Source organism: Rhipicephalus microplus, unplaced genomic scaffold (genome assembly GCF_043290135.1).
Source record: "Rhipicephalus microplus isolate Deutch F79 unplaced genomic scaffold, USDA_Rmic scaffold_40, whole genome shotgun sequence".
Classification (NCBI taxonomy): Eukaryota; Metazoa; Arthropoda; class Arachnida; order Ixodida; family Ixodidae; genus Rhipicephalus; species Rhipicephalus microplus.
In genome coordinates this window covers 1,786,068-1,858,156 of record NW_027464613.1, presented here as the reverse complement: position 1 = coordinate 1,858,156, position 72,089 = coordinate 1,786,068, and positions in this window count along the sequence as shown.

The following is a 72,089-nucleotide window of genomic DNA, read 5'->3' as shown; positions in this document are numbered from 1 at the left end:
TTCGTGATTGCACAGATTTTCAAAAAACGAAAAATGCTGAGCTCCGCCGCCTTAGGATATAATCGCAATCAGCAGGAAAAACTACCAGCCCGGTGAAGTGAACGAGTAAGTGTACTTACTGCATTTATTCAAGCGCGAACCCAGCTGTTCCAATTTACAGCGGCGGTTTGCTTGCAGTATTTCTGTGGTATGCGGCACAAAACTACTTCCGTGGTGTTTTGCAGGCTGTATGTCAATAATATGATATACGTATTACGACTCACATGTGGATGCTCGCACCGCGCATGCTTAGTACAACTATAACGACCTACTATCGCGATGCAAAGAGATGTGAATGGCGAGGAAAGTATGGCTTTCGACTCAGTCGAACTGCCACATGCCTTGACTGTCACTAGGCACTTTTCTACATGTGCTTTTGGTCGGCGTCACCATAGAATTTTAAAGTCTCTTTCTGGCAGGCACTTTTGCACCGCGTGTGTTTTCCGAGTGATCGGCAGGGCTGGCAATTGATACACATGTGGTGCATAAGTTCGAGCCAGATTCTAGCGCTACGTTGACGCCGGCTTACAGCACAAATTCTGCCTTGTCACAGCCAAGGTATGCAGCAGTTAACGCTTTCCGCTGTTCCCGTTTCTTTCAGTCAGATAATACGTACCTGATGAAGTTGCTTCCTCAGTCTGTATTGCACGTGCTGCAGACATTCTGGACTGCTGAGGAAGGTCTTCTCATTGTTTCACACGAAATCGGCATAAAGTTCCAGCAAAGGAATAGCGTGAAACAGGATTACAACCAGCCTCTGGTTGTGAAGTTTCGCGTTTAATTTGCAGAGCGTCTGCTCGCGTGGCAGTTGAAGGAGTTGGTTTGCTGTGCTTGCAACAGATGGCGGCACGCGCTTTTCAATATGGCAGCAAGCACTGGGCTCGCTGTGTTCTGGTGTATGGCCCGTGGGCACTGCGAATAGTCAGCTCTAGTATTGTCGAGAGCGGTGACGTTGTGGCCGTCTAATGTTACGTCGAGGTCGCCAGTTCATCGTCGCGCACTGCACTTGGATCATGGCATTGGCTACGTTGTTTTGCTTCGCTGCTTTTACGTCATCCTCAGGTATTCTTCCAGCCGTGGAGTTTCGACTTCATAGCTCTGTCTGGCTTGCGGCGTGTTTAGGCTTTGTCACAACTTTGTTAGTGGTGGTGGAGGGTGTTCAATAGTTCGTCGTACAGAAATCGCACCTGCATCAGTTGCTACTTTCTGTTCTCTTAATATGGGCTAGGCAATCAGTGCCTAGTTGAACCAGTGCATGTCAAGCAGTGAGGCGGCAGGTAGCGGATTGGTGATGGTGAACAGAAAGACAGGATAGAAAGGTGGTCTAGTTGGTTGTTCACAATTGTTTAGCGAACTGGGAGTGTGGGGGAACACACACAAAAAGCAAAGAAACACATTGCACGAGGGCTCACTATCAGTGGGCCTTTCGTAATAATAAATTGCTGTGTGCCTCTTTGCTTTTTGTGTGTGTTCCGTCGCGCTCCCAGTTAGCTGAACGATTATAAATGGCAAGATCCTCAGGGTGTCCACTGCACTTCTGCTGGGTAGTCGGCGGTGTCACGTAATTTTTCAGCCCACTGTGGGCGTGGCGCGTCGATGGCGAAACCACGCATTCCCATCAGGCGGTACTGGCAGTGGCGGTAGCTGTGTCGAGCTTCCCTGCAATGGTCGCAGGGACGTCGATGGTCGGGGCATGCCACGCGTCAGTGTGCACGTAACATATCGTTGGCTGGCGTAGGGACGGTAAAGCGTCTGTGGCGGTGGAACTGCGACGATGCGGACTCTTGACCTTGGCGTGGAGGGGAGCATAGTGTCTGGCTGCAGCAGCATAGCTCATGGCTTGCTGCTGAGGCTGTCGCGGTTCACAGGAGGCAAGTGAAGGTATTTGTATCTGCGATCTGCAAACGGTATCTGCGATCGAGTCCAATCGAGTTTGTGGTGAGGGCAACAGCTTGTGCAGTTTCTCTTTTACGATTGCTCAGATCGTTTCGCCCAAATAGTCGGAGCAAGGGCATGTATGCAGCTGCGCTGTATGGAGTTAGGTGACAATTGTACTGTCAGATGCGCATTTCTAGCGTGTCCTCAAAAAAAAATCGTCGTTTCTGACACAAATTCTTCGACACTGTTTCATGGATTCCGCCTTAGTCCCGCAAAGAGTTCTCACTTCACTCATAAGGAAATGAACTTTCCTGTCTTTGGGCATGCCTGAATCGGCGTGGTGGATGAGCCTTCTCATTTCCTCTGTGAATAGCGCCATGATTCCATCTGGCAGCTGTACGCGGATTTCAAGCATGGCCTTGGCCCTCTCCTTGTGGACAACTTTGGTGAGTCTTGCAAGGAACTTGATGCAAAAAGTGTGCCATCTTGTTAGGGCTCGCTCTTGGCTTTCGAACCATGTCCTGGCTGCGTCTTCAAGGGTAAAATAGGCATCTCGCAGCATGTCTTCACTGCTGCAGACGTTGGAAGCGGCCACGCGGTCGTACGGTTTGAGCCAGCTTTCCAGATTCTCAAGTGATCAACCATGGAAAGTTGGCAGTTCCCTGGGTGGCCAGAGCAGGATAGCTGCAGGCAGCACAGGATCTGTTGTCGTCCCTGTGGCTAAGGTGAGGGTCGTGATCTGCCGGGTCTTTCGAAGTAGAGACATGAACACTGGCGGTAGACCTTGCTGCATCCGTCTTGCTCGCTGCTCGGAGTTGCAGTCGGTGTCTTCTTTGGCACTTGAGCTGGGTTCTTGGCTGGATAGAGGCATTTGGAACATGAAAGAAGCAGCACCTCCACCAGATGCCACGTACTGGTGACGTCGACAAATGCAGCAGTCGGCGTGTCGAAGGAACTCGTTGAATAAACTGAAAGTCAGATTACAGTGGCACACACTGGCACTGATAGAGGCAAACAGTGTCGGCCATCAGTTACAAACGGTGGTGCGTGTCGGCATTTGTATGCATGGGCGGTTGAATATTCCAGTGTTATCGCCACCGGCCACTTACGTTCCAGAAAAATCTAATGTTCGCTTTTTACAAATTGAAATTTCTCGAACACTGCAGATGCTGTTTGCGTACAGTTTTTGTATGTGGTAGCCGAATCAAATAGAGCAGAAGTGAAATACGCATGGAAATATTATTGTTTTGGGGCGATGAAACCAAGATATTTCTATTGTTAACACCATTCCACATTGCTCAGGAGCAGGTCATTTCTATCGCACCTGGGTTATGTGGAACCTTGAACCGTGATTTCCTCTGTTAAAAAAACACTGCGAGGTTTCTGCAGCTATCCGTGTCAACTTACTAATTCAATTGTCTTTAGTGTTTGTAGATGGGCAGATGCTTCCGAAAGGCGCTAAATTATTTCTTCGCATTTGCATTACATGGTATCTTCTACCAGATAGTATGACTTGCTTCAAGTGGCAGAGAAGAGTGTCCAACATGCTGGTTAGATAAAAAACATTTAGCATATCAGGCAAAACTTGTTGGTATGGCGGTGACAGTATCAATTTCGAAAATTCAGAGACAATTCGTCATGTGGTGGTGTCTACCACACAAACTAGAATGAAAGCAATAAAAAAGGTGCAAAATTAAGAAGCTCTTGTCATTTTTGTAGATATTTCTGTAGGTCTGGTAATTATACATTCATTTCAGTTGTGACGTAAATATGCTCAGATCTTGACTAAGGTCTGTTTTGCAGCTACAACTGCGACGATCCTGTGTGCTACAAAGACTTGGCTCGGCTTCGTGGCATCAAGTGCTTCACATGGGAGGACAACACAAAGCTTCAAGCTGAAGATGAAGTAAGGGCATTGATGATTCATAACAGATTACTTCGTACTCAGGGCTGTCCACTGTTGTGTGCTGTTCAAGGAAACCCCTAACAAGTGGTAACGCTGACAAGAATGTGCTTTATTATAAAAAAGAAATGTATTTACATCTGTATTAGGCTTGCATATTTGCATTCGAGATGTGTTATCTTGCCATATTCAAGCGGTAGTTGATTATTTAGTACTAAAGGAATTTTATGTTAAAAAGTGGATCATTGGCGTATTAGTGAAGCAGCAAATTGGACTAGTTGGAACATTATCATCACGATCAGTGCACAAAAAGAAAACTCAAGAAAGCGCTTGTGGGGCGCATTTGCTTGTGTTTTTTTGTCCTTTTGTGCACTAATCGTGATGAGGATGGCGTATTGGTGTCAGCTGATAGCCCTTCCAAGGCTGAATGTCCTTCCAAGGCTTCCAAGGCTTCCAAGGCTTCCAAGGCTTCCAAGGCTGATAGCCCTTCCAAGGCTTAACCAGCGCCCGACAGATGGCAGCGCTTCACCGGCGTCTTCTTCACTTTGACTGCTGTTCTAGAACACCATACTGTGGCCTCGTCTGCTAGCTGGAGCGGGAGCCATAGCCAGTGCCAACGGCGAGCCCGCAACTCATGAGTGTGTGTAGCGCTGTCAGGCGCAAATGAAATATGCCTTAGTCACTAATAAAGTTTGTTATCTGCCGTGCCCCTGCCGTCGACCTCGCCCCAGCCCAGCACTCACAGTAGTACAGACAGAAAAAGAAGCCCTTTTAATGTTTAAGCCGCTAGTCCCATGTGAAAATGCAAAGCTGCGAGCATAAAATTGAACACATAAAGTTGCTCGTAAAAGCGCTTTTATAAATGACATGTTCCTATTTACAAAGGACTTGGGAGTTTCTATGTTTACACGTCGTGGTTTCAAGGGCACTTATGTTTAAATGTTTCTAATCATCCTCATATAACTAACAACCTTTCTATCTTGTTGTACTTATGGTGTTCATATTTGGCTGCATATGAAAAGTGTGCAGATAAAGTGACAAGGTCCTGTCATGCACTAGCTATAATTTAATGTGAACAGCTTTTTCACTTACCGTATTTACTTGCATAATGAACACACTTTTTTTCTCAAACAATCGAAGCAATGTTGATGGGTGCGTTTATTACGCGGAGTAAATTTTATACAAACATTTTCGGGAGCAGCAACAAATGCGGTAATGCAAAAAAAAGTTGGGTCGTTTAGCCTTTCGCAATTTACATACGCATGCACGGTTTAGAAACAGCTTCTTTAGTTGTACTTTACTCATCTTCAGTGGTTGATGGCGCTATCTTCTGCAAGCTGTCCCCAGGCCGCCCGCGAATGCCATAAAAACATTTTGCAACTCTTTTCTCGCAGTTGTCAAACCGCAACAGTGGTATCTGCTGTGATCTCGAGGGGTGCCCAAAAGTGTGCGCTACTATGCTACGACGCACTTTGCCTACTTCGCGGCAACCTAGCACAACGACCGTGGCAATGCCGTTAACATTGTAGCAAGCACGACGAGGTCGTGGTAGCAAGTAACCAACATTGCGGCAAGCAACCCCCGAAGCATCAAAACAAACTGTCAATAACAAGATTACCGACAAAAAGCGGTTGCTACCTTGCTGCTACGTGAGAAATGTCTGTACGTGCGGATAACAATGCCTGTATGCGTGGAAGCAAGAATCAGGAGCGCTACCATGTTGTGGAAATCAACACGATCTTTTCTGGACGACAAGCGATTTTTTCTGGTTTTCCGGAAACCTGCCACCTGATAGGGACGAATGAACCTTCCCGACAGCATATCCTGCTGTTGTCGCTTAAAAATTGCGTGCACATGTTTGAGCTTTTAGGGGTGGGGGGAGGAGGGCTGATTTTTTAGAAAAAGGTAGAAAGGTAAGAAAATGGGGTGTGGAGTGAACGATAAATGTCTCTCATGTAAGGATACCTTAACCGATACACTCACGGGGGAAGGAAATCAAGGGACCGTTAGAGTGAAGAAAAAAGAAAGCAGGCTAAAAAAGAAAGGGGGGTGGGGAAGGGACGAACTTCAGTTGGCACGGGCAGTTGGGGGACCTTCACTCACTGTGTGCTTATCAGCTGTGATGTCTCTCCATTGGCACTGCTTGTGAACCCCGCTGTGGCACTCAGATAAGACGAGGAATGTGCTGTGCTCATATGGAAAGAAAGGCAATAGGCATGCAGCAACTGGCGAAGAGTGGAGGAAGCGAGCAAAGGTAGTTGAGGGGGGGTCGGCAAAGTAATAAAATATGGAAGAGATGCAACGCATGAGCAGGCACCTGGTTAGCGAGACTGCAGCGGATGAATGTAGGGGGTGCATTTATTACGCTGGGGAAAAAATACAAATTTTGATGTCTGAAGTTCTTGGTGTGTTTAATATGTGAGTGCGTTCATTATGCGAGTAATTACGATAATTTAATTCTAAGTTGAAGTTTCTTGGCGGTTATTAGAGTCACAACAGGTGGGTATTGCAACCATATTGTGAGGCATGTTCGTCACTGAACACAAATTCTCTTGGTATAAATCTTTCACGTGCTTTGGTGTAAACACATACAACCGTATCACATGTGCCAGTATTCACAAGAACTTATGGGCGATAAACCTTATGCAAAATTGCTGCCATCTGTCAGAGGTTTGACGAACTTATCGATTCGACGTCATGATGAAGGCTTGTGTCTGAACCCTCTAAAAGATATTCATAATGCTTAGTGCTCTAGCAACAAGGGGCACGTCTGCCCATTATTGTTGGGCACCGTCGCGGAATCGTGTGCTAGGAGAGGTTGAGTTCCTGTCATTGGCGGAGCTTTAAGATCAAGAAAATACTGATTTTTCTTTGATCATCCAGCGCCAAATGGTCAGTAAAACCTCACCATATTACCACAAATCGGTGAGAATGCAATAACGGAGCTTTGTGCATTCAGAACACACCCAAACGAAAGCTGCACGTGGCGCATCGTTTCCCACAGTTGCTCTCTAACATTTTCAGCTAGGAAATTACAAAACCATTTATGTTGCCAGGTTTTCGTAGATTACGCACTATAAATTGTCGTAATCGTGACATTTGAGCAAAATTCAAGCAATGTGTAATTTTATTGACTACCATGAAATAGAAGTTCCATGCTACATCATTGCACGCATATAAATAAATAGAAGGACACACGATGATGTGTAAAATCATAAATTACGCTTCTAAATTGTATAGCTGCTAACGAGTACACAGTGTCCAGTCCTTAAGTGGAGGCATAAATAGGCTTCATGCTACTGATAGAGTAGAAATCCACAATGACGAAGTCTTAAAATTTTGTGTGTTAGTTTGCGTGAGTGTTTCCCTTTGTGATCCATTCATACGAGTTCACATGCTCATATAATCATATACTAACATATCATATGTTATTGTATCAGTATGATCACATGTGAGTATGATGTGATCATATGAGTATGCGATCAGTTCTCTGAGTATGCTGCTGTGATGCGCACTTACGAAGGTGGTTAGATGAAGTAGTCAGCGGCAATTATTGAATGTAAGAGGGAAATGTCTCTTTGTCTTTTTTCAATACTTTTGTAATAGAATCGTCTTGATATGGCAAGCGACATCTCTTTTCCCCATTTCCCCGCCCCTCAGTTCAGGGTAGTTAACCAGATTCTACAATGCTAGTTAACCTCCCTGCATGTCTTTCAATTTATTCTCTCCCTCTCTTGATATGGCAAAGCGCACACACATGTAACGAAATAGACTTAAACATTTATTTGACCGATTCAAGTTCACTTTAGTTCACATGGTAACTGAAGCTCTGTTCCAATTATGAACAGCATTGTGGACAGTCATCACTGACATCTTAGAAGCCAGCATCGAGCACATGCTGTCCAAGAACTGAAACACGCCTGGATGGCTGCTACGCGTTGAGGTGCAATCTCACGTTCAGGAGAAAGTTAAAATAACCAAACTCAACTGTTCGTTTTTAGCTTTTGTCGTGTTCAAATTTAAGAAAAGCTGAATGTTACTTACATTCAGCATCTGGAGAAGCATCTGCTTGTGTGCAGATGACTATTCCGGCGAGATCCAAGTTACCCAAGCGTTCGCCGAGCTGCCATCTTATTTAGACAGCGAAGTAGCCTGCATCGTTTTTGTCCATGATGCCATCTTCTGGACACTGTTTATTTTGCCGGCTACGTAGAAATTGCAATGGGAATTATGATGGCCTTTGTCCATTTAGCTGTCTATTCAGCCATCTACAGTGAGTAGTAGAACAAGCCTTTGATTGCTAGTGTGGTTACTAACAATTTAGTAATGACCTGACCACCGAAGTCAGCCCTGTTCACTAACTAGGTAGTAAATTTTGCCATCCTACACTTTATTACTTCCTTTTACTTAGAGGCTAGTGCTTTTTGCTACAAATGAACTGAACATTCAAGTCGGCACTGTTCACTAACTAGGTAGGAAATTTTGCCAATTTGAACTTTTTTACTTTCATTTACTATGAGGCTAGAATGCCAATATTATCCTAATTGATAAGAAAGGACAAGTCAAGGACTTGAAAAATTGCAGGCCAATCAGCTTACTGTCCGTTGTCTACAAAGTATTCACAAAAATAAAATAGCTAGTAGAATTAAGGTGACATTAGGGTTCATTCTACCAAAAAAATAAGCAGGATTTCATGCAGAATACATCACAAGACCGTATTCATACTATCAATCTGGGGATAGAGAAATGTGCGGAATACAACCAACCCCTATACATAGCCTTCATAGATTACGACAAGGTATTTGGCTCAGTCGAGGCATCAGCAGTGATGCAGATACTACGAAATCTGGGCATTGAAGAACCCTACATAAACATACTGAAAGAAATCTACAGCCAATTCACAACCACTATAGTTCTTCATAAAGAGAGTGATAGAATCGCAATAAAGAAGGATGCCAGGCAAGGAGAAACGATCTCTCCAATGCTATGCACCGCGTGTTTACAGGAGCTTTTCAGGTCCTTAGATTGTGAAGAGTTAGGAATAAAAATTAATGGGTAACATCTTTGTAACCTGTGATTCGCTGATGACATTGCCTTGATGAGTAACTCAGAGGATGAATACTGAACTGGACATAGAAAGCAGTAGAGTAGGTCTAAAAATAATATCTATAAAAATAAAATAATGTACAGTGTCGTCCACTCTTAGAATGAACACGGCAATGCATGGCCGCGCTTCGCGGCATGCCAGCGCCCATGATGCAGGCGCGCATCAAAGCTTATCGGCGGAAGCACATAGGCATTGCGTAATCTCTTGTGACGCGCTTGTGCGTCGTGCTTGCTTTGCTGTGAAGCATGCCTAACGATGAGCATGCCAATAGAGATTGAGTGCGCTGCACTACTGTTGTGGCAAAGCTCGCATTACTTACTGAAGGGCGATGCTGTTTTTGCGTAACGAAAAAGTTTCTAGCATGCTACCGACAGGACAAATGCAGCCTGCAGACGTCTCTCTGGCAGCTCAAGGCTTCTCCAGAAATGAAATATTTGGGACGTTACTAAGTCGCATTTGCGTTTTTTTCTCGCCTATCGCGATTAATAACCCATTGTTGGAGCAAGCTACAGAGGCAGGACAGGTATTAAGCAATTTTTCCTTAAAGCAGTTCATGCCGTGACTGTGTATTTAACGTACTGTGGAACAAATTGTAGTATAATTGCCAATCGGCATCCAGATCTGTCATTATGAAGACCTGTATGGGCATGTTTCTCAAACTGAACGCCAAGTCTATTTGAGAAATGATCCACACATCAGAAATGGGTTCTTTCAATAGGTAGTGTCAAGTTTTATTTTGCTCAGCATCCCTACTCCTTGCCTCCGGCCGCACTTCAACCCATTCTTCCCATTTAACCTATTCTGTCTTTGCGTGACGAATTAACTTTGTGACTGCGAGGCGCTAGCTGAGGTGAATTCTATACCTTTGTCCTTTCCGTGTTTTTTTTTCACAAACCTTATTGTTTGTGTGTTTTTTTGCAAACATCGCTGCATTGCTTTGTTTAACGGATTTAACAGAGCAAAACCACTGGACATATATGAGAGGTACTGTAGAAGATGCATGTCGACTAATGCCACTGCATGTGCAATAGCACATATGGTAACACTAATTTCAACGACCCATGGTTACTCAAATTACGAAATCGTTGTGTAACTTTTACAAAATAACATAACTTGATAAAGAAACTGGTAGAACGTTACATGCAATGTTAATCCCTGTATAGTGAAGTTACCCATGTCGAATAAAACACGCTTAAAAGGTTTAAGTATACCAAAACAAGTTCGACTATACCTATTGTGGTTTAACGAGGAACATAGCTTGAAAAGCAACTGCAGCCTTTTGGCAGCATCACAACCCAGTCAAAAAAGTTCAAGTAGTTCAATTGGAAAAATATCACTTGGCATCAATTGGTTTTCATCCCATCGGAATTTCGCCACCAGTTGGAAACGTACCAATTATATTCAATTGGTACACTACATAGTTCATACCCAATTGGTTATACCCATTTAGACAGAACTGGTGGCTAATAAGTTGAGCAGTTGATGTAGGTTGGGGTACCAATGGTCATCCAATTGAAGCTAACTGGTGCCCAAATGGCTAACTAGTAAAAGTGAACTGGTGTGCAACTGGTAATCTAGTTAATCGTAAATGGTCACCCTGTTGAAACTATGTGGTGTTCGATTGGTTGAGCAGCAGCCTGTTAGCTCGGCGGGCGTCATTGAAGTACCCGAAACGTTATAGAAAGGGAATGATTTGCTTACACATAATATTCCACTTTCCACACAGGCTATTCAAACGCCGCACAGGCCAAACACTGAGCGTGCGTCTCTCTGTTAACGTCATCAATTTGCTTCTCTATCTACAAAAAGGGACGGGCATTTCTCACAATCGGCCATTTTGCAACGCTTAACGCCCTCGTTAAGTCTGTCCCAAGAATGTTTTCGGCTGGCCTAACACAAAAGTTCGGCCATCGAACTATATGAAATACTTAATAGATGACACATGAAAGAAATAAGATAAAAACAAAACAAAAACAACACGAAAAACAACTACACCTATACACTGGTGCGTTAAGTTCTTAATGGCACGCAGAAGTTCGCCCGTTCGTTGCGCGAAAATTTCAAGGCAACGTCGTAGCTTCCAGCCACCTTAACTGGATTGACTTTGAGGAAAGCCTTACCGCGCACGATGCCAGTGTCCTCTTGTCTTAACTGCGACTTCGTTGCTTGGTCAGGCTCGGGCTTCGGCTTTCGTTGGCCTGTCTGCAGGGGTTCTTTCTTTGGATTTGCTCCGGCTCTCCAATGTTCTTGGTGTCGTCGGGTTCTGTTGGTTTCGGCTCAGTATATTCGTTCAAGTAGGTCCGGGGCTGATCGTTCTTCTTTCTCTGCCTCTGCTCTCCGGCAGTTTTTCCCGATCCTGCCAGTGGCTTGTCTTTCGTTTTGTCGTCTTGGCTTGGCTGATCTTTCGGTTTTTCGTCTTCTGCAACCGCGCGCTCCTGCTCACAAGTCGCCTTTCGTCCCTGGGCTTTTTCTTCATTTTCTTTGTTTTATTTCCTTCTTCGCCGCCTTTTCCTGATGCCTTTTTTTCGCCATTCCGGACTTTTCATTCATTCTCTCCGCCTCGCTGCCTTTTCTCGCAGTACCACGTTGGGAGATAATCTGTTCTTCCCTGCTTTCAGCTTCGACTGTGCCCTTGTCTTCCGGCTTTTTTTTTTGCCTCCGGCAGACGTCTTGGGCTTCAATTCTTTGTGTTCCTTCATTTTTGGTGTTTTCGCCGTTTCCTTCACTCTCTCCGCCACGCTGTCTCTTGCATAACCGTGTTGGGAGTTTGCTTTTCTTGGTCACGATATTCGGCTTCGTCCTTGTCTTTTGGATTTCCTTCAGCTTCAGCTTCGCCCTTGTTCTTTGGCTTTCCTATTGCTCTGGCAGACGTCTTGGGGTTCTGATCTCCGCCCTCTTTCATTGTCAGTGTTCTACAATTTCTGGAGTTCTCGGCGTGCGACAGGGCTTGTTGGTCTACGTGTCTTTTGCAGGCCGCAACTGGCGAGACTTCTGGTTCCTGTAGACACTTGGCGTCCCAGCGTTTTGCCGCGGCGCTTCCTGTTGAGAGTAGATGATGGCCTGTCGCGTAAACTCTGGAGCTATGGTGGACAAAGGTTTAACAGAAACGTACCTCGAAATCTTGTCGCGATGCGATTTGGGAGCTCCTTGAATGGCACCGGTCATTGGCACCTCCAACCAGTCGGGCCTTGGCAGTTTTCAGCATGTAGGCAGCTGACCACACATGAAGTTTTGACGTTGAACGAACGTTTTCAATCCACTCGCATGCTGAAGAAGAATCTCAAGAGCAGTAAAAGGGGCTGATGTTGCGGCTAAAGTCAGTAATCACCTGGAACGCTGGTGCTGGTTGAGGCTGTGCTGGACCAGCCAACATCAGTTGTTCCAGAAGGGTCGATAGTAGACGGTCCTTTTCTTGGATAGCTTTAAGCAAGTCGCGAGCCGTAATGGTGTCTACACTGCCAAAGCCTATACCTCTTCTACCGCAAGTTGGGTTGTCTCTTCCGTCGGTGCGTTACATCTCAGGGTTACGGTTACATTAATCAGCTTCGTAAACTGACAGAACGCACATTTTCTCTCCATGGCCACTGGATGGCAATCCCACTTCTGAAATGTTAGCTTCGCCGGGCGTCGTTGAAGTACCCGAAGCATTATAGAAAGGGAATGATTTACTTACACATATTATTCCGCTTGCCACACAGGCTACTAACACGCCACACAGGCCAAACACTGCACGTGCGTCTCTCTGTTAACAGGAGATGCTGTTCGAAGACACTTTTTCTTTAATATTCACCCTAAAGCAATGAAACTTGAGCTGTTTGTGAAACTTTTTATGCTAATTTCATATATGTAATTAGTTTTCTTGCAAGTTACAAACTTTTAGCTCTGCAACATGACAAAGGGAAAACCTTAACCCTTTTGCCCCCCCCCCCTCTTTCTTCCCAAAATTCTGTAATTCTCTACCATTCATAGCTTATAATGCTTCAAATAACGTGTAGAGTGCAAACAACTAATTAGGAGGCACATACAAAATATGTAATACACGTGAAAAATAATAGATGTAAAAAGCCCATACTTCACCTATCCTAGTAAAGGTATACATACAATTTTTTCTTTATACAATAAAATATTGAAATTTACTCTTGATAATTGCATTCGTCATTCTTTGAAAAAAATTGGGGCAAAATTTCATGCAGGTCCAAGTACAGTAAAAACTCGTTAATTCGACACCCGTTAATTCGGAAATTCGGATAATTCGGACGGGTCTATTGGTCCCGGCCAAAGTGCATGTTATTCTATGGGACCAAACCTTCGTTATTTCGTCGGAATTCGGCTCCGCACCGCCTAATTGGGGCAAATGCTGACGGCTGCTGCTACACAAAAGTGTGATAAAGCAGCGCTGGCACCACTGGAGTGAAACTGAAACCTGAGTGGCAGCGCCATCATCATCAACTAGTGGGGGCGATCGCAGCGACACTGAACGTCGGCGTCTTCTTTCTTCTCCACTCAGCGCCTCCGACGCCATTTTCCCTTGTGTTGTCGTGTCGGAACCATCTCTTCTTGCGGAGTTCTCTTTTTCTTCCATTGTGACCGTTTTTGCATGCCACCACTATCCTGCGCTACAGTGATGGCAACGCTGACAAAGCCGCAGAACTACGTTGCGAAGAACTTGGCGACTAAAGTGGAAATTTTGGAAGCACTGAAGAATGGCGAATCGCGACAGCAGGTTATGACCAAGTACAACGTGAGCGGAGCACGTTGGGAACGTACGTGAAAAATGAACAACAGATTCGACAAGCCTTCGAAAGCGAGAAGCTTCATGCCTCTAGAAAGCGGTCGCGAATCGCAGCTCATCCCCAGCTCGAAGAAGCTTTGCTCTGGTGGATAACTGACTGTCGCAACGCGCATCTGCCTTTGAGCAGACCTCTCATCATGGCGCAAGGTGAGAAGTACGCTGCAATGATTAACATTGAACCGTTCAAAGCGTCAGAAGGGTGGTTTTCGAGGTTTCGAGACAGACACGAACTTGTGTTCAGGAGTGTGTGCGGCGAAAAGGCCAGTGTTGACGAAAGCGTGACCACTGAGTGGAGAAATGTGAAGCTGCCGGAGTACATCGCCGCATATGAACCATGTGACGTGATTACTGCAGAAAAAACTGCTCTATTTTTCAGAGCTCTACCCGACAAGACGGTGACTTTCAAAGGGGACGCGTGTATTGGTGGCAAGAAGTGCAAGCAAAGGATAACTGTGCTTATTGCCGCCAATATGACTGGCGCGGAGCGCTTGCCACTACTTGTCGTCGGGAAGGCGCTTAAGCCACGTTGTTTTAAGAACGTCAAATGCCTTGCTGTCGAGTACACAGCGAACAGGAAGGCATGGATGACATCGGACATTTTTCGCGGCTGGCTGCATCAGTTAGACCGGCACTTCACGTCGAAGGACCGCAAGATAATTATGATTGTTGACAACTGCAGTGCCCATAACTGTACAGTCGAACTGAAGAGCATCAAAGTAGTTTTTTTGCCGCCCAACACTACGTCTGCTCTTCAGCCGATGGACCAGGGTATCATTCACTACTAAGAAGGTAAGTCGAAGTACCGCAAGCACCTGCTAGAGCGAATGATCCTATGCTCAGAAGCTGGAAAGTTGTATCGAGTAGACTTACTCGGCGCAGTGCACATCATCGCCCATGTGTGGAAAAACACTCCGCCGCAAGTCATCGCCAACTGTTTTCGGCACAGCGGTTTTGTGAGGCCCGAGCATGCAGCAGTAGCTGACGATGGCATCGAGCAGGTGTCAGCCGAGTCCACCGACGGCGACTGCGCGACTTTCGATGCTGTCCTTCCCACAGATGTGACCTTTCAGGACTACATAGCGATTGATCATGGTGTCGCCACGAGTGGTCTCGTGACCGATCAAGAGATTATTAAAGATGTCACGGGGGCCCATGAAGTCCACGATTCCGACAAAGAATCATGCGAGGAGATACAGCCGCGACCTCATCGCACCACACGGCAAGTCTCGGAGGGGCTGTTATTATTAGAGGACGCTTGGCTGAACACCCCGACAGCTTGCGTGCTGTTGGCCGTTTGGAACAGTTAAGAAAAATTGGGATGTCAGCCAGAATCTGCGCGAAAACGCAGACGACAATTACAAAATACTTCAACAAATAAAGGTATGCTTCTGCAGCTTGATTTTAAATGTTGTTTTTCCTGTCTATTCGGTTAATTCGGACAGTTTTTCTGGTCCCGTGAAATTCGAATGAACGAGCTTTTACTGTACTAGAAGCGCCCGAAAAAGGAGGGGCACATTGGAAAATATGACAAATTTGTGTTTTGAGAAAAACGAGTTTTAAAGTTAACATTGAGTTTTATTTATGAAAGATATTATTAAATAAGATGAAATTTGCACACCAAAAAGAACAATCCTTCTTGTAGTGGCCACTGCGACTAAAATACGCTAGCACCATGAGTTTGTCCCTATCCGCGCTTTTGGCAGACTCTTCACAGACATTTCCCTCGCAGACAGGACCATGAAACGCTTGCCAAACTTCCGCTTCATTTGGCAGAGCCTTGTGCCAAATGTAAGCTAGGAAGAAGTTCGACAGGACTGCGAAATCCAAACTAAGTCCAGTGTCATGCCATTTTGCAGCCATGTTTGTGCCACATACCGTCGCAAATAATGGCAATGTCATCCCTACTAAGTTCTCTCACTGCGAGCTCTTTCGACCTCTCAAGATTGGCGCTGGTGTCATCCATTGCCGCATCACGAACTTTCTGGCTGACAGGTGTGAACGACTTTGATGCATTGGCTTTTGCAAGCCCACAACTGCCGCAAATCGGACCAGCGGCCCGTAGCCTATTCCTACAGAGCTCGCCGCACAACAGCTTTCACTTGCGAGCAATGCCTTTTTTCATTCATAACGGAGATAATTACACGAGAAAAGCATTGTTCAGCTGGGCTGCTCGACATGACATGAACCCCGCAAACAGGTTTCACAGCACATACAGGCGCGCAGCGGCCAATGGCGGTCCCCGATTAGTACCATGTAATATGCCAGTCGCGGCACTCGAAAAATGCGCAGAACAGTGATTCTTTTTATTATTTCTTGCGCTGCATCAGCGAGAGAAACTGTTGTTATGTGAAGAGTGAGGCTCGACTTTTCGACTCATGCAATCAACAATGGCTAGCGGCGGCGCATTATCGGCGGCAAGGTGCTCGAAGACTGCACACTTGCCACCTTTTAACAGGCACCTTGTGCTCTTTAAATGAAGTTTTAAAGCATTTCCAGTGAAGTCTCGACCTGTATTATTTTTTTCATAACAGTAGAGGTACTAACATTATCAAAATTGGCGAAAATAAAAAAATCAGTAATTTTGAAAAAATTTCGCGTTTTTCGACCTGCATCTCCCCTTAACATCTTCGTTTTCCTTCTCTATCTATAAAAAGGCGCGTGCATTTCCAGCAAGCGCGTCTGTTCGATGTAACTTGCCGACTTGTCACTGGGATACTGTAAACACCTGAAGTGCATGACACAAACTGATTGTGCTGTGTTGTGCTACATTCCCTTTATCACGAGGTAAGACTTTTATCAATTTTAATGCGAACGGCAGCGCAAATCGTAGTAGTTCATTAGGGGCGCTTAAAGCAACTGTATGCCGTAGTGTACACCAATTTTTCATTTTTAGACAATGGGAAAGCTTGTGTGCAAATGAAAGGACAGCAGCATTCTTTTTATTCATCCTTATGGTATGATAGATACAATGCTTTAACCAGCTTCAAAAGCTTTTCACATTGGGCTACTAAGGTCTGAGGCGGGGAGACGGAGACGTCTATCTAATCAAAGGGAGACGCTAGTGCCAATGAGGTGCCTACATGATTTATTGAGAGGTCAATGGAAGCGAGAAAGTGCAATGCCATTTTTGACTGTTTTAGAATGTGATGACTTGTAACTTAAAAGTGGTTTTGCTGATATGGGGCGGAACATCCAAAGGTTGTATTCAAGTGAAGATATGTATTGAAGAGCCAGAAACTAAAATAATTCTCGCACCCCCCACATCGCCCAACAAAAATACCGTTTCTTTTTTCCTCGAGTATTTATTGCACCCTCGAAAACTGCTGCGATAATGTCGTCTGCTCTTTCCAGCCACTGATGATGATAGCGCACGCCATCTGGCGCCATCTTTTAAGCATCAAGCGTACTATTCTACAGAGATTCAATCCAAGTCAAGCCGAAGTGGCCAGTGTGCGTTGCGTCGTGTTTTGTATGTTGTGTCGGTAATCTTGTCACGTTATGAGGCGATACTGAAGCTGTACAGCTGCTTTCAAGTTGCAAGTGATAGATCATGCACTAAACAATGGCAACAGGGCCGCCGGTAGGCCCTTCAGAGTCTACGAGTTTTGTGTCCGTTACTGGTGACGGCAGCTTAAAGCCACCAAGGCGCGTTGGGTCTGCCGTATGCCTAAAACTGGGATTGATGGTAAACTTTATTTCTTCAAAAGGAAACTGTGGACGATTCTGTTAAAAGCCATCAGCCCAATACTGACATCCCACTCTTACCTTTTGAGGGCTCCACGCTGCCGCTACGCCCGCAACGCCCGCAAGCTTTGCGTACAGTATTCTAATTCTCGACTATTTGCTTCCACTTTTTGTGTCTTTATTAAATCTTGTCTTGTGTTGTATCTCTGCTTTTATTGTTGAGGTAAGTTCTAATTAGTATTTCTTAAAGCTTGCTGTAAGTTGCTGGTGTGAGAATCCCGATTTGCGGCCCCTTCGTTTTTTTTTCGCTCTTTACGTTTTCGTGGAAAGTTTTCCCCGCGTAATTCTCGCACCCCCCAACTTTGCATCAATTTTCCGGCAAAAAAAGTGTGAGGATTATGCGAGTATATACGGTAGTTTGAACGACAAGGTGACACCTAAACTATCTTGAAAACCTTCAGCATATCTAGAAGGAGCTTTCTGGTGCAAAAACTTGGAATATAAATAAGAAAAGTGTGTACATACGTAGTGGTAGTTTTGCTTACTTAAGCCATTCAAATTATGTACCAGCATCCTGTTAAACTTACTCAGGTAAGTTTCTCGGAAGCCAAAAATCTATATATCGACTATATAACTGCTGGGGCGTCACAATTTTTTTTCATGTTCCATGCTAATAATGTAACCAAATATTGCCAGCTAGGTACTGCTGCTGGCACCTCAATGTTTCTTGAACCACCTCAAAAGCTATCAACACAACCTTTGCTGCATGATCATAGAGACTGTGATTTATTTTTGTTGTGCAGGACAATGTTGGTGACGAGATATTGCATATTTCTTCACTAAAGGTATACTGTGTTAAATATGGCACATACTGATTTACTCTAACTCGAGAAAGCATGGCACCTCGGTGCCCATCCTGATGCTTCCTTAGTCAACACTCCTGGCTGTGAATAGGGTACATCAGCGACAGTCTAGGACATTGTTTGTTAGGATACGAGAGCCAAAAGAGAGGCAAAATGGTTAACTGAATGTTCTTTCTGTGGTTATCAAGCTGTCGGTCCTTGGACATGATAGGAAGCGCCAAACCAATATAATTTTGAATACTTGAAGAGATCAAATGCCCCGCAGGGGCGCCTGTTAAAGCAGGCGTTTGGTGTGTAGCGACACCACGGACCCGAGCTAACGGGGGAGTTTCTACTCCCTCCCACGCCTAGCCGTGCGTGGCTTTGCCGTGTCCGGGGAAAAGGGGATCCTGGGGGTTGAGCTGACGCTGGGTGATTGGACCTTTAAGGCCCCCCGGCAGAGGCAACACACCCCTTTGGCCCCGGCTTCACGTAGACGGCACCCCTGGGCTGACCCACCCAAGGGAAATCGGTAGTCGCCTTTTCCTATTTCTCTCTCTCTCTACATCTTAGTCTTTTCTCGTCTTTAAATCAATCCTGTCTTCTTCTCTCTTCTATTTACTTCCAATTTTTCCTGGCGGCAAGGGTTAACCTTGTGTATGTGCTCTGTCTTGGGCACAATACATTTGGTTATAGCGGCTGTGTACAGCTGACGTTGACATGCCTCATATATATTTAGGACTTGTCACGTCCCCGTGTTGGGCTTCATGGTGGGCGGCTGGCATGGCTGCCGAACTCACATTTAGTTTATGGCTTTTTCTTCTCTCCCTCCATTGCATGATCGTCCTCTCCCGAAGAGAGGGCGCACCGAAGACTTTTGCAAGTATTTCAGCAAACCGAAAGAAACCTTTTCCCGCTACCATGTAATCCATTGTGAAACCGCTGAAGAGAACGCCAGAACTATTTCGCCTTTCGTTGTTTCCAAATGCCTCACCACTACACTTGGAACAGGTTACCAGGCTACAAGAATGGCCAGTGGAGATCTCCTCCTCGAGGTAAAAAGTCAGAGCCAGTACGAAAACCTCTCAAAACTAGAATCGTTTGGAAACATACCTATCTCAATTACACCACACCGCTCACTCAACACTTCCCGAGGTGTTGTATCTGATCAAGACTTGCTTGACCTGACTGAAAGTGAGCTCCTCGAGGGCTGAAAGGACCAGCAGGTGACACAAGTACAAAGAATCAAAATTAGGCGTGATAAGAAGGAAATCCCAACAAAACACATAATTGTGACATTTTGCACCAGCACCCTGCCTGAACATCTCGAAACAGGATACTTGAAGTTGAATGTGAGACCTTACATTCCCAACCCGCGACGTTGCTTCAAATGCCAGCGTTTTGGTCACGGCTCTCAGAGTTGCCGCGGCCAACTCACCTGCGGAAAGTGTGCCACCACAGGACACGCTACAGACGAGTGTAAGGTGGAGGATGGGGCCCACTGCGCAAACTGCGATGGTGCCCATCCCGCATACTCCCGAACCTGTCCAACATGAAAAAAGGAAAAAGAAATTGTTACAATCAAAATCACACAAAACATTACTTTCCGAGAATCCCGTCAACAAGTATCTGGGCTTTTCACAAACAAACCGTCGTTTTCCGATGTAGTGCAACAGGGGGCAGCACTACAACGGCCTGCGGCAACTGCCCATCCCAGGCACAGTGTGCCCAGGTGGTCGCCAATGCCCCCACCCACGGCGGGAACAGCCAAGGCTGCCCTGCCACTCGTCCCCACGGCGACAACCAAGGCCGCTGCAAGCTCTTGCAGCGGCCAGGGTATCCCAGCACCAAAGGAGGTTCCTTCGACCTCTAGCTCAAGAGGACCGAAGGTTTCGACCCCCGAGGTGAAGGAGACCCGAGGGTCGGCCGAGTTGAAGGCCTCGTCTCACCAGGCGAGGTCCCAAGCCCAAAACATCAGCTCGCAAATGCGGGCATGCAGTGCCTCTGAGAAGGCAATGGACACCACGGCACCCCTGGTGCAGAAACATCGGCGTAGCTCCCTGGAGCGCGCCAAACGAAATAAAAAGCCAATAACGGGGCCCGGCGACGGCCGTGTTCTTTGAGTCTTAACGCTTAGCTTAAGAAGCAGACACACCCATTGTTCCTTACACACAGCACTACGTTACCTCCAATATGGCAACACAAATAATACATTGGAACGTCAGAGGACTCCTCAGAAACCTCGATGATGTTCAAGAGCTCTTTTGCAAACATTCGCCGAAAGTACTGTGTGTACAGGAAACTCATTTAAAATCTAAAAACACGAATTTTTTGCGTCGGTATGTTCTCTTCCGAAAGGACAGAGATGATGCTGCGGCATCATCCGGTGGTGTAGCCATTATTGTTAATCAAAAAGTGGCATGCACACATTTACCACTGCAAACAACACTAGAGGCAGTGGCTGTTCGAGCAGTTCTTTTCAACAAGCTCGTCACCATCTGCCCTCTGTACATACCCGCACACCACCGTCTTGGAAAACGAGAATTCGAGTCCTTAATAGACCAACTACCCGAACCTTATCTGGTCCTTGGTGCCCTGAATATTCATAGCAGTCTATGGGGTGATTCTCGCTGCGACGCACGAGGTCGTCTCATTGAACAGTTCCTTTTTTTCCTCCGGCGCCTGTCTGTTGAATAGGAAAGAGGCAACATATTATAACCTTGCCAACAAAACCTACTCTTCCATAGATCTCAGCATCGCATCTCCATCACTTGTACCATTACTCCAATAGAAAGTTCTAAATAATCCCTACGGAAGCGATCATTTTCCTGTCGTTTTGAGTACACAAACATCATACGAATATCCTGCACGAGTTCCCAAATGGCTTATACACAAAGCCGACTGGGAACAGTTTCATAACAAAGCTCACTTATCTTGGACTGACATATGTACGCTAAGCATAGATGAAGCTGTGCAGTACTTCACAGCTCTCCTTATTAACACAGCAGCCAAATGCATCCCACAAACATCTGGACAGCCCGGCAAGCGACACGTCCCATGGTGGAACACAGAGTGTCGTAATGCGCGAAAAGAACAGAACAGGGCATGGAGGTTGCTGCGCAACTCGCCGACAGCGGAAAACCTTGAGAGCTTTAAGAAAATAAAGTCTCAAGGCAGGAGAACGCGTCGGCAGGCCAGAAGAGAAAGCTGGCAGAAGTTTTTGTCAGGGATCACTTCATACACACAGCAGGCTAAAGTCTGAAACATGGTCGGTAGGATAGCAGGAAAACAAGTACACACACTTCCACTCGTAAACACTCAGGGTGATACCTTGGAAGATCAGGCAAAATTCCTCGGTGCACACTTTGAACGGGTATCCAGCTCGTCCCACTATACTGACACTTTCCAAAAATACAGAACAAGAATAGAAAAGCAGAAACTAGAACATAAATCCACTAGATACGAGGCATATAACCAAGCTTTCAGTCTAGCTGAGCTCCGAACATCTCTAAACTCCTGCAGTACTTCTGCCCCAGGTTCTGACCGTGTGGTGTATGAAATGTTAAAAAACCTACCAGCCGAAACATGAAAAACCTTACTTTGTTTATACAATGCTATCTGGTTTTCTGGCACTATCCCTACCTCCTGGAAAGAGACTATTATTATTCCCATTTTGAAAGAGGGCAAGGACCCTTCTTCAGCTTCAAGTTATAGGCCTATTGCACTTACAAGCTGCTTGTGCAAAGTATTCGAAAAAATGATAAACTGCCGACTTCTACATATTCTTGAAACAAACAATTTGCTCGACCCATTTCAGTGCGGGTTTCGAGAAAGTAGATCCACCACAGACCACCTCGTTCGTATCGAGGCACAGATAAGAGACGCCTTCGTCCATAAACAATATTTTCTCTTTGTGTTCCTCGATATCGAAAAGGCGTATGATACAACATGGCGTTTTGGAATTCTAAGAGACCTGTCCCACCTTGGTGTGCGCGGAAGAATGTTTCATATAATCGAAAGTTACCTGTCAAACCGGACATTCCGTGTCCGTCTAGGCAGTGTGCTCTCCCAAACATTTGTCCAGGAAACAGGCGTGCCACTAGGTGGCGTGCTTAGTTGCACACTTTTTATTATCAAAATGAATTCTTTGCACTTGTCCATTCCCCGCAATATGTTCTATTGTACATATGTCGATGACGTTCACCTTGGCTTCAAGTCATGCAACTTAGCCATGTGTGAGCGGCAGGTTCAGATGGGTTTAAATAAGGTCTCCAAATGGGCATACGAAAACGGATTTCGACTTAACCCACAAAAAACCACGTGTGTCTTGTTCTCTCGAAAGAGAGGCATGCACTCGGAACCTGACATTCGGCTGAACGGGCAACGTCTGTCCGTCAAAGCCGAGCATAAATTCTTAAGCTTAATCTTGGACAACAAGTTGACCTTCGTACCAAACATCAAGTATTTAAAAACAAAATGTTTAAAAGTCATGAATGTTATAAAAGTGTTGTCACGTACTACGTGGGGTAGTGATAGGCAATGCCTCATGAACCTCTATAGAAGCCTTATTCGTACCCGCTTAGATTATGGGGCCGTTGTCTATCAGTCTGCCACTCAAAGTGCCTTGAAGATGCTTGATCCCGTGCACCATTTGGGCATCCGCCTTTCTACGGGTGCTTTTCGCACCAGCCCCGTAGAAAGCCTTTATATTGAGTCAAATGAGTGGTCTCTTCATCTGCAGAGAACTTACATGTCCTTTGTTTATTTCCTTAAGGTGAAAGCAGACAAGAAGCACCCCTCATACTCTACAATATGATTTGTCGAGCTCAACTCTGTTTCAAAACAGGCCTTCGATGAGGCAGCCCTTCTCAATTCGCCTGAAGTGTCTAGCTGAAGAAACTGAAGTGTCACTTGAACACAGTTTAATGGCTCCTGTAGCACACCCGCCACCGTGGCAGTGGCAGACTATAGACTGCGATGTGTCCTTCTTAGAGGTTACAAAACATGCACCTATTGCCCATATCCGAACATACTTTCTGGAACTCAACACAAATACACATGTCCTGAGTTCTTCACAGATGCCTCCAAGACTAACTCCTCTGTGTCCTACGCTGCTGTCGGCCCATCCTTTTCGGATGCTGGCCCTCTACATCCACGCACAAGTATCTTCACAGCGGAAGCTTACGCGATACTGGTGGCAGCTAAACACATCAAACAATTACAAATACAAAAAGCAGTAATTTATACAGACTCCCTCAGTGTGGTAACGGCTCTGCACAGTCTTAAAAAACAAAAAACCCAGTCCTTGTCTCACTTTACTCCATTTTGTGCACACTCTACACGCACAAACAACATGTTGTAGTGTGCTGGGTGCCAGGGCACCGTGAGATCCAAGGCAACGTGAGGGCGGATCAGCTCGCTGCATCCGTCCATGAGAGCACCGCCATTACATCCATATCAATCCCGGCCCTTGATCTTAAGCCGTCTCTCAAACTAAACCTCAGAACTACTGGCAGAGCAAGTGGGATACACACTCACAAAACAAACTACACGTTATCAAGCCACACCTTGGCCATTGGCCACCAGTATCAAAATCACGTCTAACAGAGGTAACACTAACAAGACTCAGGATAGGGCACACATACACGACACACACACATCTTTTATCCGGTGGTGATCCACCATTGTGTGATAAATGTGGTGAGGCTTTAACAGTTCTTCACGTTTTAATCCAATGTAAACAGTTAGACATTCTAAGAAGACAACACTTCCCATTACCCTACCGACAACATATACCTTTACACCCTGCAATGTTTGTCGGTAGGGAACCACTTTTCACCCATAAATCATTGTTAGCTTTTTTAAGAGATGTTAATTTTTACCATGTATTATACCCAGGCATTGCGTAGCGTGACCTCTCAAGAGAGGTCGCTGCTGCTGTGATTACATTTAAAAGCACTTGCCTCGCAGCCCTTGGGCACAAGGGCACTGATGAGGCAAGTGTGCTAGTGCCAAATATTTTTGCATGTTTTTATTATCAAAACCTTTGTCACCCTTTTTAATATGCATATCACGCCACTGCCATGTCTTTATTACTTATGTTTTTACCCGCATTATCGCGAGGAATTTTAAGGCCCCTATACAGCCACGCAACATATCATTGTCCACATCTCTATACTCATTGAAATGGCGCTCTTTGGCCATCAATAGGCCCTTGCGCCATAAAACACCACACATCATCATCATGAAAAGATCAAATGCTCAAACTGGTGACTGCATCGCCTGTGCACATTGAAAAGCAGGGACTAAATGCACTCTTGCCTCCCGGTCTACATATGACTGTTCAAAAAATTTATGCATATTTGAAACTCACCAAGGTACTTGTCCTGTTATAAGCGTTTTGCAATTTGTGCTGTGTCATTGGGAAAGACGAACTTTGGGTGGGCCTATGTGCTTTGAAAACAGGCTGTACAACGAAGAAGCATGTTGTCATTTGAGAATTCTTACGTTTTCGCACCTTGTGTGAGTAGACTAATTTACACTGTGGGCTTCTCCTAATCATGTTAGTGATGGAGAATCTGTTGCTGGGCCTGTTGGTACATACTTAAAACAAAAAACAGCTTAAGGACGGGTACACAAGATGAGAAGACGCACGCTAGAAGCAGTATTTGTCTGTCGTGCTCTCTTCTTGAATATGGCTCCCAAAGCTGGTTTTTCCGTTTCTTCAAGTGTGAAAGTGCTGCTTAAAGAATATGCACAAGCTGGTTTGTTATTGCTTTTATGCTTTCATAAGCTCACATATCTATTTTTCATTGCGTTTGGCGGGTGCTTTAATAGTGACAGGTTCCTCTTTGAATTCACCTTATCGAAGAGGTTGCTTGACCTTCTATCAAGCATGGCAGCTTCGTTTTTTTCCCTGCGTGACTCTTCGTGTTGTTTTTTCCTAGGGCCACCACCCAACACTCGGAGCACCTGCAAAGTTTACGAACCACCGCTTTGATGTCAGAGTCAGAGTCAGAAATGATTTTATTATGACATCAGGAGCATTACAAATTATTAGTATACAGAAGGAGGTCCCATAGTCAAAGACTGAATCGGGACCTCCTACAGTAATGAATATAGAAAAAAATATATTGAAATAGCAAACAGCAGTAAAAAAAGAAGCAAAAAAATACAATGCAAGCTGAAAGAAGGATAAATTAAAAATACCAAGTGAACGCAAAAAAAAAAAAGAAAAAAAAAAAGCCAGAAGCAGACAACATACAAAATAAGAATAAATCAATTCTCCTATATGTAGAGAAAATTGCAAAATCAGTCAACACAATAAAGAAAGGTAAAGCAGTGCCTCTAAAATTTTACAAAAAATTCCCAATGAGGTCAAGATAAAAAAATAAGGTAGTTAGGCACGTCTATACATCTTTCAGGACAATTCAGTTAAAAAAAAAAAAAAAAAAAACATTGGAATACATAATGAACAGAAGATCAATGTCACATCTGTTTCAGCAATGAATGGTGATGAAACGATGTTTACACCTATGTTCTGAGATGGTATGAATAGGAAGGAGATTAACGGAAGTGACGAAAGCTACCCGGATCATGATTGTGATGAGAGGAACGTCTTCAGTTCTTTTTTGAATTTGCCAATGGATTGCGATGTTTTGATTGCAGGAGGTATAGTATTCCAGAAATGGATTCCATTGAAGTAAATTGTTTGTTTCCCATAATTATTCTGAACCCTTGGTAAGATTAAATTCCGATTGTGGGCAAATCTAGTCAGGTTAGTATTCACTAGATTAGATGGAGGGATAATGGACACAGGAAGCAGATTGTTGATTTGCTTGTACAGTAATATTCCTAGTTTGTATTTGAAAGTATCACAGACCGTGAGGATGTTGTTGGCTTGTAGGAGTGCTATAGCATTACAGCGATGGTGACTATGGGTAAGTATTCTAATAGATTGATTTTGCATAGTTTGGAGGAAAACAAGATGACTACTGTAAGTATTGCCCCAGGATGTGATACAGTAATTAAGGTGAGAATGAATGAAAGCGTAGTACAATGAAAGTAATGTAGGTTGGGAAAATATATCACGGGCTTTAAGCAGAACACGTATGCCGTAAGCCATTTTTCGTCGTAGGAGAGCAATGTGCGAAAGAAATTTCAAGTTGCGGTCAAGTTGTATACCCAAGAAAGTGGCCTCCTCATCAGCTTCAATTGCAAATTGATTTATAAATATTGGCGGGATATGATTATGTTCACGTTGGTGAGAGTGAAAAACAACGAACTTAGTTTTGGTGGGATTGATTTGTAGCTTATTATGGAAACACCAAGCAGTCAAGCTTGAAAGATCATTATTTAATTTCTGTGTTAGAGATCGGAGGCATTTATCAGTGTTAATAATTGTTGTGTCATCTGCGTAAAGTAAGGACTCTGAAGTGGTAAGCGAAGTTGGTAGGTCATTGATATAGATTATGAAGAGAAGTGGGCCGAGGATAGAACCTTGAGGGACTCCAATATTTGTTACCTTCGGTGTAGATTGAAAACCTGACAGACTTACAACTTGACTTCTATTGAGTAGGTAATTTTTTATTAACATAAGTGCAGGACCAGTTACGCCAATGGCTTCAAGCTTCAAGAAAAGAATGTAGTGGTTGATAGTGTCGAATGCTTTGGTAAAATCAATGAAAACAGAACCTGCATATAAGCCCTTATCTATTGCTCTCTTTAGCTTTTCGGTTAAAGATAACAGAGCGAGTTCAGTAGAATAGTCTTGACGAAAACCAAATTGCGAAAGTGAAAGAACCTGAAATTTATGGAGGTATTTGGACAGGCGATTTTCGAGCAATTTTTCGAATACTTTGCTAAAGAAAGGTATGATGCAAATGGGTCGATAATTAAATATTTGTGTACGGTCCCCTTTTTTAAGCACAGGAACAACTTTGCCACTTTTCAATTCTACAGGGAAAATACCAGTTTTGAAAGCTAAGTTAATTATGGATGATAAAATATCAGAAACAGCATGTGCAATTATTTTTACGTTTGTCGGGGAAATACCATCAGGGCCAGCACTTGTTGTGTTCAGGTTTCGAATGACATCATGTACTTCCTGACATGTGGTAGGAAATAAGAAGAATGATTGTGGCAGACGAGAAAGGGGAAGCTGATAATCAGCATCAGGGATGACGTCAGTGTTAAAGAAGTAGTCACTGAAAGCTTCAGCAATCTCTAACGGGCTATCATACTTAACATTTTTATAATTAATGGTGGTGATGCTAGAGAGACAGCCCTTCCTGTTCAAAAAAGAGTTGACAATTTCCCACTTTTTCTTTATGTTTGAACCAGCTTCATTAACCTTTCGTTCATAATATTGTTTTTTAGCATTTTTCAGTTGTAATGTAAGGGTGTTGCAAAGTCTTTTGTAACGTGCAATCAGGTTTGTATTAAAAGGTTTTCGTTTTGTTTTTCTATAAAGGTTCTCTTTGGCTCTTAGCTGCTTCAATAACTTTTCAGTAATCCAAGGGTTCTGAGGACTGGCGTAAACTTTTTTACATTTATAAACCTGAGTATGGCGCTGAATATAGGACAATAATATGGATGAAAATTCTGTGTAGGCCATTTGTGGATCATCTAAGCATATTAGTGAGGACCAGTCAGTGGACATAACATCGTGAATGAACGACTCCCTGTCTAGAAGTTGCCTAATGAAAAATATGCTAGTTGGCGTAGTGTGGCAGTTGAAGCGCACGAAAATCGGGTAATGGTCACTGATGTCGACCTTAAGAACCCCTGCATCCGGTGCTACAGATAAGTTAGAGAGTGCATGATCGATCAGGGTACTTCCGTTATTGATGCAGCGCGTGGGAATGGATATTAAACATTCGTAGCCAAAACTCTGGTAAACACTGGAGTAGTTCAAAGAACTAGGAGAAGAAAGGTCAAGCAAATTAATATTAAAGTCACCCATGATCACTACATTTGCGTGATTGAGAGCCAATGTGTGCATTACGTTTTGGAGGGCTTCACAGAAATTTTTCACTGATGAAGATGGGGATCGATAAATGCACCCAAAGATGAAGCTCTTGTTGTCAAGTTTAAGAAAATCGCAGTTAAGTTGAACCCAAACACTTTCGCAATCAATGACATCTAACTCTATGTCGTATCGTCGATTATAGTGTACGTTCGACTTGATATAAACAGCAACGCCACCATGATTGTTGTTTGCTCTATGCGAATATTCAGACTTATACGAAGGAAGATCAAATAGATTTTTGTCGTCATCGTTAAGCCAGGTTTCAGAGATACCGATAAGTGAAAAAGGGTTGTCAAGAGCGGATAAAAGAAGTTGTATATCGTCGAAATGCTTCCGGATGCTTCTTGCATTAATATGAATCGCTGAGTGGAACGTAGGCGAAAGAAACCTGTTAAGATTGTCTGTAGAAAAATAAGCAGCCATAGGTGAATCGACCTAAGTGACTCAAAGGAGTAAATCAGAATTTATAGTGAATTTCTAACAGATTTTGGATAGGTCGGCTTCACAAGTGATGCGGAGCACCTTACTCTCTGTAGTCCGTCTGGCCTTTATCTGACAGTTGTCTGTCCACAAGAACTTCCAGTTGTTGGACTTCTTTAGAACTAGTGCCTGAGAAAATAGCGCCTTATTTTCGGGGGTGAGGTGATCGTTAATGTAGATTGGTTTGTTGGTGACTCCAGATAATACAATATCATTCAGGTGCAGTTTGGCCTTCCGAGCCTTGCTTAGGAATTCTGATTTCTTCGTACGAGAGTTGAAGCGGGCTAGCAAATTCTTTGCGCCAGCTTTCACGGTCGAGACACGGTGAACAACGTCGAGATCAGTGGGTGCCAGTTTACAATCAATCTTATCACCTATAGCTTGCATAATCGCAACGCAGTTTTCACCTCCTGTCACCGGGATTCCCTTGATCTCGACGTTATTAATCCTGGAATATTGCTCCATTTGTGAGACTTTCAGAGATAATGCCGCATTTTGTGCTTTTAACGCCTTGTTCTCAGCAATCAGAGAGGCGTTATCTCTCTGCAAACTTTCTACGACACCATTCACGTACTCGGCAGTAGCTACCAGCTCACCTATTTGTTTATTGATGTCAGCGAAGTTCACACCTGATAGCTGTGCTTTGACGATGAACTTGTTAAAGATGGCATCAACCAAATTATCAGGACATTCGTTCAGTCTAGCCTCAAGATCAAGAATTTTTTTGCTCAGCTCAGCAGTAGTAGGCATTGCCCAAAATCGAGCAAGGCAGTACAGATATGTGCAACACGATTAGACGCAGAAAATGATAAGCGAAAATTATGGCAGCGACGACAGTACAACGGCAGTGCAAACGCAAGGAAAGTGGGTTATTATTACTAACCTGCGTAGTAGAAAATCGTGCGTGAGTACAAGAGCGAAGCTTCGTTGCACTGTCGCCGTTGCCAATGGTGTCCAACCGTGAGCCTCGGCTTCTTTATATGATGATGGCAGCCGATGTGAAGCCCTCTAGCGGAGCACCAATGTAAGTATCTCCGCAATGCAAAGACAGATTGATGACCGCCGTTCCACACGTGTCGTCAGAGACAGCGCAGCAGGCTTGCTTCCACGATAAAGCGGCTGATGTCCACGGATCCTTGTCGGATTCGTTGAAGCTCGGATAACTGCGTAGTAGAAAATCGTGCGTGAGTACAAGAGCGAAGCTTCGTTGCACTGTCGCCGTTGCCAATGGTGTCCAACCGTGAGCCTCGGCTTCTTTATATGATGATGGCAGCCGATGTGCGCTAGTTAGTGTCGACGAGTTCCTTCGGATTCTTCGCATTACCATGGACTATGTCAAGAAGTTGCAGGCCGTTTATGTTGAGCTGGGCACCAGCGGGTCACACACAGTTCGTGACAGGTCATCAGGAATTGTAATACACGGAGATGAGACCTCTTGTCTCTCTATTTGCACCCTATGCCTTCCTTCATGATGAACCCCTACCAACTAGCTCAACTTTCGATCTTTTTGTTCTCAGGTATGACCTGCAATAATGTATTTTGTTTCGATCTCCTTGCCATCTATTGCACCAAGCTGAAAATATCAAAACTACATAAAGATTAGAAGAGTGTACTAATGGAGTGGTGATATCAGAATGGCAAGTCAATTTCGTAGAAATGCATGGGTTTAAGAAAAATTAATGATAGGCGAAAAATTTTGATGCAGCTTAGAGTGCAACACTGTATGCTGTTGGACTTAACGTGAGAGCTGTAGGAAGTGTTGACCAATGATTCGCCTGTCCTTCGAGGACAGGACGCTGGTGTATGCGGGCAAATGCACGCTGCCCTTCCAAATGTGTATCGAGCTACAAAATAAAACAAGGTACCAGACAAGGTCTTGTGTCTTAAATTATATGTCAATTGTATTTGACCTTGTTTCCCCAGAGGCCTTTGGCTATGTATTGTGGCCTTTGGCTAGAAGTAAAAAAATAAAGAAAACAAAGGTAGGACGACATGCACACAAGGCACTCTTCAGAATTCAACTGCCCCGTAGAATCAATTTGCACCTGCTACTGAGCTAACAAACAAGTCATCATCACAAAATGAGCCCAACAAAAGCAGCACAAATTCCATGAAGAAGGTCAATTATAGCATTTAATCAACTGACTGTCCCACTCTTGAAAATAATTTTAATTGTAGTTAAAAATTGCACTCAATTACAAAGCTAAGTTCAAAAAAGCATTTCGATTATATCAAACAATGGAAACATGCGCAGTTATGAACAAAAGCACATACTTTATTAACGTTACACAGCCCCGATTCTAAGTGACCTGCTTCTAGCCTGATACATTAGAAAGCTGCAAGAAGATAATGGGCCGTTTGGCAGCGTGAGGACGCTCAGGTATGCCGATGGTTTTCTGGTGTTCTTGTGGGCGACCCCTGAAAAGGCTTTTGAGAAGATCAACAAGATTTTTGCCCACTTATCGACGTCTTTTTTTGGTTTCCCAAAGAAGCACCCCGCTGACGGCCAAATGCGTTTTCTTGGCCTCAAGTTGTTCAACAGTGCTGTGCCCAGGTGCTGGAAGCATACCCTCGTTTAGACAAGGGCCTTCTTCCATGCACTATTCCGAACTCGTCAAACGGGCCACTGCGTTGTCTGCAATGAAAAATGCTATAATTAGGTCCTGCTCCCATCAAGTTGCAATAAGCTTCTCGCATCAAGTCCTGCGATTGATGACAACAGGCGTTCCTGAACAGTTACCTGTTTTAGCGGAAGTCATCCTATCTAAGCTGTGGCGATTTTCAACCTCACTCTAACTACATAACCAAATAGGGATATTAGCGGTAATACTCTTCGATACGGGGTGTCTCACCACATCAACAAAGCTGCCGCACGGGCCAGTGTCGAGGCCGTTTATTCAGCACTCATGAAACTCTGTTCGCTGTGCAGGACTGTTAAGAACCAGAAACTAAGCCCTCCATGTCAGGAGCGCACAAAGAAACATGACCTGTTTTGTACCGTGCAACCTGGGTTTCATCTAAGAGTTTCCCACATGCGACGGCATTAGACAGACTAGTCGCTGTGTGAGCCGTAGCTTGCGTCAGGCACATAGCCAGGATTCTTTTTCGAGGGAGGGGCAAAGCCTAATTGTTCAAAAGAAAGGCTTTTTATGGCAAATAGAAAGAAAGTTCCCTTGGAATATAAAAGGTTCTTGACTATCGGAAGAAAATGAGAGCAAAGTGGAATGCAGTTTAAAAGGCGAGTTAACTAGCGATCTCGAACAAGAAGTTCACACAGTCAGTAATGGGAAAACAATTGACGGGAAAAAAAGAAAGGAGATTGGGGGGGGGAGGCATGTCTACGTTATGTGCCGCAAAAAAAACTAAATAAATATTGGACGCTTTCTCTGCCGAACTTCTCACACACTGTCTTAACAACAAGCCTGTTTTTCACAGGCCTGTTGTGAAGACTGAATGTTAAGACAACATTTTATGACAGAAATTTTTAAATAAAGAACACACATATCCAGGAAAACAATTTTATTGAACAAAGAACTTAAAACAAATACTTCCTTGACACAATAGACCGAATGTTACCACTCATTTTAGCAAGCAATTTTAAACGATGGCATCGCCAATGCTTTTACAATGAAGTAACAGTCAATTGAAAAGCAAAGAAAAACAAATATGTAGCCTGGCCGAAGACGGAAGTTCACACTATAATTTTCATACGTCACGATTTCTCCAAAAGCACTACGATAACTTCGTCGGCCCTGACTTGTATTTGGTGAGTGGACCTAAGGGCCAGATCATCAAGCCACTCTTCTGCCATCCCATTCCTCAAATACGTTTTCACTTTTTCAGCGTCAAGAAGCGGCTTTCTGCAGCAGCTGTACTGTTGTGTATCAGCTGCAGCTGTACAGCGTTGCCAATATCTTGAGGAGTGTGTAAATGTCCGGAAAGAGGGCATTTCTTTGCGGCTGAAGCATCCGCCGCAAATTGGGGAATTTTAACCTCTTGCATGGCTTACCATTTGGGTTTCTAGATTTCCCACTCACGTTTTTGTGTAAGGATAGGAGCTGTTGTCATATCTCGGCTAAATATCGAAGGCCAGCTGTGCAGATTCAAATTTGCCTTTGGGGGCGTGCTTTGGCAACACAATTGGCAAGCTTTGCAGTGTTTTCTAATAGTTTGCAGAGCGCCTTTTAACGGAAGCTTTTAGGTCATCTATGTACAGAATGAATAAAACTTCCACAGAACTTCAGTTGTAGTTTGCCTGGTATCTTTGTGTTCCTACCACCCTTGGAATCTCACAATCCTAGCCGGACTTCGCCGCCCTGTCGTGACATAGAAAAAATATGTTGTGGAATTCTGCCTCTGCGGCAGTTCCTATCTGTTCCAGCTCAGTCAGCACCAAGTCAATCTGCTCCAAGGCGACAGTGATGTCAATATATGTGGTCCGCAGATACACAGACAAGTATGGATTGGCAGATTGATATGGCTATACCCTTTTGATCGGCTGGCGGCTAACGCCACCTAGCCGTAGTACTTAGTGAACCGAAAACTAGATTTATCTTTTTTTTCCTTTAAATAGTAAAGTTGAGGACTGGTACTTTATAGTGAATGGTTTAATTTTCACTCGGGCCTTGACTTTAGCCACAAATTAGATAACCTCTTTCTAGTTAATTCTACCTGATTGAAGTCTATTTTGCCCTCCCTGTCCCTAAACCCCAGTGCTTTGAAAAAGTCTGCGCCATCATCCTGAACTATAGGGCGAAGCTCTTTACACAACATTATCAAGTGTTCGGCAGTTTCCTCCTCCCCTCTACCTGCACTGCATACCGTGTCTACCCCTTCGTATTTGGCCTGATATGTCTTGGTTTGCAATACTCTCGTCTTGGCCTTGAACAGTAGAAAACTACCCAGAGTATTATCATAGATCCTTTCCTTGGAAATTTTCTGCTTAAAAGTTCGATAGATCTCTAGTGCGGACTTCTTAATCATGCCAGTTCTCCACATATCGGTCTCCGTTTCCTTCACCTTCTTCTTAAACGGTAGTTCTTTTTGGCTTGGCCCCTTGCTGTTTTCTAAGCGTTTACTCGTCAATTTTCTAGTTCGCTTGCTCCAATATATAGACATTCTTCATGTATGCAGTAGCTGAAAACCTTCCTAGCCCAACGCTTCTCCCCTATTTCTCTCAATTGCTTCTCCAATTTTATCTTGCTGCTAGCTTCCCTGCCCTTGAATGATGTCCATCCCATATCACCTTGTACTCTCTGATTTGGTGTGTTTCTGTGAGCTCCTGAAGCAAGCCTACCTATTCATAGTGGCTTAATTTTTAATCCTGCTTCAACCTCTGATCTCATGCACAAGACCGCATTGCAGAAAGGCAGACCAAGAGCCATGACGTCTTTTCAAATTCCTCTCAATCATAACTATTGTAATTCCATAGTACCCTATTTTTCATCACCTCTGCATTCCTGTTTCCCTTAGTCGTTGCATATATTTCGTGTTCCCTTAGATGCTCGGTTCCATTGCTTATCCGTACGCCCAGATATTTGTATTTATTCGTTATCTCAGGCATGGCTTCCTTTATCGTAAGCTCACTGCCTTCATTACCATTAAAGACTGCTGATCTTTCCTTATTGAATCTCAAATCTATGTTATCTCCTTCATCACCGCAGATGTCAATTAGTCTCTGCAAATCTTCCTTGTCGTCAGCCATCAACACTATATCATCTGTGTACATCAATGCTGGTAGTGCCTGTTCAATGAGTTTACCTTGTTTGACGAATGAGAGGTTGAAGCCAAGTCCTCTCCCCTCTAATCCTTGTAGGTACATCATGAATAACAAGGGTGACTGAGGACACCCCTGCCTAAGCCCCCGTTTTATCTCTGTGGGATTGGATACCTGTTTTTCTCATTTTAAAACTACCTTGTTACTTTTATCGATATTTTTAAGAGCTTACAGGGACTCCATCCTCCACACCTGGTGTGTCCAGTATTCTCCACAAGGCCTCTCGAACCACACTATCGTACGCTCTCTTAATATCTAAAAAATTGGCAGATCTCATGCACAGTGGCAATCGATGCTAGGCGAAGCACGAATGAGAAATGTTGTACGTCACTTTACAATCAGCACAACATTACAAGATAGAGGTACATGATGCGGTACATGACTTCCGTGTCATGATTATTATGCTTTGATGTGTCGTTTACCTTCATCATCTGTTCATGTCACGTGATACCAAATTTAGTATATGTGGAGCTAGCGAAACGGCCACGAGCACGCTATGAGCCTGGTATGTTGTCATGTTCTTACATCACACGCGTGTCAGGATTATCATCTTTGCACCAGTCACATATTTCGTTGTCCATTGACGTCACGTAATACCAAATTTGGTATATGTGGACCTAGCAAAACGGCCGCGAGCGCATCATGAAGGGCCCAATATACTTCAATGTAGCGTTGAGACGTGCACACGCTGTGAACAGCGACGCTACGTTAGCAAAACGCGAGCACTCTATCGTCAGACGCCAGGCGCGACCAGCGTCTGTCGGCACGGCCTGACAGCAACCGGCGTGAAATGCGACATGCTGCATTTCGCACCGATGCGTTACCAAGACGACACTGTGTTTCCCTCTTTTTGTGAAGGAGGGACACTGGACACGCTGAAATGGGCTTGCATCAAAGCAGCACAGTGCGCGCTTGCGAGTATATGCCAGGACCGGCACCTGGCATGGTAACGCCAGCATGACGCGACAAAATAAACGCCCGCGAGCAGGTGCACCGCGTTGCGTTGAAATGTATTGGGGCCTTGACTATGGCATGTAGTCATGTACTCACATGACACGCATCTCATTATTATCATGTTTGCATCAATCACATACCTTCATCATCCGTTAGCGCCACGTGATACCAAATCTGGCATAAGTGAAGCTGGCGAAACGGCCGCGAGCACATCATCAGTGTGGCATGTAGCATGTTGTTAGGTGACACGCATGTCGTGATTATCATGTTTGGATGTGTCATTTACCTATGTCGTCCGTTCGCGTTGCTTAATACCGAGTTTGGTACTTGTGAAGCTAGCGAAACGGCTGCAAGCGCATCATGAGCGTAGCATGTAGTCATTCTGTTACATGACATGCATCTCATGTTTATCATGTTTGCACCAGTATCATACCTTCGTCATTCGTTCACGTGCCGTAATACCAAACTAGGTATAAGTGAAGCTAGCGAAACGGCCGCCAGCGCATCATAAGCGTGGCATGTAGTCATGTTGCTACATGACACGCATCTCATGATTATCATGGTTGCACCAATCACATAACTTCGTCATCCATTCACGTATAGTAATACCAAACTTGTTATGTGTGACGCTAGCGAAACGGCCGAGCACATCATGAGCGTGGCATGTAGTCATGTTGTTACATGACACTCATGTCATGATTTTCATGTAAGGGTCTGTTGCTTGTGTTCCCCATGCAGTCATGCCTTCCATACCAATTTTACAACATGCCATGTGAACGAAACCTCCGCAAGAGCGGCAAAACCATGAAATGTAGATCATGACATACATGTCATGATTTTCATGTTATGACTAGTCAAATATGTTTTTCATACAGTGATGTTATGCCATACCAAGTTTGGGATCAATAGCATTATCGGAACAGCCAGGAGAGCTAAATGTCGCAGGTGGCTAGATAGATAGATAGATATATACGCTCAAAGTCGCCGAAGTTCGCTAAGAAATGCTTCGCATTTAAAAATGCTAGCCACAGGAGCTGTGTTCCTTTACTGCTACTCCGATGCACTGCGTCAGTGAGTACAGATTGCTTTCAGCACCCCCTCATCCATTATTCATGCCTGAAGTCTTTCCTTTATTATCTGCATCACCCGCCTTTAAACCACTGATGTCACTGTTGAAAAATAACAAAAACGCCGACCAAGGTGAAATACACAAAAGTTAAAAAGACATTTTGGCTCCCCACATGGGAGCCTTGTTCACAGCCAAATATGTTCTTCATACAGTGATGTTATGCCATACCAAGTTTGGTACCGATACCATTATTGGAACGTCCTTGAGAGCTAAATATGCTAGGTGGCTAGATAGATAGATAGATACGCTCAAACTCACTGAAGTTATAGAATAGGATTACTGTTATAGGATATAGGATCACTGTTATAGGACTATAGTTGTTTATGTCAGCTTCGTCCCTCTTTCCTTTATAGGTCATGCTCATCTTGCTAAGTTTCCATCCATCAGGAACTTCACCATGGATTATTGCTCTGCTCACTGCCTCTGTCAAAGCCTGCTTAGACTTGGGACGCAATTGAACTATCAGCATATTTGGGATGCCGTCAGGGCCTGTTGATGTACTACTAGGAACCCTATTCTCAGCCCTTTCCCACACTCGTGAAAATGTAGCCACTGCGCCACTTGATCCATACTTGTCTATTAAAATGCATAAGGCACTTTCTTGTTGAATTATTTTGTCATCCTTGTTCTTATATAGTATTCATTGCTTCGTCCCCTTCAATCCTAACAATTTGAACTGTAGTTACAAACCTCTTCTCTAAGCTTGTCTCATTACTCAGGGATCTTAAATGGTTGCAAAATGTTGCTGCTGCTTTTTTATCGTTTGTTGTATTTCTGCTAGCTTCTGAGCCTCCTTTCTTCTAATCTTTTCATTGAGCAGAGGAATGCTTCTCTTCTATAGCTTAGAAAGATATCCCATTTTCTTTCAACATCATCTGTCGGTTTACCCCTCTGCTAAGCATGTCTGTGTTCCCTAGAGGCTTCCTGACGTTTTCCTACGGCTCTCTTGACTTCCTTATTCCACTAACTCTTGGGTCTGTGTCTCCTTTTCCGGGGTGACTTGTCCCGTGCCTTAGAAAGCTCTAGCTGAGTCTAATTATTTATTTATTTATTTATTTCAACATACTGCAGCCCCACAGGACTATCGCAGGAGTGGGCAAATACATACATAGAATAGCATAACAAGTGTGCTCTACATCAATGTTTTGTAATATACAATAAAAATTCATCCAGCGATAAAGATCGAACGTAACCAGGCAAAGAACTTCACGATTCAATAGAATGAACAAAAAAACTATACTTCAACACCACCGTACGATGAACGAAAGTAGACATGTTTAACTCATGGTAATTTCGGGTGGTCGTTGGTCTAACGTGTGCTATATACTTGCTGAGTAGAGGGAACCGCGGGGAAATAATTAAGGTATAAAGAAACTTCAGACATTCAACATATCGACGGAAAGAGAGACTGGTAGCTAGGTAAGACTGGTAAGATAGGAAGATGGAAACTTGGTGAAAAATACCTGTCAAAGCGACGATAAATGAAGCGTGCAGCTTTCTTCTGAGCAGATTCTATTTTGTTGATGTCCAAAATCCTGTGTGGGTTCTACACAACAGATGCATATTCTAATATTGCATATTCTAAGATGCATATTCCAAGATGCATATTCTAATAGGAGTCGTATGCTGAGAGGTCCTGAACGTAAAGTGCGTTGTAGGTAGCCTAATTTTCTAAGCGCACGGTTGCACGTGAGATCGATGTGTTGAGACCAAGATGAATCTTGATTGAAATGGAGACCTAGATATTTGTATTGTGAAACCATTCCGAGAGGGCAACCATTAAGCGAATGGGTAAATCGAGAGAGGGAAGAACGCTTGGAAAATGACATAGATACCATTTCTCAAAAGTTGATTTGCATTTGCCAAGTGTCACACCATGATTGAAATAAAGCAAATGAATCGTTAAGAATGATGGGATCATGAGCAGTTTTAAGAATGGTGTGATCATGAGCAGTTTTAATTGTATGATGCAAAACACAATCATCAGCATATATGCAGATTTTAACAGGAACATTACTTGGTAGATCGTTAATGAAAATTAGAAACAAAAGAGGGCCCAATATTGAATCTTGAGGGACGCCGGACGTTACAGTGGAAGTGAAGGAATGAAAAGACTTGAATAGTACGTACTGAGACCTATTGGATAGGAAAGAACAACTACAGTTTACTAATGCTTCATTTTTAAGAATAACAGTGAGCTTTTTTAGCAGTTCGTAATGTGAAACACTGTCGAAAGCTTTGCAAAAGTCTGATTATTGTGTTAATTTGATCACCAGCATCAAGAACCTGGAGGATGTCATGAGCGAATTCACTGAGCTGGGTTATGGTACTAAACCTACGTCGAAAACCATGCTGGGCATCAGATAAAACATTATTGCAATCTAAGAATTCTATGATTGGCTTGAATATTATGTGTTCGAGTATTTTACAATGGGATGTGATAGAGATGGGTCTATAGTTCAATAAGGACTGCTTTTTCTGGATTTGTATAACGGAAGAACTTTAGCCGATTTCCATGTTGTAGGGACAACAGACCGACGTCTGTTGTCCCTACAGAGATTTCTGAAAGATAATGGTTAAATACTGACCAGTCCATAAGGAGTACCTATGAAGGAATGCGTTGTCTATATTATCAGGAGTACTTTTCTTCTTCGGATCGAGTTTTAAAATGAGAATCAGCACACCCTCATTTGAAACAACAATATTGTCATAGAACAGCGAGTACGCCCTATAAAAGGAGGAACAACGGAGTTATCAAGTGTAAAATAGATTGAAAGTAATCATTGAATGCATCTGCAATAAGAGCTGTATCGCCTGTAATTGTGTCATTTATTTCAAATGTGTCAGTGGTAAAGTCCATCGGTAGGACAGACTTCCGAAATTTATGTGGATAATTTCTAAGTAAACCGGGGAGTGTAACTTGATATTTAAAATCACGAGCATAATTTGTTTTGCTTCGAAGTTCCTCCTTCAGAGAAATGAATTGTGCGGCAAGAACAGCATCACCATTTCGTTTAGCACACCGCAACAGCCCAAGACGTCGCGACAGGTGCAAAATTTCCCGTGTGATCCAAGGCAACACTGAATTCGTCTTTTTTGTGTTTAACGGTACAAAATGTATAATGCACTTTAAAATAAGATCACTGAAGAATTTTGTTAAAGTATCAACATCTTCGGAATTACTAATCGCTTCAAACTGGGCAAAAGAAGTGTTAAGTGTATCAATAATACCAATATCATCAGCATGGCTCATATTGCGGAAAGTAGAATAGATGTATCGGGCTTTCGGTACAGGACATGAAATAGATGCAAAAACAGCTTTATGATGCGATATGCCATCCACAACAGTGCACACGTAACCGTAATCGCAGATTCTAGGGCTGAAGAAGACAAGATCTAAAATCGCCGTGCCTTTTGTGGCGTCACTGTTTGCTTTAGACCGGAAGTTAGTGAAAAGTTCAATGTTTCTCTGTGAAGTTGGGAAGCATGACCTAGCAGAGATAACGACGTCCAGTTTATATCGGGGATATTAAAAGCGCTCATACATATTAGATTAGGCGAATGAGGAGCTATTTCTTGGATGAATGCCCTCAGGGAAACCAAAGAGTCCGCGATTAGGTTAGGTGGACGGTAAAAGACACCAATAACAAAAGTCAGTGTTTCAAAGTAAGAAAGAGAAAGAGAGAAAACTTTATTAAAAAGTCAGTCAATTGTTCAGGCATGACCCGTCGCCCCTAACTGTCGGCCGGAATCCCTTGGGACGCTGCAGCAGCAAGGGCGTGACTGATGATGTCGTGCTGGACGTTGGGGTCTGGGCTGCGGAGGAGGGCGTCCCAGGATTCTAGTGGGAGAACCATCGTTTTGACTTCGACATGTCCACACCATGTGAACCAAATTCGCAACCTCATCACAAAATTTACACTGGGACTGGAAAACTGTGCGTGTCACTTGCTGTAAAGTGCGGGGTTTGAAAAAACCCCGGTCTGTAACTTTCGCCACAAAACTTCGTTTTTCTTACTTAGTGAGTTGTCTGCTCTCGGGTATACTTGCCGATTAAGCCTGTAGTGTGCGACGACTTCATGGTATGTGCGCATATCCTCGCTTCTTTGTTCGGTAGCTTGGGAGGTTGCAGGGGTCGACCGGTAGGTGAGACCTCGGGCGACCGAATGAGCTCCCTCGTTCCCTCTAAGTCCCTGATGAGCTGGAGCCCAGGCAAGCAGAACCTGCTTTTTGGGTACTCCTACCATGTTTAATATACGGACGGCCGTCTCCGTCACCCTCACCGATTCATAATTTCTCATGGCGTTTTTGGAGTCGCTGATGACGACCCTGACATCGTTTTGGCTGATGGCCAAAGCTATGGCCACTTCCTTGGCCTCTACAGTCTCGACACCAAGGACTGTGCAGCACGCAATCAGGCCACCATCTTCCCTGAGCGCCACTGCCGTGTGTGCCGCTTTGCTTTCATATTCCGCAGCGTCTGTATACGCGACGTCCTGTCGACCGGTGTACCTGGATTGTAATGCCTCTGTCCTTGCTTTACGCCTGCCTTCGTGAAACGTAGGGTTCATATTTCTGGGTAGCAGAGGTATCTTTATCCTGTCCCTGATGTGTATCGGTGTCTTTTGAACGCGCTTGCTCACGCGTGGGCTCATAGCCCAATCTCTTTAAATATTGCTCTCCCCGTTTTAGATCCGAGTAGTACTCGGATACTCCACGATTTTATCAGGTACTCAACGATTTTATCAATGTCGATTTGCAGAGAGCCTTCAATTTGGCCGTCACTGCCCTTGTTCATCTATAATGTCAAGTCATTCGCGTAAATGGTGTGATTTAAATTCTGAATATCATCTAACTGTTCAGGCAGTTTCAACATCACACTGTTGAAAAGGGTGGGTGATAACACCGAGCCCTGAGGTGTCCCCCTGTTGCCTAATTTAACGTCCTCGATGGATTCTTCCCCGATTTTTAAAGTGGCTGTCCTCTTCGAAAGGAAGTCCTTGACGTAGTTATAAACTCTCTTCCCGACATTCAGGGAGCTCTATTCTCCAAGATCGATACGTGCCTCACGTTGTCAAATGCTTTTGCCACATCTAACCCCACGATAACTTTTGCGTCTCGCGTTGGCTTGTCTATAATTTGGTCCTTAAGCTGTAGCATCACGTCGCACGCCGAAAGTCGGGGTCGAAAACCAATCATGGTGTCCGGATACATACCATTGTCTTCCATGTACCTATTGAGCCGTGTCAGAACGACATGCTTCATGAGCTTACCAACGCAAGACGTTAACGCTATCGGCCTAAGATTCTCGAAACCGAGTTTTTTACCCGATTTAGGAATGAAAATTACATTTGCGACTTTCCACTCCTGCGGTATCATCTCTTTTTCCCAACACTCCTGCATGTACGTTGCTAGGTTAGCGATGGACCCATCGTCTCAATTATGGAGCATTTTGTTGGTCACTCTGTGCGGCCCTGCTGCTGATTTAGTCCTTGGCCGATTAATCTCCGCTCGCGCCTCAGCCAGGGAGATAGGGGCGTCTAAGGCTGCGTTTTCCCGTCCTCCATAATCTTGGAAAGGTTCTGATCCGGCGGGATTAATGTATCTGCTCCGAACTTCTTCTAAGAGTTCCTTCCTAGTGCCTTCAAATTGTTGCGCCATCCGTTTCAATTGCTGCTTAGACGCTGTCTTCGTGCTCTCTGGATATAAAAGGTGACGAAGAAGTCGCCACGTCCCGGCCGTACTTATATTCCTATCCATCTCCTGACAGACGTTCCCCCACGTTTGCTTCGTGAGCGCGATTGCGTGCTCTTCAATTTGCCTGTTTAAAGCCGCTATTTGTTTCCCGGTACTCCGATCTCATGTCCTCCGTTGGAGTCGGTTTTACTAAGCTTCCTTTTTCTTCCAAAGATTTACTAATCTACTTTCTACCACTTCGTTGTCCTCCTCGGTTTCCACCACTTCAGTGGCTTCCTTAACAGTACGTAACACCGCATCGCACCACTCGGCAATGTCAGAAATGGGAGTCAGGTCGCCCCTGAGGTCCCTGAAAGAGTCTCAATTTACGGCCTTTACCCTTCTTTTCCGAGGTGTTGCTGGGCCTCCCTCTACTACTATTTCTATGATCAGGTGATCACTGCGTAGGTCCTCTTTTGTGTTGCACCACGTGGCACTAGTGCCGCTCCCCGTCAGAGTAAGGTCGGGTGTGGTGTCAACCGCGACACTATTTCCCTTCCTCGTTGGCTGCAACGGGTCGATTATTAGATCCAGATTATGAGTTTGCATGTCATCCTACAATTTCCTGCCTTGAATTGAAGCCTGCTTATATCCCCATGCCGTGTGGTGAGTGTTAAAGTCTTCGACGATCAGCAATGGGTTGTTCCTACTCTTACGTCTTGTAGAAGCGAAGAGATCCCCAAAGTCGCATAGCCTTTGTCTGGGAGAGCTGTATATATTCAATACGAACTAGCTAGCGTTTTTCTTTTTTTGGGGGGTATTAGTTCTATGAGAACATGGTTGATGTGTGCATTACCAATGTCATGCTGCACCACCGTAACGTTTCGTTTCGCCTGACCAGGGTGGCCACCTGCGTACTCGTGCCTTCGCTTACATAGGATTTATAACCCGGCAATGTCGCCTTTCTCCCACATTCTTGTAAAGCTATAACATCCGGTCGATCACTTTTCGTTAGGAATTCCTGCAGAACCGCACGCTTGCGCGTTAAGCCTCTGCAGTTCCATTGCCAAACGGTGTTTTTACTGGATCTGTGAGCCATGATTGCCACTAAGGTTATTCATCGGCCTGCCTAATACTTCTTGGGTGAGCTGTTCATATGCCCAATCCCTCTTCGCGAATTCCGTTTTAAGTTGCTCGGTAAGTTTATTATCCCGCTGATGCAACTGCTGTGTCAGATTCTGAAACATCTCGAACATTCGTTTCTCGGAGGCCTTACGCCATTCATCGTCCTGGGCAGATTTGGCTTCAATATTTGCCTCCAGTTGCGCTAATTTCATGTCTATCACTGTCTCTACGTTCTTATATATTACGGGATTTTCCGCTTCTTTTGCATTCTTTTTAGCTGGAGGCGGAGTAGTGCTCTGCTCCTCCGGCCTTTCTATATTTGGATTCTGTGGCATTCGTGGTAGGTAAACCGGTGTTGTGTTAGACGACTTCATAGCTATTTGAAGCTCCCTATTTGCCGACTCATCATTGCTAGCTGCTCTTCAAGCATGGGATTTACTTACCTAATGGTAAACATTTCTTCATCACGTTCATCCTGGGAGGCCCTCTCTCCCCAACCCACCTTGCGATTCGGCGACGTGGGTCTCCCACTGTTGAGGACAGCACTGCTGGAAGTCCTCTCAGTTACTGGACCAGTCATTGGTGGCAGCTCTCCTTCTTGTCTCTTCGGTAGTCTTGGGAAGGAACCTGCTCTTCCTTTTGACTGTCTTCGATGCTTCGACCGGCTCCTGGACCATTCTTTGATCTTTTCCATTCTGCACGTTTGTGGATCGGGGTCTTTCACCTTCCGCTCTTCTCCTTCCATGCGCCGCCAGGCCTCCCACTGTCTCTTCTTTATTGTATAAGGGGTCCTGAAAGCTTCCTTGCATTTCCGATCTGCTGTCCGATGACCTTTGCCACACAGCTTACACTTGGGCTCACACGCCTGGTCCTCGGGTGGGGCTGTCATTCCGCATCCCCGGCAGCGAACATGGTCGCTGATACACACGTCCGATCTGTGTCCTAGCTGGCCACATCGGTAGCACACCTCGTATCGTTTCTTATAAAGCACGCACTTCAGTGGCACGCCGTAACAGTACAACCACCTAGGCACTGTCTCATTTAAAGATGATTACCGCTGAACTTGAGTTCCCCAGCCTCCTAACGCCTTCGGTGGGTTCCTTGAGTTGCCGAAAGCCTCTGTCAGTTCCTCTACTGACAATCTCGGGTCGATGCCACGCACGTACCACACCCCGCCCGCTATCCTCGTGCGGCGCGAGGTACGCCGTGACGTCGTAGTTCTTGCCTTCAATCTTGATAGACTTTATCCTGGTCACCTTCCAGACAGTGCCTATGTCTGGAGTGCTGAAAATCAGGGTGCCTTACTTGTCGTTAACAATGAGCATTTCCTTTTCTTGTCCCTTAATCCACGGAATCGGCGCTGCCATGCGCACCGCCTCACTGAGCCTGGTGTTCGGAACATTTGCTAGTGCCAGCCCGCACTTCAGACAAATGACTATCTTGAAGTCGATCGCCGGCAACCGCGGTAGGTACGACGCAATCGAGCGCTCCGCGATCTTGTGCCCCAGCTTTTTGTATGCTGCGTTCGCAGCCGCCGTCTTTTTCCTGTCTTCGCCGCGCTCGGCTCCACTTTCTGCCCGGGCGTCGCGATCTTGGCGTCCCTGTCTGTCACCTCTAGCGGAGTCCCGTAGCTTTTTGACATGTTTTCCAACTTTCGTGATCCAGTCCGTGATTCCGAATTTTTCAGCGGTAATTTCAGTACCCTCCACGGTCACCTTCATTGCCGTCGCGTCTCCACAACGGGGCTCCGGGGGTGTCGGCCGCCGCCGGCGGTGTCGGCCACCGCCGAGCCGCCGCGTTTGTTCACCGCTAGCGTTAGGCTTTGCTAGGCGGAGACGCAGTCAACACCAAAATAGCCATAAAATATCCCAAAACGTACTCACAATCCTGAAGTCGTGGTCTAGAAGATCCCTAGAACTTCAGGCAGGCGATTATAAGAGTTGTTTGCTGTAACTGCACAATTTCCACCAGACCAAACAACTTTCTGCGGAGCTGATGCGAAGCAAATCCGAACTCCCTGGCCCCTTGGCGGCCTCCTTTCAAAGTGAACTTTACACCAAACCGATTCAGTTTGAGACGCAGCATGAAGAACAAAAAACTTTAAGTCGGAATGTAAATATAAAGCAACGCCACCGCCTCTACCATCGATTCGATCGCTTCTTACGACATTGAAGCTCGGCAGCGAAATCTCGGCATCACAAATTTCGTTATGAAACAAAGATTTCGTGACATCGATGACATGAGGGGAGTGGGACAAAGTTAGTGACAAGAAATCGGGAAGCTTGTTGACTAAACTTATTGCATTATTATTTAAAATACGAAGACTACCAGGGAAATCTCGGGTGCGTCAACAAGAAGTAGGAGTAGTGGCTGAAGGAGATGCCATCACCACAGTATCGCAATTACGAGACTGAAAAATTGTGTTAGACTGCACGTCCCAGTTGTAGCGTATGTTATCAATGAACACGTGGTTGTAAACAATGAGCACGGAAGAGCTGCTGTTGCAATGGGTTCTGGTTGTCTCCCATACCTTTCTTCTGATGAAACGTGATTGATATGTGGGGTTTAACGTCCCAAAACCACTATATGATTATGAGAGACGCCGTATTGGAGGGCTCCGGAAATTTAGACCACCTGGGGTTCTTTAACGTGCACCCAAATCTGAGCACACGGGCCTACAACATTTCCGCCACCATCGGAAATGCAGCCGCCGCAGCCGGGATTCGAACCCGCGCCCTGCGGGTCAGGAGCCGAGTACCTTAGCCACTAGACCACCGCGGCGGGGCTTCTGATGAAACGTGCGTTATCAGAATATGGTTCGGATATGCGTTGATTGCAGCCCTTCAGCTTTGATGCGTTTTTAAGAATATGAATTTTCTCACGAAAATCCAGCAGCCTGAAAATGATAGGGCGGGTGCAAACTGTGTGACATCTACCTAACCTATGACACCTTTCGATTTGTGAGCAATCCATGCTCAGCGGTCCCGCGAAAAATTTTGAAACAACGTTGGTCAATGCCTTATTATCATAATCTGGAGATTCAGGAATACCGCGAAAAATCAAGTTATTACGGCTCAGTGTATTTTCTAGGTCATCGTTTTGAGCCGTAAGCGTAATCACCTTCTTATTAAGAAAACAAACTGAGCTTTTTAAATCTTCTACCATAATTTTAGATGCGTTAGACATGGTACTGGATGACTCTAGAGCGTTAAGTCGCGACTCAACAGCCTGAAAGCGCGAATTGACTGAAGAACGAAGCTCGGCAATACCCTGGGCTATTTTATTTTGCCCAGCTAGCAGGCTGGAAAACATGGCAGAAACAGAAGGTTCACTATCTATGGATACCACGTGGCTATTGGCTCCGCGCACATCCCCACTCGGTAACAGAGTAGATCCCACCCTTTGACTGTCTCTGAAGTTTCTGACTCTAGCCTTTCAGCACATCATTGAGACGAGCATGAATAATCACGAGATTTTCGCCATTCATGCTGTCCTCTACAACCTCCTGAGATTTGGCCCCCACCATCAGGACCCTACTACGCTCCGATCGCCGGCTTCCTGTTTGCGACGGCGCACCTGTTTGCTTCACCTGCTTCTCTCTCTGCCGTCTTTCCTGTGCTCCTATCTTGCTCGAAGACTGCTGCGCCACCGAGCTGTATGTTCTCGGAGCCTCCATGCTGTGGCCAGACACTGCGGCCCCCTGACCTCCCTTCTCGCCTGTTCTTTCCCGCCTGTCGCCTTCTCTGCTACGCACGCCTTCCATCTCGCACCGCTGGGGCATCTCGAGGACGGAGCAGAGCGCCATTAGCTCCTTTAACCGCTGCTCGGTCAGCCTTTCCCGTTCTTTTCGAATTCGCTCTAATAGGCTGCCGGTAGCCTCCTCTCGCTCACGCGACACTCCGAGCTGTTTTTGGAGCTCTATCCACTGCTCCCGTTCCGTCCTAAGCTCCCCCTGAAGCCCCTCGATGCTGGCCTCCATGCCCCGCACGGCCGCCTTCAGTGCCTAGCACGGCCTGCACACGAAGCTCGCCTTCTCCGCGTCGGCCAAACTCGTGAATGTTGTCTCGTCCAAGTAGCACGGGCATTTGCATTCTTCGCAAAGCACCAGCTCCCTCTTGCCCGTGGTTTTCCTAGCCTCCTTAGCCATCGCCGGCCCGACCATCTACCGAGCGCCCGACAGCCTTATGCTTAACCCTAATCCTGCTATCCAGCCACCTCCGTTTACTCTCCTACCTCAACAACTGTTTGAAGCTGCCGCGTACATCACTTACACACGTGTTCAATTTCACGAAGAGCCCCAGTGCTTCGATTTTCCACTTCTGGCTACACGCGGGCTGCCAGAGCCAGCCAGGGCTCGCTCGTTTTTCTCGGGCTGCTCCGTCCTCCCCGCGGCGCACTTCCGGTTGGCGCTGGTTTTTCTCGAGTTGAACGGTTCTGGCGACCCGCGGGTAGCCCGAGGGTCGCCAGACGCTCCCAGTACAATAATGGGGTTCTCCGACTTTCAGGCCCCTGGCAGCTCTCTTGCAGCCAGAGCTAGCCCAGGGGTCAGTCAGCTAGCTCCGGTCTGGACAGAAAACAGCGCCGTGGTCACGAAGGTAGGGAACCAGAAACAACCCGAAGCTGCCCGATGATCGCAAGATCGAACGCTGTGACAGCCAGCGTAAACGTAAACAAACTCTACCGTCATGGCAGCAAACGAAACAATGTGCCGCGTGTATGTTGGTATTTTTCTGCATTTTTCGCTTGGAAATACGTAGCTAAGCTCGTTAGCCCTGCCACGGTGGTCTAGTGGCTAAGGTACTCGGCTGCTGACCCGCAGGTCGCGGGATCAAATCCCGGCTGCGGCGTCTGCATTTCCGATGGAGGCCGAAATTTTGTAGGCGCGTGTGCTCAGATTTGGGTGCACGTTAAAGAACCCCAGGTGGTACAATTTTCCGGAGCCCTCCACTACGGCGTCTCTCATAATCATATGGTGGTTTTGGGACGTTAAACCTCACCACATATCAATCAATCAAGCTCGTTAAAAAGCCGAAATGATATCCTCGAGCGTACACATTCGAGGTACGACTTCGTACGCTCACACGATCACTTGCCGCGTGCGCGAACGAAACAGCCAGCTGGCGCACGCCGCCTCGAGAACGATGCAAGGTGAGCTGCCGTACAATGTACTGTAGCTGGCGCGACGCTGATGGCTTAACAAGCTCACGTCTCTTTTAGTACATGTATCAGTCACTGCACAACACGACGCGAAGTCACGCGAAAGTGATCGTGTCCCCAAAAGAGCTCCAGGATCGCGTACTATACGTCGCAAACACACGTTGACCAACTTACGTTTTTATCTAAAGTTTATGATATGCGCAGGCATCGGTACCACGAGTGCGCATCGTATATAAAATAAACATTTGCATTACACGTTCTCGACCCGTTTTTGAACTTACCTTGGCCTGTTTTCTAGTCCCAAGTGGCCTTAACGAATGTCATGTATATCAGTTTTGATTTGATCTACTAGGTCATAGTATATGAAGTCTTGGTTTGGATTACCTTTTATTAGGCCCGATGAACCGGCAGCCGATAGCTACGATGAACGAACCAAGATGATGATGCTACGCGGCAACGATGAGGATGCATGAGTCACACATGATAATGATAATAAGGTACCGGTGAAGAGGATGCGTATACTAAACGCCCACACCAATTCCCCCCACGTGAAAGCGGCCACCCTGGCCGCGGAGAGTCAAGGGAATAAAGAACGTCGCATGAAGGGCTTCATACGGGAGACATGGACGACCTCTGTAGTTCGATAACGGCGATCTGCTAGGGCTACAAGTGGCGTCACGCGATAATTCACTGGTGAAGTCTCTTCAAGAACTGCGTACGGCCCGATAAACAGAGGCTGAAATTTGTCACACAAACCAGGTGTGCGAACAGGCATCAAAGAGAGCACTTCGTCTCTAGTTTGGAAGGATACAGCATGATGCGATTCATCATAAACTAGCTTTCTGTCTTGCTGTCGGGCTTCAGTGTTTATACGAGCACGTCCGCGGCACTGTGCGAGTCGTGAAACGTATTCCTCTGAAGATGATGGAGATGAATTCGCTTGGCAGGTAAAGAAAGAGACGTCCAGGAAAGAAGTAAGGGAGCGTCCATAAACTAAGTAAAATGGCGAGTAGCCGGTTGTCCGTTGAATGGCCGTATTGTATAGGCGAAAGTGACGAATGGTAGAAAAACGTCCCAGTTTTTGTGGTCTGGTTGAATATAGGCGGCGATCATGTCAGCAAGAGTGCGGTGGAATCGCTCAGTGAGGCCGTTAGTATGGGGATGATAACTAGAGGCAGTCTTTTGAGTTGTGCCGGAGGCGTGAAGAAGTTCGTTCACTAGTTGTGAAAGGAAGGCCCTTCCACGGTCACTGAGCAACACACGTGGAGCACCATGACGCAGTATAATGGCTCGGAGGATGAAATCAGCAATCTCAGAAGCGGAACCAGTAGTAACGGATGCCGTCTCGGCGTAGCGCGTCAAATGGTCAACGGCTGTTACTATCCACCGGTTTCCAGCAGCACTGACTGGGAGGGGGCCATAAAGCTCGACGCCTACAACTTCGAATGGTGTGGCTGGGCACGGAAGAGGCTGTAGTGTACCGGCGGGAGCAGATGTTGGTAGTTTTTTACATTGGAAGGTAGTGCAGGACCCGACGTACCGAGCTACACTAGTGGTAATGCCTGGCGAATAAAACCGACTTTGAATGCGATCGTAGGTTTTATGGTAACCAAGGTGACCAGCAGTCGGATGGTCATGAAGCGCTCTGAGGACTTCGGACCGAAGCGATCGGGGTAGAACGGGAACCCAGCGCTGACCGTCAGAATGGTAAATTTTGTGGTACAGCACCGAGTTGTCCAGCTTAAATTGCGAGAGTTGGCGACGGAGCCTTGCATTAGGTGGGCGGGAACTGCCAGTGAGGTAGCCTATAATACTGTTGCGAATGTATTTACTACTTTAGAGTAGAAAAGTACTCCAGCAGTCAAGATGGCAGCCGTTGTGTATCTTCGAACAGCCCAAAAACGTCGTCGTCTTCTTCTTCGCACCGCCCGCATAGCTGCATAGCCGCGAACCCGCAACAACGACCTCCGGCGGCGAAAAGCGCCGACCCGGCGCTTGTTAGCAGGTGTTGGACGAGATGTACGGCTTGAGGCGAGCGACGTGGACGATGTCGGAAGATGTGGAAGGTATCGAAGGGTTTAGCGGTGCTATTTCATAGGTAACATCAGTTACTTGCCGTAGCACACGATAAGGTCCGGAATACTTGGGTAGAAGCTTTTCAGCCAGACCAACATGTCGCGACGGAGTCCACAGAAGAACGAGGTCACCTGGACTAAAGTGGATGTCCCGATGGTGGCTGTCATAGCTATGTTTCTGACGGAGCTGCGAGTCCGAAAGGCGCTGGTGGGCAATCTGACGGGCTTTCTCCGCGGTGCTAATAGTGCGGCGAGCATATGCTGTGGACAGGTCGGCAGGGTTGGGTACAAGCGTGTCGAACGGCAATGTCGGGTCTCTTCCATACAAAAGGTAAAAGGGAGAATATCCAGCAGTGTCGTGGCGTGAGCTATTGTAAGCGAAAGTGACAAAGGGTAGGGCAATGTCCCAGTCACGATGATCCGTCGACACGTACATGGCGAGCATGTCAGTGAGTGTGCGATTCAGACGTTCTGTGAGGCCGTTTGTTTGAGGATGGTAGGCCGTCGTAAGCTTGTGCTTGGTTGCACAAGAACGAAGTAGATCGTCAATTACCTTAGATAAAAAGTAGCGACCGCGATCGGTGACCAGTTGACGAGGAGCACCATGATGTAAGATGACGTCTTGAATCAAAAAGTCGGCGACATCTGTAGCGCAGCTGCTTGGAAGAGGTCTCGTAATTGCGAAACGGGTCGAGTAATCTATGGCGACGGCGACCCACCTGTTACCGTCGGTAGAAAGAGGGAAAGGGCCCAGCAGGTCGAGGCCGACACGATAGAAAGGCTCGGCAGGTACGTCGATCGGTTGAAGGAGGCCGGCGGGGTGTACCGCTGGCCTTTTGCGGCGTTGGCACGAGTCACAAGACCTAACATAACGTTGTACAGAACGGTAGAGGCCGGGCCAGAAAAAGCGTCGGCGGACACGGTCGTACGTTCTGGCAACACCAAGGTGGCCAGCCGTTGGTACATCATGTAGTTGCTGAAGTACGGTCGAGTGCAAATGAGTGGGTATTACGAGTAGTAGTTCGTTTCCCACATGGTGCATGTTGCGGCGGTATAAAATGCCGTCTATGACTACGAACATGCGAAGCGAACTGTCTGTACAGCCTGTGTTCAGGCGGTCGATTAGCTCGCGTAGGGACGCGTCACGCCGTTGCTCACATCCCATGTTGCCGAAAGCAGAGAGCGAGGAAATACAGATGGACGCGTCGTCGGTTACTAGATCTGGAGCGTCAACGGGGTACCGGGAGAGGCAGTCGGCGTCTTGGTGTAAACGGCCAGACTTGTAAACCACTGTGTATGTGAATTCCTGGAGGCGCAGAGCCCAACGAGCAAGGCGCCCCGTTGGATCTTTGAGGGCTGAAAGCCAGCATAGAGCGTGATGGTCAGTGGTAACTGTGAAAGGCCGGCCATATAAATAGGGGCGGAATTTACCAACTGCCCATACAAGCGCCAGGCACTCGCGTTCCGTAATAGAGTAATTGCGTTCGGCAGGAGAAAGGAGCCGGCTGGCATACGCAAGAACTCGATCGTGACCGGATTGACGCTGGGCTAAAACCGCGCCAATACCGTAGCCACTAGCATCAGTGCGGACCTCGGTTGGAGCAGACGGGTCGAAGTGGGCGAGAATCGGTGGCGTGGTCAGAAGTGTTATGAGCTGGGAAAAGGCCGTGCCTTGATCAGGACCCCACTCAAATGGTACATCTTTCTTCAAAAGATCAGTGAGGGGGCGTGCGACCTCTGCGAAGTTTCTGACAAATCGTCGGAAATATGAGCATAGGCCCACAAAACTTCGAACGTCCTTGACACAAGTCGGTACAGGAAAATCCAGGACAGCTCGGACTTTGTCGGGATCGGGGCGGATGCCGGAGGAGTCAACGAGATGCCCTAGAATAGTAACTTGGCGATGCCCAAAATGGCATTTCGAAGAATTAAGTTGGAGCCCAGCCTCTCGAAATACTGAAAGAATTGAGGAAAGGCGCTCGAGGTGAGACTTAAAGGTTGGGGCAAACACAATCACGTCGTCCAGATAACACAGGCAGATAGACCATTTAAAGCTGCGCAAAAGCGTGTCCATCATCCGCTCGAACGTTGCCGGCGCATTGCACAAGCCAAACGGCATTACCTTGAATTGGTAGAGACCGTCGGGCGTTACAAAGGCGGTCTTCTCCCGGTCGAGGTCGTCCACGGCGATCTGCCAGTAACCGGAGCGTAAGTCTATCGAAGAAAAATAGGTTGCGCCATGAAGGCAGTCCAGGGCATCATCAATACGAGGTAACGGGTAGACATCCCTTTTGGTGACCTTGTTTAAATGCCGATAGTCCACGCAGAAACGCCAGGTATTGTCCTTCTTTTTAACTAAGACTACAGGGGACGCCCACGGACTCGATGAGGGCTCTATGATGCCTTTTGTGAGCATCTTATTCACCTCCTGTTGGATAACTTGGCGCTCTGATGGTGACACTCGATAGGGACGCCTGTGAATTGGAGCTGCATCACCGGTATTAATGCGATGTTTGACTTGCGATGTTTGACCTATGGGCCTACCGTCAAAGTCAAATATGTCCGAATAGGTCGTGAGAAGATCAGTGAGGTCTTTGACCTGAGACAGCAACAGGTCTGAGGCAATCATCTTAGTTACATTGTTGAGCCGTGTAGAGTTGGCTGCGTCGGTGCTATGCGGGTTCGGCGAGGCGACTGTGGCCAGTTCACGTGACACTGATGAGATCTGGCACTCGTGTGACGGTGAAAGAGTGGCGAGAACAATGCCTTGTGGTAGGATTTGAGGGCTGAGTCCGAAGTTCAGAAGAGGAAGGCACGTCTTGTTCGCTGTGACAGTTAATATGGTGTACGGGGAGGAAACGTTGCGGGCCAGTAAAACACCAGGAGAGGGAAAGACCACGTAATCCCCATCCGGAACACTGGGATATGGTTCAACTGTGACACAAGTTAGGGCTTGGGGTGGGAGGCGAACAAACTCAGCGCACGAAAGCTTGTTCTGTACCATCTTCGACTCTTCGGTGGCCGCAGGCAAGTCAAGTTGCACGACGCCGGCTGAGCAGTCAATTACAGCGGAGTGGTCGGACAAAAAATCGAGTCCAAGGATGACGTCATGTGGACAGTGAGCGAGAACATGGAATAGAACGGACGTCTGGCGGTCGGCGAATCTCACACGCGCGGTGCACATTCCGAGCACAGCCGGGGTCGCTCCACTAGCGACACGTACAAATAGGGACTCTGGCGGCGTAAGGACCTTGTTTAATCGTGCACGGAGGTCAGAGCTCAGAATTGAAATATGTGCGCCGGTGTCAATAAGGGCAGTAACAGGAAGGCCATCCACTTCTACATCAAGCAGGTTTTTGTCCGTAGTCAAGGTCAGCAGAGGGTTTTCAAGTCGGGAGTCCAATGCAGCGTCACCTCCGGGAGCTGCATTGCTCAGTTTTCCGAAGAAGGGCGTCCACTAGGGTGGGGCGACGAATAGCGGCGGTGCTGAGGTGACCTGGAGCGACGGTCATGCGGGGACGGCGAACGGCTGGACCGGCGGACTGGCGTCGCAGGAGTGCCATTGTACGGTCCATCGTCACGAGCGCTGTACTGCAGGGGCCGGTGGTTGTCGTCACGTCGATAGCCAGGAAACGACCGAGGTGGATACGTGCGGAAACGACAGTAGCGGGAGATGTGTCCTACACCATGACAATGAAAACATATAGGCTTGTCGTCCTGTGTCCTCCACTGAGCAGGATCACGATAGCGGCGGAATCTTTCTGGTGCAGGAGAAGGCGCTATGGTACTGACCCGAGGTTCCGTCAACGAACATACAGGCTGCAGCCCAACGTTTGCCAGTTCCTCTCTCACGACCTGTTGGATCAACGAGATCGTTGGTCGATCATCAGATGGGCGGGTCAGAAAAGACGGAGACGCGGCCTCGATTTCTCTACGAACGATGCGAACCACACTCTCGTTGTTATGTGGTTGACTGCATGGCGGCTGAAGGTCCTCGCAAGATGACGTAGCGGCCGTGTTCGGAAGACGCAAGAAATTCTTGGCGACCCGGCGACTCTTCAGCTCTTCGAATCGGCGGCACTCTTTGATGATGTCATCAATGGTGGAACAGTCTTTAGAAACCAGTATGTTAAAAGCATCATCTGCAATGCCTTTAAGTAAATGGCTTACTTTGTCTTCCTCGGACATGTTGGGGTCGGCACGATGGCAAAGGGCGAGAACGTCAAGGATGTAGGTGACATATGATTCGGTCGTAGTTTGTGCCCGACCAGAGAGTTCTTTAGAAGCGGCCCGCTGGCGTCCGACGGCCTTACCAAACAGGTCACGAAGCTTCTGTTTGCAAGTATCCCAGCTGGTTATGTCCGCTTCATGAGCCTCGAACCACGCGCCAGCTGTTCCGCAGAGATAGAAGCCAACGTTGGCGAGCATCATCGTAGGGTCCCACCGGTACACTGCTGCAAACCGCTCGAACTTCGGAATCCAGTCGTCAACGTCAACATGGTCGGTACCGCAGAAGTTGCCAGGGTCGCGCGGTTGCGTCAATACGACCGGCTGTACAGGCTGCGCCGGAGTCGCGGCTGAAACAGGAGCGGCAGAATTGGTTTCTGTTGCCATGGTCGGGCAGTCGAGAACACGTCCGCTTCGAAGTTCCGTCTTGCGTCGTACCCAGCGCCACCACCAAAATGTTGCGAATGTATTTACTACTTTAGAGTAGAAAAGTACTCCAGCAGTCAAGATGGCAGCCGTTGTGTATCTTCGAACAGCCCAAAAACGTCGTCGTCTTCTTCGCACCGCCCGCATAGCTGCATAGCCGCGAACCCGCAACAATACGTCGACAGTATGGGTCAGCCAACTGTCGAGAAGGAAAATCGTAGGGGTCGTCCGAAGGCAGATGGTCCATAGACGCGAGAGAGGAAACCGCTGTAGACGTGGACTCTGAGGGCGTGTTGTGCAAATTGATTGCGGAAACCCCGAGTGGAGTTGCTGGTAGTGGGCAGAGAGAAAAAGCGTCAGCGTCACTATGCTTCCTGCCACACTAGTATACGATCTCAAAATCATATTCTTGGAGGCGTAGAATCCAGCGTCCGAGGCGTCCCGACAAGTTCTTGAGTGTCGAAAGCCAACATAAAGCGTGGTGGTCGGTCACAATGGTGAAATGCCGGCCATGCAGATATGGACAAAATTTCTGTACTGACCAAACAATGGCGAGGCACTCCTGCTCGATGATCGTGTAGTTCCTCTCGGCTGCGGAGAGGACGCGGCTGGCGTATGCAACGACTCGCTCTCGCGAAGAGTTGTCGCGTTGCAGGAGCACGGCTACTAAACCGCGGCCGCTAGCGTCTGTGTGCAGGAAGGTCTGTGCATCATCGTGAAAATGAGAAAGTACAGGGTCGGTCGTGAGGGCACTCTTCAACCTGTCAAAAGCCGATTCACATTCCTGAGACCACTGAAAAAGCATACCGGAAGCAAGTAGCTTATGAAGTGGTGCGGCTATGGAGGCAAAGTTTTGTATGATTCGCCGAAAGTATAAGAGGGGAGACCAAGGAAACTTCGCTAATCTTTCGGTTTGTCAGGACGAGGGAAGCGAAGTACTGCAGCAGTTCTATCAGGGTCTGGACGAATTCCTTCCTTGCTCACAATATGACCGAGTACCTTGATTGATCTGCTGACGAAATGGTACTTTTTGGTGTTAATTTGAAGACCAGCGCCCGCAAGACAAGTTAAGACCACGTCCAAGCGTTGTAGATGTTGAGGAAAGGTCGTAAAAAGACAACAATGTCATCGAGGTAACATAGGCAAGTCTTCCATTTCAGGCCACGCAGCACGGTGTCAATCATGCGCTCAAAAGTTGCGGGTGCACTGCATAGACCGAACGGCATAATATTGAATTCGTATAGGCCGTCCGGGGTTGCAAACGCAGTTTTTTTCTTTGTCATCTTCGTGCATGGGGATTTGCCAATAGCCGGAACGCAAGTCGAGGCTCGAAAAATATTCAGCACCCTGTAAGGAATCTAGGGCGTCGTCGATGCGTGGCATGGGGTATACGTCCTTCCTAGTGAGCTTATTGAGTGCTCGGTAATCGACACAAAATCGTACGGAACCGTCTTTTTTACGCACCAGAACGATCGGCGACCACCAAGGACTGGTTGAGGGTCGGAATATGTCCCGTTGGAGCATATCGTCTAAGTTTCCTTCAATCATTTTTCGTTCCGCTAGAGAGACGCGGTACGGACGGCGCTGTAAGATGGAAGCTGCGTCGGTCTGAATACGATGTGCTGTAGCAGTTGTCTGGCCCAGTGTGGATGAATGAACGTCAAAGGAGTTTGCGTGCTTTTCCAACAAATCAAGCAGCTGCTGCTTCTGTGAGTCTGTCAAGTCTTTGTTGATGGCTGCTGTAAAGGCCGAGGAAGCAGCATGATCTGCAGGATGGCCTTTAGAGGAGACAGGGGTAAGAGGCACAACGCACACAGGCTGCATATTGGCAACGCATGCGACAGTAGTGTCCCGTGGCAGTAAAATTTTATCTTGTGTGGTGTTAATAGCAGCGAGGACAGTTGATCCATTGTTGAAGCGAGCCACACCAGATGCGAGAGCTATGCCTTTATTAAGGCAACGCGGTGACGGAGTGACCAAAATGTGACCAGAGTCGAAGTCGTTGGACAAAACTGTAACTAATTGATGTTCGTTGGTGATAACTCGATGTCTACTGCAGCGATGAGTCGAAGTGGCCTGTAGGTTTCGTCGTTGAGCAAGTGGTCCGTGTCAGTAAGATGGACGACACGTTGTGCACAGCAAATAGCCACAGAAGCAAAGGAAAGAAAGTCCCAGCCTAAAATGAGTTCATGGGAGCACGGGGATAGCACAGCAAATTCTATATGATGAATAATTTCGTCGATTAGTACACGGGCACTACAGAGAGCGGAAGGGCGAATCATTGTTCTCTGGGCTGTAACCAGTGTCGGTCCATCATAAGGCGTCGTGGCTTTTCGAAGAGGGGCACACAAATCAGCACGAATAACAGAAAACGCAGCCCCATTGTCCACCAAAGCATCAACATCCACTCCCTCAACTGTGACCGCAATCATATTGTAGGGGCGCGCTGGAGGAATCGCAGTCCTGTGTTGGAATGCAGTTTGCCCTCCAAAAACTGCATCGCTTAGTTTTCCGGAAGCCGATCAGAAGTAAGGGAAGCAGGCTGAACAGGAGAAGAGCGACGGTAAGGCGACGGTGAACGGCATTGGGTTGATCGATGACTACTGCGCAGTTCACCCGATGCTGGCGGAGATGGAGACCGACGTGGTGGTGACGAATAACGGCGGCCCTGGTACAAGGCTCCTGCGGTATAGTCCCGTTCGCGTATGTCATACCCTCGGCGCTCGTCTTGCTGGCGCTTGCGGCAAAAGCATGCAATGTGACCACGATAGCTGCAATAATAGCACGTAGGCCGAGTCGATCGATAAGGAGGGTAGTAGCTTGCGCTAATTTCACCGGGTGAGAGAGCAGTCAGAGGGACCGATGACGGCTCAGGCGGTGGTGATGAAAAGCTCGTGGGAAAGCTTGTGGGAGGTGCGGCAGCAACCGACGCGTACGTTCGTGGCGGGGACGTCGAGCTAACGGTGCCTGGTGGCGCGGCGGCGGTGTGCGGGAACGGTGGGAGAGTACGAGAGACAGTGGGCTGCAGGTTGGCCATGTGGGTCATGGACGTGAGCTCTTCCCTGATGACATCCCGAAATGACGTTGAAGAAGACTGGATGGGACACACTAAAGGTAGTGTGAATCACATGGATTCTAATTCTTCGCGTATAATCGCCCAGTTCGTGTCTCGCACGTTTGCATCAGTCGTAATACGGGCCGCGTCACTGTCTGGTTGTAGGCGCATAAACTCAAGTTCTTCAAGGCGCTGACAGGTTGTCGCAACGTCAACAACAGTAGCCGGATTCTGGATTGCAAGGGCATTGAATGAAGCGGGTGCAATTCCCTTAAGAAACTGGCGCACCTTGTCTGATTCTGTCATTGGTGTGTCAGCCCGGCGGCAAAGTGAAAAAACATCCCCGATGTAGGATGTATATGACTCCCCGATGTGCTGTTTCCGAGTCGCGAGAGCTTTCTTTGCGAGAGCCGAACGAACAGCCGGTGTGCCAAAGACATGGCGAAGCGGATCTTTGAAGGCTGACCAGTCGGGGATGTCGATGAAGTGGTTGAGGAACCACGTCTTTCCGACACCCGCGAGGTTGAATGACACGTGAGCGAGTCTGTAGGTGTTATCCCACCGTTTAGCAGCGCCGACACGTTCGAAATCGTCCAGCCATTCATGCACATCTTCCCCGCGCATACAAGCGAAGGGATGGGGCCCACGCTGGAGGCTGTTCATGACGTGAGAAGGCGTGGCACACGCTGGTGGAGTAGGAACGGCTGCAGCACCGGCCTGATCTTGGTGCGACATATTTCCGGACACCTGGCCCAAGCGGCGACCTGAACGTAGCTCCAGGGGGTAGAGTGGTCGAGAGGATGGCGGGGGATCTAACAGCACGCTCCACCACGTATGAAGTCTTGGTTTGGATTAACTTTTATTAGGCCCGAGGAACCGGCAGTCGACAGCTACGATGAACGAGCCAAGATGAAGATGCTACGCGACAACGATGAGGATGCATAAGCCACACATGATAATGATGATAATGTACCAGTGAAGAGGATGCATATACTTAATGCCCACAGTAAATACAACGCGGCATTATTAGGAAGAGGTGAAAAAAGACAAAGCCAATGTTGAAATGGGCAATGAAAAGATATACGCATTTTTGAATCCATTCTCCGTTTTGTTTATCGCGCTGTATCGTACTATATCATACCACATATGCTGGCTCATAGATGGAAATGGGTTCGCACGCCGTTCGCAACCAGCGAGCATTACGAACAGTCGCGATCTAGGGCCTTCTATCACCATAGAATATCAATCGATCGTGTAGTCAGGACAGAGGTTCTAAGAGGTTCACGTGCGCAAACATACGACGGAGCAACCTAGTTCGATCACAATCGTCTTCGCTAAGTGCACAGAAAGCAGGCACAGCTTCACAAACGACTACTACGAAAAAAAATTAACTCCAAAGTTGTCTCCATTACGAACGTGTACTACGTACATAACTTGGCATGTGCACGACGCGGTCGACAAGACCAGTTCACCGCGTTGCTCACAGTAGGAAGCTTCACAGGAAACATAACAAAAGCGATGAACAGTAACTTCAAACACTCGCCGCCACTCGTAATCACATCATCTCGCAAGGCGGGACAGGCTTCAGGAGATAACGCCACAAGTAATGACAAGCGAAGGCACAGTCCTCAATCACCCACATTGCAATCCATCTAGTCCTCACATAGATGGCACCGAGCGCGCATCGTACCTTTTCTGCGTCTACTAGCCCCAAACCTGCCCAAAACTTCCAGTGAGCTTCCATGACTTAATTGTCCTGGAAGCGTCTGACGACCCTCGGGCTCCCCGGATGTCGCCAGAACCGTCCTATCCGAGAAAAACGAACGCCAACCGGAAGTGCGCTGCGGGGGGGACGGAGCAGCCAGAGAAAAACGAGCGCGCTTTGGCTGGCTCTGGCATCCCGCGGGTAGCCAGAATTGGAAAATCGAAGAGCCCCACAGAAACGGCTTCAGTACCGCACGTAATGGATTTTTTGGTTAGGCTCGTCATTTGAATAGGCCACGACTTCAACAAATCGTCACTGCTATTGGTGCTGTCTGCAGAGCACGGCCCTCCGATACTGGATGTTTGTTGACCTGCGTGAAATTGGCTTTATTAAATGCGAAGCATTTCTTAACGAACTTCGGCGACTTTGAACGTATCTATCTATCTATCTAGCCGCTTACGTTTGGGTACTCTAGTGGTCATCCTCTTAATGTGACGTGAACCAAAATTAGCATGGGAAGGTAAGACGATTTGACGATTATGGTGGGCTGGTCAAGGCAAGAATAATGTCACGACCCCGTCGCGTACGTCGTCAGACAGTTTATACCAAAGAGTGGCACATACCCATGGGCGGTTGTGTTCCGCTGGTATGCGGGTATGTGCGACAGGTGATTGACACTTAATATCTACCCAGGAATGACAAAAACACACGTAGGCGATTTTAACGCGTGAGTGCTAAGCAATACCCGACATCGATAGCGTCGACTCAACGAAAACATAGAACACATTTCCTGGTCCCAGCAGGTATCGAACCCAAGCATTCTGCGTGGCAGTAAAGCATTCTACCTCAGAGCTACGCCAGGTCTCGGAATTGCTTTTCAAACAGACGCTAATCATCGTGAAACGTCAATAGTTGTTGCAGTGATGTCTCTCCAATTTATGAACATTACATATGTACTTTTTTGATACAGCCGTCACGTCTGGTAAAAGTTCATTGTGATTAGGTGCCATGCACTGAAATCTATTTACGTAGCAGTGTCCAGGGCCAGCATCATCGCGAGCATCAGCGCTTCATATGATTGATTTGTGGGGTTTAACGTCCCAAAATCACCATATGATTATGAGAGACGCCGTAGTGGAGGGCTCCGGAAATTTTGACCACCTGGGGTACTTTAACGTGCACCCAAATCTGCATCAGCGCTTCATATATCAGCTTTTGGTGTTGCTAACACGCATGTTCCAGTTATCATCGTTGAGCAAGCGCAAACAGCTCATTAAATAAACATCTGCAACTTGTCAACATATGTCTGAGGCAGTAAAAACTTTATTGAACATGTCCGGCGTCACTGAGCGGAGTGGGGCTACAAGCACCCCGGTCTGTTTCAAATGTTTCATGTCTGTTCATGAAACAGTTGTACATATATTTAGCGTTATTTCGTCAGGTCTCGCTCAAAAAAAACTGCAACACAGTCACCTTCTCTCCGCATGCTTCGCATAACGTCGATTCCCAGGTGCGTGAGGTCTGCCGGATTTTTAACTATGACAGGCTGTTTTAAGACCTAATGCAATTTCTCGGCGAGACGCTGGAGGACACGCAGTATACAGAAGCAGCTGGCTGCCTTAATTGGTTTCTCGCACATCGCGTATGCGGCAGAATACACACACACAAACACCGATTCATGGCGGTTGTCGTAAATCGTAACTTTCGGCTTACCCACGCATGTGTCAGTACAAAGTCTCGAGACACCGCGGAAGAGGTTGCGATTGCGCTTGCGCTTACTTACCCCATTTGCGAGGCAGTTCAGAGCGACCCGCAGTTCGTAACTACATGCGCTCATGCATTTCTCCCGAAGTTCTACAGATTCTGAGAATGGCTGGACGACAGCGATTCAATAGCACCATGATTCTGTGGTTCCCAGCACATGTCACCACCCCAACTGACGTAAATGCCAACATATATAGGTCCACGCAAGGGGAAGGTGACCGGTGTTTTTTAACTGCGAAGCATTTCTTAGCGAACCTCGATGACTTAGAGCGCATCTATCTATCTATCTATCTATCTATCTACCTATCTATCTATCGATCTATCTAATAAGGAAGTGGTCACGAGCTCTCGTGATCACCTCCTTAACTTGGGGTAGAACGAAATTAGTGCGGGAAAGTAAGAGGCTTTGACGACTATGAACGACATGGCATGAATATTTTGAAAATTGCGTCGCGTACGACGTCAAACCCTACCCTCCAGGCACGTTTGGCACATACCCGTATGCCAAGTGCCGCGGTATGCTGGTATGAGCCACGGGTGTTTGAGAGTGTATGTCTACCGACGAACGGAGAGTACAGAAATTGGTAGTTTAAATGCGAGATCACTAAGAAAGTCGACCCCAAAGAAAATACGAGCACATTATGGTCCCAAGCATTCTGCGTCGAAATCGAATACAAATCCACAGCGCCACGCCAGGTCATGAAAATCCTTTTGAAAAAGATTCCGTGTAGGTGTACTGGTCGCGTATAACACTTGAACATATGTTTATGCAATTTCATAAACTTTCGCTCAAAGAAAAAGAAGGGGTAGATCCCTCGTATCAGTGGCGTAATAGCTTCTTCGCGAGGAGTGGGGATATATATATATATATATATATATATATATATATATATATATATTGTGAGCGCTGATTGTGTTGCTTATCATTTTCACTTTCACCTGCGCATACAAAGCACCGTGATCATCATCATCGTAGCGGCTCGCTGCTTGTTCGGTTGCTGGCTCGCGCGTCTGGGTTGACAATAAAACGGTCGCTCCTTCGTACCTGACGTCGTCTCACAATATATAATTTCTATATATATTTCTATATATATATTTCTATATATATTGTCACGAGGTTGTGATACACGCAGCACTTGAGAGGAAGCACGCAGGAGTCAGGGCGGTGTCAGGCGAACTGTTTATTGGGCGAACTTGTGCCCAGCAAAACAGGGCCAAACACAACTCACAGCAACAGCGGCGTGAACAGTCGTCGGCCGACGGAAAAAAAAAGACTCCCCAGTGGCGCACTGCGCCGGCTTTTATACACGCGTCATAACGCGTTCCAGAGTGGCATACAAGATAAACGCGGCCTGCGTTGCGCTTAACAGAAAGTGATAGCGGCTTTCTTCGTAAACCAAAAGAACCGCACGTGTCACTACCCCCTCTGAAAAAAAAACATCGTCTTGATGCTAAAGACAGAACATAAGAGAGAGTACATGCAATAAATTACATTAACAATGCGTCACAGCTAATCAGCGCGCGTAATAAGGTTTAAGTCGCACCACGTGTACGACTTCGGGTCGTGCACGGCGTCGTTGGGATGACGTTAGGCCATCGGGCACGACCTCATAGTGCAGTTCACCACGACGTCGGACTACCTTGTAGGGTCCAAAGTAGCGTCGCAGGAGCTTCTCAGGCAATCCCCGTCGTCGTATCGGCGTCCAGACCCAGACAAGGTCGCCGGGTTGGTATTCGGTGTGGTGTCGTCGAAGGTTGTAGTGGCGCCGGTCGACCGTCTGTTGGCTCTTGATACGCAGGCGGGCTAGCTGTCGAGCTTCTTCAGCGCAATCCAGGTAGCTGGCGACGTCGAGGTCTTCTTCGTCGGTGCCGACCGGTAGCATGGCGTCAAGCGTCGTTGTTGGGCTCCGTCCGTAGACGAGCTTGTATGGAGCAAACTGCGTCGTTTCCTGCATGGCCGTGTTGTACGCGAAGGTTACATACGGGAGTGTGGCGTCCCACGTCTTGTGCTCGACGTCCACGTACATAGCCAGCATGTCGGCGATGGTCTTATTTAGACGCTCGGTGAGGCCATTCGTCTGTGGGTGGTACGCGGTGGTTTGGCGGTGGCTTGTCTGACTGTACCTCAAGATCGCTTGCGTTAGGTCAGCCGTAAAGGCCGTACCTCTGTCGGTGATGAGGACCTCGGGGGCTCCGTGGCGAAGGACGATGTTCTCAATGAAGAACTTGGCGACCTCGGCGGCAGTGCCCTTGGGCAAGGCCCTTGTTTCGGCATAGCGGGTGAGGTAGTCAGTCGCTACGACAATCCATTTGTTGCCAGAAGTTGACGTCGGGAACGGCCCCAGTAAGTCCATGTCGATTTGTTGGAACGGCCGTTGAGGTGGTTCGACGGGTTGCAGAAGTCCGGCTGGCCTAGTTGTCGGCGTCTTGCGTCGTTGACAGTCTCTGCATGTTTTTACGTAGTGGGCGACGTCGGCAGTGAGGCGAGGCCAATAGTACTTCTCTTGTATTCGTGACAGTGTGCGGGAAACACCAAGATGTCCGGCTGTCGGGTCGTCGTGTAATGCTTCCAGAACCTCTGGACGTAACGCTGAAGGCACCACGAGGAGGTAGTCGGCGCGGAGCGGCGAGAAGTTCTTCTTCAGGAGGACGTTGTTTCGCAGGAAAAACGAAGCCAGTCTTCGGCGGAATACTTTCGGCACGTCGGCGGTCTTGCCTTGCAGGTAGTCCACGAGGATCTTGAGCTCTGGGTCACCTCGTTGGCGTTCCGCGAAGTCGTCGGTACTTATGGGTCCCAGGAAAGAGTCGTCGTCCTGGTCATCCTGGGGCGGCGGATCGACAGAGGCGCGAGACAAGCAGTCGGCGTCGGAGTGCTTTCGTCCGCTCTTGTAGACGACGGCGATGTCAAATTCTTGTAGTCTGAGACTCCACCGTGCGAGGTGCCCTGATGGATCCTTCAAGTTAGCTGGCCAACACAAGGCGTGGTGGTCACTCACGACTTTGAAAGGCCTGCCGTACAGGTAGGGGCGGAACTTTGATGTAGCCCAGATGATGGCAAGGCATTCCTTTTCTGTCGTGGAATAATTGGCTTCTGCCTTCGAAAGTGACCGGCTAGCGTAACTGATGACCCTTTCAAGTTCGTCGGTCCTCTGCACGATCACGGCGCCGAGCCCTGTGCTGCTTGCGTCCGTGTGAATTTCGGTGTCAGCTTCTTCGTCGAACTGCGCCAGTATTGGCGGCCTTTGCAGGCGTCGCTTTAATTCTTGAAATGCCTCGACTTGCGGCGTTTCCCATTTGAAGTCGACGTCGGCGTTCGTGAGGTACGTCAGTGGCTCGGCGATCCGCGAAAAGTTCTTCACGAAGCGCCTGTAATAAGCGCAGAGGCCAAGAAATCGGCGTACTGCTTTCTTGTCGGTGGGTGCAGGAAAGTCGGCGATCGCAGCTGTTTTCTGTGGATCAGGGAGCACTCCCAACTTGCTGATAACGTGGCCAAGGAACAATAGTTCCTCGTAGGCGAAGCGGCACTTTTCTGGCTTCAGGGTAAGTCCCGAGGCTTTGATTACCCGAAGAACAGCTTCAAGGCGCCGGAGGTGCTCGTCGAAGTTGGAAAAAAATACGACTACGTCGTCCAAGTAGACGAGGCAAGTCTGCCACTTCAAGCCTGCGAGTACTGTGTCCATAACCCGTTGGAACGTCGCAGGCACCAAGCAAAGACCAAAGGGCATGACCTTAAACTCGAATAGGCCGTCTGGTGTTATGAAGGCAGTCTTCTCTCGGTCTCTCTCGTCTACTTCGATTTGCCAGTAGCCGGTTCTGAGATCCATCGACGAAAAATACTTGGCGTTGTAGAGTCTGTCCAGAGCATCGTCTATCCGTGGGAGGGGATACACGTCTTTCTTCGTGATCTTGTTCAGGCGACGATAATCGACGCACAAACGTAGGGTTCCGTCCTTCTTCTTCACCAACACCACGGGTGATGCCCACGGACTCGTAGACGGCTGAATGATGTCGTCACGCAGCATTTCGTCTACTTGTTGCTTGATGGCCTCGCGTTCCCGTGCAGAAACTCGGTAGGGGCTCTGACGGAGCGGACGGGCATATTCGTCGGTTATGATGCGATGTTTCGCGAGAGGGGTCTGACGAAGCCTCGATGACGACGAGAAGCAGTCCTTGTATTGGTGGAGTAAGGCTTTGAGCTCGTTTTGTTGCTGCCTGGAAAGGCTTTGATTGACGTCGAAGGCGGGCGCGGACACTGCTGTCGACGTTGCGGCTCCCTGAGAATCGGTGAGGGCGAAGGCATTGCTCGCTTCCACAAATTCGCTTAGATGTGCTACCGTCGTGCCCCTATTCAAGTGCCTATATTCGTTGCTGAAGTTCGTCACCATTACCTTGGCTTCGCCGTTATGAAGCTTGGCTATGCCTCTTGCGACGCACATCTGACGGTTTAGGAGCAGGTGCTGGTCGCCTTCGATGACACCTTGTAAGTTGGTAGACGCTGTGGTGCCGACGGAAATGATGACGCTCGACAGTGGCGGAATGGTTACCTGCTCTTCTGTCACATTCAAGGCATTGTGAGCGACGTTGCAGTCTGACGCCGTTGCATTATCCGTGGACAGCGTGATTGACCTGGATCTTAGGTGCGCCTTGCTGGTCCAGGAAATCCATGCCTAAAATGACGTCTCGCGAGCATTGCTGCAGGACCACAAAATTCACAGAATACGTCTGGCTGTGAATCGTGACTCTTGCAGTGCAGGTTCCAGTCGGTGATATAAGGTGGCCCCCTGCTGTTCGGATATCCGGTCCTTCCCATGCAGTCTTTACCTTCTTGAGCTTAGCGGCGAAGAGACCACTGATGAAGGAGTAGTCGGCGCCGGTATCGACTAGGGCGGTGACGCTGTGGCCGTCGATGATCACGTCGAGGTCGGTGGTTCGTCGTCTGGCGTTCCGGTTAGGTCGGGGCGTCGGATCACGGCTGCGTCGGCTTGGTCCGGTGCTGCTATGTCGCGTCGGCGGCGAGGCTTTGTCGTAAAGACTCTGCTCAGGCGGCGTATTGCGACTACGTCGGGTAAGTTCGTGCGTCGTGGTCGTCGTCATCGGCAGCGGCGGCGGCGGCCGAGGAGGATCTTCGGCATTGCGTCGTGCAGCAACCGCACCTCCATCGGTTGCTGCCTTTACTTTCCCGGGTAGGGGCTTGGGGATCGGCCCCGGTGAGAGCCGGTGTACTGGCGGCGATCCGGGGAGACGTAGCGGCCAGGCGAAGGTGAACGGGATGGTCGTCGTTGTTGCTACTGCGATCCGGCAATGTAGTCGGCGATGTCGCGAGGTCGCTCACCTGGGCGCGGACGCGGCGCGTTCACGTCGAAGCCACGCAGTCCCATCTCACGGTACTGGCAGTAGCGGTAGGTGTGCCTGGCTTCGCCGCAGTGGTAGCATAGTGGGCGGTGGTTCGGGGTGCGCCAAACGTCAGTTTTCCTCGGCGAGCGCTGGATTACTGGCGAGCGGGAAGGCGTCGGGGGTGGCGGCGGTGGCTGGCGATGAAACTGCGGAGACGTTGGGTCCTGGTGTTGGCGAGGAGCGGCGACAGGTCGTCGTGCAGTAGCGGCGTAGGTCATCGCCTCCGGTTGGGGCTGTGGCCGTTCAGGAACGCTCAGTGAGTGCTGTAGTTCCTCGCGGACTACGTCTTCAAGAGAGGCGACTTGGGGCTGAGACGATGGCAACATGCGGCGCAGTTCTTCACGAACAAGAGCGCGTATGGTCTCGCGCAGGTCGTCGGGGCAGAGTCCTCGGACTTCTGCGACGTCTGGCGACATGCGCCAATCGTATTGGCGGGTCCGCATTTCAAGAGTCTTCTCGATGGTGGTAGCCTCGGAGAGGAACTCTTGTACCGTCTTTGGCGGGTTTCTGATCAGTCCGGCGAAGAGCTCCTGCTTCACTCCTCGCATAAGCAGGCGAACCTTCTTGTCCTCAGACACGTCGGCGTCGGCGTGGCGGAAAAGTCGCGTCATCTCCTCCGTGAAGATCGTTACGTTTTCGTTGGGGAGCTGCACCCGAGTTTCAAGCAGTGATGCGGCTCTTTCCTTCCGCACGACGCTTGCAAAGGTGCGCAGGAAAGCAACGCGGAAATCGTCCCAGGTTCGAAGCGTTGACTCGCGGTTCTCGAACCAAGTCCTTGCGGCGTCTTCCAGGTAAAAATACACATGACGCAGCTTGTCGTCCGGGTCCCACATATTGAGGGCTGCGACGCGGTCGTAAATATCAAGCCAGCTTTCCGGGTCTTCGTAGGTTGATCCGCGGAAGGTAGGCGGCTCTTTGGGCTGGTTGACGACCACGGTTGCCGAAGACCTTGCTTCCGTCATCGTGGATGCCGGCTTCGTAGCAGCCTTTGTTTTCTTGTCCTTGTCGGGAAACGGCAGGTATTCGGGCGGTAGTCCTTGTTGTCTTCGGCTCATACGAACGACCGGGTCGGCGTCGTCCTCTTGGCGGCTTGGGCTTGGCTCACGGCTGGACGGGGGCGTACGGTACATGGACCGAGAAGCACCTCCACCAGATGTCACAAGGTTATGATACACGCAGCACTTGAGAGGAAGCACGCAGGAGTCAGGGCGGTGTCAGGCGAACTGTTTATTGGGCGAACTTGTGCCCAGCAAAACAGGGCCAAACACAACTCACAGCAACAGCGGCGTGAACAGTCGTCGGCCGACGGAAAAAAAAGACTCCCCAGTGGCGCACTGCGCCGGCTTTTATACACGCGTCGTAACGCGTTCCAGAGTGGCATACAAGATAAACGCGGCGTGCGTTGCGCTTAACAGAAAGTGATAGCGGCTTTCTTCGTAAACCAAAAGAACCGCAAGTGTCAATATAATATATTTCTATATATGCATAATATATATATATATTTCTCCCCACCCCTCGCGAAGAAGTTATTACGTATCAGTGGCGTAATAACTTCTTCGCGAGGGGTGGGACGAAATATATATATATATATATATATATATATATTTATATATATATATATAGTGGGAGTAATAATTCAATGGGCCAGTTAGCCCTCTTAAAGGTATGGGATATGGCACAACGGGAGCGTTGTCAACAAGGATAAATATATTTATTTCTTAACAGTTTCGGGAGAGGTCTTGCTTTCATCAGGGGATGAGTTATACTAACATGAACTTCCAAACTTCGTTTCTGCCGCGTCCCTCTCGCCTTGGAAGATGTTTGCGAGAGTGAGAGAGAACTAAAAAAAGAAAGAAAGAAGAAAAAAAGAAAAAAAAGAGAAGAAAAAAGGCGAAAAGGAAAAAAGAAAAAAAAGAAAGTGAAAAAGAGGAAGAACCACCGTCAACACTGAGAACAAAACCAAATGTCCGTGTACGTCCACATCCGGTTCTAATCCCGTGCTGGTCAGTTCTCGGGGTGTGTTGGGCCACCCAAGATTGTCGCCGTGGTGGCGGGAGGGGTCCATGACGGCGTGCGTAAGGAAAGGATTTCCCCTTAATGGGTCGGTCGGCTTGCTTTCATCTTTGTCCGTTTCTCTCAATGGTCATCAAGTGATAGGGGAACATAACGACGTTGTGCATGTGAAAAAAAGAGAAAAATGAAAAAAAGAAGAGAAAAAAAACAAGAAAGGACAGTGTACACGTACGAGTCAGTCAGAAAAAACAAGCATATTCTCCAGCTATCAATCTTTGTCACCAATTTTCTCCTGGCTCACTTCTCGGAGGCAGGAGAGCCTTCCGCGGTTCTCGTTGATGCTGGCTACTAATGTCCGAAATTTGAAAGTAAAATATGCCTCACGTTTTTCGCGCTCGCGTCTGTTTGAGAAACCTGACTGCAAAAAAGTTAGGCTGATATTTTCAAAACTGTGGTTTGGCAGGCGCAGATGTCTAGATAAAGGTAGCTTTGGCAGTGAAGTGGCGTGGTACCGGTGATTATTGAACCGCAGCCGAAATGGCATGTCTGTTTGGCCGATATATTGATTGAATTTTGGCACCTTGATTGAGCAAACACCCACAACATTCAATCAGGGTGCCATCCCTGCGGAAAAGCTTAATGCAAGGTATGCCCACACATGGTCACAACACGCGAATGCAAAGCGAACTTCTCAGATTTCAAATTCTGCATAACTGAAAGCCTTAATTGTGACTCCAGTAACGTAATATACATGCTACATTCCAACATTTGCGGACAAGAATATATATATATATATATATATATATATATATATATATATATATATATATATATATATATATATAGATAGATAGATAGATATAAAATTATATATATATATATATATATATAAAATTATAAATATATTGTGGGCATTTGTTACTTGCATTGTCCTCATCCCTGCATGATCGCAATCACCATCATCCGCTTGTCTCTTTGTCCTCATTGCCACTCTGGTTCATCATCATCGTCATGGTCTGTGTACTGGCTCTGCCCGTTCGTTTTGCGAGGTCTTTCCTCAATTAAACGCTGTCGCAACCCAGACTACCAAGACTTCATACGTGGTGGAGGTGGATTTTCGGTCCTCTTACCTCCCGCAGCCCGCTCTACCCGCTGGAGCTTCGTTCAGGCCGCCGATTGCGCCCACTGTCAGGCAGCATGTCCCAGACCGAGCCTACCGGCGCTCATGTCATGAACCATGCACCGACGCAAGCTGCCCCTCCTATTTACATACACGGACATCAGCGGGAACCCCCGCTCTTCGCTGGTCGTCGTGGAGAAGACGTAGAAGACTGGCTCGACGACTACGACCGCGTAAGTGTCGCTAATCGGTGGGACGAGGCCGCCAAACTGCGTTACGTCCCATTTTATCTGACCGGAGTCGCAAAGACATGGTATTTTAACCACGTCATTGACTTACCCGACTGGGCTACCTTCCAGCAGCAGCTGCGACACGTTTTTGGCACCCCGGACATTCGATCCGCCGTCGCGAAGAGGACACTTGATACTCGCCGACAACATCCCGGTGAATCGTACACATCATACATCGAGGATGTCCTCGCACTGTGCCGGCGTGTCAATCAATCCATGCCGGAATCGGACAAAGTGCGCCACGTATTGAAAGGCATTGGGCCTGTTGCCTTTAATGCACTCGCCGTGCAAAACCCAGCTACCATCGCTGATGTCGTGACGACATGCCAGCGCCTTGATGCGCTGGACTCCATTCGCCTCCAACCAGACATTGGCGACCACCACTCCACGTCAGATGGCCACCTGCGCGACCTCATCCGGGACATTATACGCGAAGAATTGCGGTCCATGGGCTTCACACCTCCTACACCACGACCTACAGAGCCTTCGGGAATGCCCTTACGTGACATCATCAGGGAGGAACTTACATCCCTGACTGGCTCTGCGCCCGTACAGCCACATGCTTTACGCCCCATACCCACGTACCCTGAAGTTGCTGCCGTGCCTCCCAGCGACGCCCACGCGACATTGCCGCGCCCATCCTACGCGTCAGTTGCTGCCGCTCCCCCGGTCAACTACCATTCCGTACCCCCTGACCCTCCAGCCCACCTGACCGCGCTATCTACAGGTGCCCCGAATGTCTTCTATTCCCCTCCGTGGCGCTCGTCTCGCCCTGTTTGCTACTACTGTGGCTATCGCGGCCACATATCTCGTTTCTGCCGAAAGCGCCAGCAAGATGAGCGTCGGAACGACGTGCGTGAACGGGATTTGTACGCCGGGGCGTCTTATCAAGGTCGGCGTTATTCGTCTCCCCCGCACCGTTCTCCATCTCCTCCTGCATCGACTGCACCACGAAACAGCCGAAACACGAGACACCGCTCGCCTTCGCCCTTCCGCCGTTCCACTTCTCCACTTCGGCCCGCCTCATTCACCTCTGAAATTCATTCGGAAAACTAAGTGATGCAGTTTGTGGAGGAAAAACTGCACTCGGAATCAGAACTGAAATTCCTCCATCGGGCCCGTGTAACATGGTTTCTGTGGAAGTGGAAGGAGTGCGAGTCGATGCTTTGGTGGACACAGGTGCGACATTGTCTGTGATACGTGCTGATTTGTGTGAACGTTTAAGGAAAGTAATGACGCCTTACGATGGCCCCACATTAGTTGCTGCCCAGGGGAACGTCATTCGCCCTTCCGCGTTTTCTACTGTGCGTCTTTTCATCGACGGCATCCGCCATCATGTCCAGTTTGCTGTCCTGTCCCGCTGCTCTCACCAACTAATTTTAGGGTGGGATTTTCTATCATCTGCTTCCGCGGCGATTTGTTGTGGACAACGCGTCGTTCACCTCGCT